Raw genomic sequence first — 72,089 nt, 5'->3', positions numbered from 1 at the left:
AAGGCGAAAAAAAGGGACCGAACACGCTAAATTGTATGCTGGAGCGGAGCGTCATTATTCTGAATCAGGGGTCAACTCACATCTCATCCTCTAAACCAGGGGTCTCAAGCATGCGGCCCGTAGGCCGCATGTGGCCCCTGGGGCTGTCATCTGCGGCCCGCGGGACACAGAGCCGCTAGTACAGGCACTGCTCCGGGACTCTGTGGAATTCCCTGACATCGGTGTCGATGTTTGGACACACGATGTCTGGGGCTTCCCCAGAGCCGGAGTTCCGTGCAGAGCGCTAGTACACGCTCTGCTCCGGGACTCTGTGGAATTCCCTGACATCGCTGTCAATATATGGACAGTGTGTCATGGTCTTCCCCAGAGCGGAGTCCCGGGCAGAGCGCTAGTATAGGCTCTGCTCCGGGACTCTGTGGAATTCCCTGACATCGCTGTCCATATATGGACACTGTGTCAGGGTCTTCCCCAGAGCGGAGTCCCGGGCAGAGCGCTAGTATCGGCTCTGCTCCGGGACTCTGTGGAATTCCCTGACATTGCTGTCCATATATGGACAGTGTGTCAGGGTCTTCCCCATAGCGGTGTCCCGGGCAGAGCGCTAGTACAGGCTCTGCTCCGGGACTCTGGAATTCCCTGACAACGCTCTCCAGATATGAACAGCGATGTCTGGGGCTTCCCCAGAGCTGGAGTCCCCGGCAGAGCGCTAGTATAGGCTCTGCTCTGGGAAAGCCTCTGACATCGCTGTCCATATTTTGACAATGATGTCAGGGGCTTTCCCAGAGCAGGAGTCCCGTGATGTCAGGAGCACAGGAAGAGTCCCAGGAAGAGACTACTAGTGCTCTGCCCGGGACTCCAGCTCTGGGGTTACCCCTGACATCCATGTCCATATATGGACAATGATGTCAGGAGCAGAGCTGGAATCCCAGGCAGATTGCTAGAAGCGGCTCTGCTCCGGGACTCCAGCTCTGGGCAAGCCCCTGACATCACTGTGGCAGCATCTGCGGAGGGCACTGTGGCAGCATCTGCAGAGGGCACTGTGGCAGCATCTACGAGGGCACAGTGGCAGTATCTTCGAGGGCACTGTGGCAGCATCTACAGAGGGCACTGTGGCAGCATCTACGGAGGGCACTGCGCAGCATCCACGGAGAGCACAGCGGCAGCATCCACGGAGGGCACAGCGGCAGCATCCACAGAGGGCACAGCGGCAGCATCCACAGAGAACACCGCGGCAGCACCCACAGAGGGCACAGCGGCAGCATCCAAAGAGGGCACTGCGGCAGCATTCACCGAGGGCACTGTGGCACTATCTAAAAAGGGGCTGCCCAATCTTGACATGTGTGTCTGCCAAACACTGCTAACTGAGCCGCCGGACTGCATTTAGCGACACTTAAACTGGAAAACTGGATTGTTGAAATAAGCACGTGGAGAATTCTCTCAAATTTTAAACCTAGCGGTATTATTATAGTAATGTAGTATTATTATTATTATAGTAATGTAGTATTATTATTATTATTATTATTATTATTATTATAGTAATGTAGTATTAGAGTAGTTCAAGTAACTAATTGATTAACAATAATTTTGTATTGTATCAAATTTTAAAGTAATGTGGCCCGTCAACTTCCCATTTTTTCTATATGCGGCCCACTTACCCGGCCGAGTTTGAGACCCCTGCTCTAAACAGTAAAAATGCGGGACATCACAACATATAGGGATGGGTAAAACCTGGTCTAGAAGTATTAAGTAGGTGCTCCGATAAACTGATCAGAGTATAGGACACAAAAACAGACAACCCCTCAAACATTGTAGTCCCAAATTCTGTATTTGTTTTTTTGCTTTATTGTCTGAAGTAAACGAAAAGATCAAATTATTCCTGTGTGATTTTCCTACTGTATCCTAGTTTACAACTAAGGCCCTGTTCACATCATGTTTGGAGTGTTCTGTTGGAAGTAATGTATATGTTGGCAGGATTCCCAAAGTATATCTCCGACGAGGCTGCAACGTATCCCACTGTATAGGCAGTGGACATATATGGACAGTAATATCAGGTGCTTCCCCAGGGATAAAGGCTTCGGGTGAGAGAAAAGGGGAGCCACAGAACCTCCACATACCTGGCTCCTTTACTGGGTAGTTCAGATTTGTTGACCGCCGGCACAGTAGAAGGTGACAGCACCGCTCCATCCAAGGAAGCTCTAGTGATAACTGTCCATAAATGGGCAGTGATGTCATTGGAACTTCCAGACGCATATGTTTAACGGAGGCCTGTGACAGATGCCATACAGTGGCGTCCGTCACCCATAGGCTTTCATGGCATCTGTTAAATGTATACTTTTTTTTTTACTGGACTCCGCTGAATGGAATAACGTAGTCTTTGTTCAGCATATGTGCCGAGTATGTGCTAGAAAATGAACACTGAAACCGGACTGGCTTACAATGGTCTGCTCCTCCACTTTTAACTTACACTGGTTCGGATAAATCTTTTACTGTCTCGGAGATTTATCAATATTTGTACAAGGGAAAAAGTGGATTCGTTGGTTAAAGCGACCAATTAGTCATTTACTTAAATTTTTGTAGGTGCCTCTGAAAAATAAGAGAGCTGATAACATTTGCCACACACACACACACGCACACGCACACGCACACGCACACGCACACACACACACACACACACACACGGTAATCCCAGCCTAGATCTATTTCATAGCATAAAATCTGATATTCATGATTCCATTTTAATCCAGAGTAATCCTTCTCCCGAACATAATTTAATGAATGTCTGCTTTGTATTCACTTTGTACAAATGACACAATAAAGCCGTTGTAGCTCAGTGATGTTAGACGTCAATCCCGCAATTGAAAATAACGCCTGGTAGAACAATCTGTTTGGATACTGGCAGTAATAACTTGCTAAATAACTGGTAATGACAGGAGCATCGTCTCTGAAGTCTGAGGAATTGTAACTATCGACGTGCTCCAGCATGCATGGCCCTCAGCAGTTGCGAGATTATAACTTGTAATGTAAAAGTTCAATGTTTACCTATGGGATGAAAAAAGGTTCCATTGGTCGAAAGGTTGCAAGTAACATTTTTGTCCCATGGGTAAACACAGGGATAGAGATAATCCTGAAATGTTACCACCAGATGGCGATGTGGAGCCCTAGCTTGAAGAACATTAGGACTTCTCTATCCATAATACTACTGATAATATTGAATGTAAGACAAGCGTCTCTAATGAAAGGCGGCATATATGGCCATATACATCTCGGGCTGAATTATCCAATTATCCGGTATAGGTTTGATAATACTTGTCAGAAGGACCTGGGATGACCCCTCACATTCTACAATAGTTTACTTTGTTTGACTGATGTTTGAATAGTGAATGGATTGAGCCAAACAAAAATTTAGGCGATGAATGCAAACTCCTCTCGTGCTTCATGAATGAAATAATAATTAACTCTTTTTGGTTCTCCTGCTTTTATGAATGAGTTTTTATTAAAATGTAATCGGTTCTCCCGAGTCAAGGGACACAGGGGACTGGGATTACACTCTACTTTAAATTACCCCATAGGAAATATATTTGATATATTTCAATATCTGCCAGTTGTCTATAAATCTCAGATTCATATTTATTACTATCCAAAATAACTGTGGCCCCGCCCTTATCGGCCTGTTTTATTGTAATCTCCTTATTGCTCATAAGTTCCTTCAAAGCCTTCCTTTCCTTATTGGACAGATTCGAGTTGATCCTTGTGTCATGAATGGTACTCTCTTTTAATATCCTTATCTCATCTAGCACAATCTTGGAAAATGTCTCAATGACTGGGCTAGAGGGAGGTATATATGTACTGATTGGTCTAAGACCTAATTTATTAGACTGGAAAATGCAATTTGAATCAATCTTATCACAGACAGTATCACTCAGACGTCTAAAAAAACTTTTGAGGTCCAAATCTAATTGGAACCAATCAACATTAGTATCAAGGCAAAATGAAAGTCCCTTCTGTAATACTCGTAGTTGGTCATTCGTAAGATCTATAGAAGAGATATTTACCTCTATATTTTCGTTCTTGGGGGATTCCTCCTCATCGGGGGTCTCGATCTAGAGCAGAATTGGCCTCTTACGTTGCCGTTGATGTTTCCGTCCCCCCCTCCTGGACCGTCCATGTTTCCAAGTGGACCTTTGTCTAAAAAAGGTACATGGTTGGCTTCATCAGTAGAATCAGAATCACCTGTGGTATACAGAAAATTGCCACTCCCCGGTTTCCTTGATTTTCTACGTCTCTGGGGAGGACCATATGCATTGATGTTTTGCCAATTATAGATTTTACCATTTCGATAGTCCTCCAGATCACGATGCCACTTATATCTTTTCGTTCTCTCTATTTCCATCTTCACTCTATCCAAATTAGTAGAGATTTTCTCCTTTAGAGAACCAAAGGTCTGCTCATTAGAGGATTGGACGATTAATGCTTCAACTTCCTTTCATTTATTTTCAATCGATACAATTTCCGATTGTAGATACTCCACATTGAGAAGAATCAAATCAAAGGCATATTTGTTAGATATGTGTTCGAACTTCGTACAGAAGTATTCGTTGTTTGGAAAAAGATTTGGGCGTAGATGTGATCTCAAGCCCCTGGGGATCCTCTGTGCCTTGTAGTACTCCAATAATGTAGATAGATGTAACTCTAGTGAAATTTTTCTCTTAGCTTCACTTTCGTATTGCCTTTTCAGGGCATCCATTGATGGTGTACTCAGGAACGCTGAATCATAAGTTGCACTCTGTACAATCCTCAATGCATCTTCATTGCTGTACGCAAATGTGTTTGACATACCTTGCAAAGATGGTGCAGTAATATCTCGGGGAATCAGACCCATGGCACTGGGTGGATTCGGATTCATGATCAAAGTGCCCGCTTCTGTGGTTTGATATGAAGCAAAGTAAAAGATTTTGAAGCAGCACAAGTCCCGAGTCTGGTGCGGTGCACGCTGTCAAGCCAGGCAAACCCACTCCGGCATGATGTAAAATTCCCAGAAAGATCGTAGAACAACACCACACGTCTCCAGATAATCAAAGGGGTTTTATTGTCAGAACATCCACGACAAACAGGCAACGTTTCGACCCATAGTGAGTGTGGGGTCGAAAATGTGAGATTGAGGATATTATATCTTCTACAGACACTTGATTGAGATATACTTTTTGGTTAAATCCCTGCTTTCATTGTGCCGTAATGATACACTGATTGCAGTGTATCACCCATAGTGAGTGTGGGGTTGAAAATGTGAGATTGAGGATATTATATCTTCTACAGGCACTCACCCATAGTGAGTGTGGGGTCGAAAATGTGAGATTGAGGATATTATATCTTCTACAGGCACTCACCCATAGTGAGTGTGGGGTCGAAAATGTGAGATTGAGGATATTATATCTTCTACAGGCACTCACCCATAGTGAGTGTGGGGTTGAAAATGTGAGATTGAGGATATTATATCTTCTACAGGCACTTGATTGAGATATACTTTTTGGTTAAATCCCTGCTTTCATTGTGCCGTAATGATACACTGATTGCAGAGCATCCGCAGTAGCGTCCTAGGATCGGAGCTGGAACCTGGAGTGTGGTGAACTTCCCTTCTGCGTTTTCTACTTTAAGAGTAACGATTGATGTATTAATACTAACTGTGGATTGAAGATGTATTGTATGTCGTATTTATACACTTTTGTATCATTATGTAACCAGTTGCTGGTTGTTATTAAGACTACTGTATGATTCACCTGGGAGACCGGGATCACGATTTTCACTGGTTGAAATGTACCATGTGATTATTTGTATTCACCTATTTAAGACGATGTTTTTAGACATAATGTTAGGCTTGACAAAGACCCCACACTCACTATTGGTCGAAAAGTTGCCTGTTTGTCGTGGATGTTCTGACAATAAAACCACTTTGATTATCTGGAGAGGTGTGGTGTTGTTCTACGATCTTTCTTGGAATATCCACAGGATATGTCATAAACGTTAAATAGAGGCCGGGGACCCGAATCTATCTCTAGAATGGGGCCCCCTAAACTCCGTTCTAGCTTACTCGGCTCCGCTGTCTCCCGGCCACTTCCTGGTTAGGTGGTCGGGAGTTACGGAAACAGCGTAGCCCAGCGAGTTGCGGAAACAGTGAAGCCCAGCGAGTTGCGGAAACAGCGAAGCCCAGCGAGTTGTGGAAACAGCGAAGCCCAGCGAGTTACGCTGTTTCCGTAACTCACCCATGTAATGCAGTGTATTGTACCAGTGATCTAATGATCGCTGGTTCAAGTCCTCTAGGGGAACTAATAAAATGTTTAAAAAAAATCAAAAAACAAATTGGATGTACCCAAAAATGCTGCCGATAACTACAGCTCAAGAAATAAGCCCTCACACCGCTCAAACAATGAAAAAAATATATATAAAAAAAAGTTAGGGCTCTCAGGATGTGGTGAAAACAGAAGAAATAATTTTTTTTTACAAATAGTTTTTGCTTTGGAAAAAGTAGTAAAATACGACAATTTTTTCCTATTCTCTGTTGTCTAAAGCCTGGGTGCGTCTTATAGTCAGGTGTGTCTTCTAGTCTGAAAAATACGGTAATTGTTAAAAATAAAATTTGCATTTTGCCGCCACATTCTGCAAGCGATAACTTTTTACTTTTACATCAATTGAGCGGTGTAAGGGCTTATTTTTTGCGGGGCGAACTGTAGTTTCAATTGGTACAATTTTGGGCTAAATGGGACTTTTTGTTCACTTTTTATTAATTTTTTTTGGAGATATGAAGTGACAAAAAAAAAACAGTGTTTCTGGCGTTTTACATATTTTTTTTATTTTTATGGCATTCATCGTTTTTGTACGTTTTTTTATTTGTTACATTGCTTCAGAGGAAAATGGGAAATGTTTTTTTTTTACACATTTTATTAGTCCCCCTAATCTGGACTTGAACCAGCGATCGTTAGACCGATGGCACAATACACTGCAATACTAATGTATTGCAGTATATTGTAATTTTTACAGGCTCATGTTAAGCTGTGAAAGAGACACCGCTTAACAGGAGAGGAAGAAAGGCAGCCCTGGGCTGCTATGACAGCCATTGGCACCCCCGGATTGCTTTGCGGGGGGGGGGGGGTGCGATGAGCTATCAGAGGGGGGCACGCCCGTTTATAACATCTTAGATGCTGCGATCGTGCTTAATCGCAGCATCTAAGGGGTTAAACAGCCAGGAACAGCGCGATAGCGGTCCCTGGCTGTTAGTCCCGGGTGTCAGCTGTAAATCACAGCTGACACCCGCTGCATTAGGGGCCGAACATTACCTCTCCCACCACGACGCAATAGCAGGTCGTTGCGTGGGAAGAGGTTAAAGTATTTTCACACGTGGAAGATTTGTTGCAGAAATTTGAATGTTTTTGCCCAAAAAAGCTGAGGCCATATATGTTATTTAAAAAAAGTCTATAGTATAATATGAGAATGCCTACACACAACATTTGGTTTGCAAAATTATTTTCCGAAGGCTTCTCTATGAGACTTCAAAAACGCATGTACAAAATAGCACTGAATAAAATATAGCCACCAAAAACGGATGTAAAAAAATCCATTGAAATACGCTGAAAATGCATGGTGTTTTTTTTATGCGTTTTAAAAGGCGTGTGTAAAGGATGACTTACATTGTTGTTTCAATGATAACAATTGTTAAAAAAAATTAATAAACCTCTCCCTAAAGGAAGTGAAGCACTGCAAGACCATTGATTGAGAATTCATATGAAGGCAAAACAATGCTTCTATTCTGTGCTATTTAAAATCTATTTCAACAAAAAACAGCAAGAAAAAAATAAATAAAATACTGACTACAAAGTGGTGTCTCAGTTCATCTGCCCCCCCAGCCACAGGATCTGAACGACCTGAGTCCTTGATGTAGCCCCACAGAAAGGAGTCGCATAGGGTTAAGTCTGGCGATCAAGGAGGCCAGTGCAACATTGGTGAATCGTTGTTTCGGGCATGGCAGATCCAACTTTCCAGTAGAGTTTCATTCAAGTATCGGTGAACATCAAAATGGAAACGTGGAGGTGCACCATCCTGCTGATAGACTACGTTTGACAGATCTTCCTCTATCTATGGCATGTCATTCCTTTAACATGTCCAGGTAGGAGTGGCCAGTGACTGTATCCTCAGCCGCTTACTTTGGGTGAGTCCCTCATGTGCTTGCTAAGGAAACATGGTTTTTCCGAGCCCCAAATTCTTATATTGTGGTGATTGCCCTTCCCACTGACATCGCTGAACACCAGCCTGTCATTGAATTCGTCCTCTGTCAATCAGGCCTGCAAGTCAATGTAAAAGTCATGGCGTTTCGGTTTGTCACCTGGTTTCAGCTCCTGAAGATGTAATCTGTATGGCTTACAACGCAGACGATTTCGAAAGATACTCCATACTGTGGTTTGTGGCACCTGTTGACCATTTATTTCGTAACTATTCCTTTGTAGGGCAAACGATGGTTGGCTTGCTGATCTCTACATTTTTTTGTTCCGAAATGTATGGTTTGGACACCATTTTGTCTGTATTACTGCGTTGCGTTTTGGCTCTGGGGACAGCTCTTGCTCTGAAAAGCAGCGGTCTTTCTGCCACTCGGTGTTCAGAGTTCGGGTGGAAGTGAACCTGGTCTGTGTTATCGAGAGAAGGAAAGAGCTGCTGCAGAGTTGTGGAGTGTTGGAGAGCTGTGACAAGCTGCAAGTGAACAACGGCACTGACATTGGGCCTGAGTCCTGGAGCGTGTTGCAGTTGACGGGCAGGAGCCTACTTGTGATTGTGTGCAAGATCCAAGTGAGCGGTGGTGGGTATGGCCTGTATACTTAGTTGTGCCATTTATGTTATGCTCTGTAAGCATTGTGACCATTTACAGTGACCACCCCTTTGAGAAGACAGACACCCCCCCCCCCCTAATCTAGATCAAATTTTTATGTGACGGATCTGCCTCTCTATAAGCAGCCCATCCCCTAATCCGACCAAACATCACTTTTTTTTTTTAGTCAATTTTTCAGTGAGATCTCCTTTAAAAAGACCAAAAAAAACAAAAAAACATCGGACTCACATGCACTTTGAATCATCTGGTTGCGGGTCCGCATTACTTGAGGGGAGAGAGCAGGAGAATTTTCATCATCACGGCGGGAAGTTGTCAGAAAAGGGGAGGGTGCAGCACGCGTCATGCTGCACTTAACAGACTGTGCGATTGCTAAGCATGGGAGTGTGTAGACAGCAATTAAGGTGTCAAGGTTATCAGTGAGGAGAGATATGGGGACTGTAGCCTGACTGGGGACTGAGAATGAGAGGAGCCATGCTGGTATACTGTATTGTAAAGGAATGAGAAACATAGAAAGGATACACATTGTATCGGGCGCTCTTGTGTGTATGGTTCAGTAAGTCCGCAGGACCATTGAGTGATATTAAAAAATTTATTGGTGAACATGCTAAAAGGTTTAAAATACAGATGTTGCAACGCATTTCAACGTCTGTATTTTAAATCTTTTAGCATGTTCACCAATAAATTGTTTTAATATCACTCGATGGTCCTGCAGACTAGCTAAACCATACACACAAGAGCGCCCGATACAAGGAGTATCCTTTCTACGTTTCGCATTCCATTTGACCAGGACAGAAAAACCCCAAACTTGGAGCCATATACCGTAGGTCTACTCCGGAGGCTTGCTCAGTGTGTCGAGACCAGGGTGAATCCACCCGATAGGCATCAAAGTAGAGTTGTGCCGATGATCCTGCACAACATCATCAGGTGAGTCTATCCAGATTCACTTGTATAGAACAATTCTTTCAAAGTACATTATCACCTTAGAGGAGCGCCATCTCTCTCTTTTCTCTTTCCCATATACCGAGTGTATTGTAAAGGAATGAGAGTGGAGCCATGCTAGGGACTAGGAATAAGAGGGGGAGCCATGCTTAGACCAGGAACGAAAGGGGAGCCACACTGGGGACCATTAGGGAAACATGATTTAGAGGGATGCCATGCTGAGAACCAAAAATGATGCGGCCATCTTGAACTGGAAAACTTCCCCATGCCTGGGGCCGGAGAGGGCCCCGGTGCTAGCGACAGTCACCCCCTCTTGCAGATATTGTACCTTCGTCTATAGCACGCAGGTACAAATACATGCATCAGTGCTGGATAGCCGGGCACATTCTGTGCCCGACCATTCAGCGCCTTACAAGGACGCTGATTGGCGGGGCAAATCGACCCACTACTCCAATCAGCGCCTTTCAACGACGCTAGCGGCGAGATTAAGTAATCGCGCCGCTTCCATGCTTGAAAGGCGCTGATTGGCGCGGCAAGTCATTCTGCCCTGCCATTCAGCGCCTTTAAATGACGCGCCACTTGCACCGTTCAGCTCCAGCAGACCTGCTCAGAAGAGAGCAGATCTGCTTTGCCACCGGACAGCGCGGGAACGGGATCAGTGTATGTAATTTTTTATTTTTGTCTACTAAAACAGAGTGGCGTTATCTACAGTGAGGGGCTATATTTACAGGGGGGTCTATAAGAGGGGCACTACATACAGGGGTGGGCTATATGTAGAGCACCATCTATAGGGGAGCTATTTGTAGGGCACTATCTATAGGGGTGGGCTATATGTGGGACACTATATACAGGGGTGGATTACCTGTGGGCCACTAGCTACAGGGGAGCTATATGTAGGACACTGTCTACAGGGATGGGCTATATGTGGGACACTATATACAGGGGGAGCTATATGTGAGGTACAATCTACAGAGGTGAGCTATACGTGGATCACTATCTATTGGGGAAGCTATATGTAGGGCAGCACGGTGGCTCAGTGGTTAGCACTATTGAATTGCAGTTCTGGAGTCCATATGTGGGCACTATCTACAGGGGCTTCTATGTAGGGCACTATCTACAGAGGCTCTATGGGGGGCACTATCTACAGGGGGCTATGGGGGCACTATCTACAGGGGGCACGGTGTGTGTGTGTGTGTGTGTGTGTGTGTGTGTGTGGGACACAGTGAATAGTACCATTATAATCAGGGATACAGTGTACGGCACTATTATAGTTAGTGGTGCAGTGTATGGCGCTTTATTATATTTAGAGGTGTTGAGAATTTTAACTTCGTTTATAGGTACAGAAATGTTTTAAAAGTGAAAAATGTGAAGACATCTGAGAGGAAAACTTCAGAAATGGTTCGTGGCCGGGAGAAATCCAGCATAAAGGTTTGAACCGGAGGGAGAAGAAAAGAACTAGAATCTGAGACGTCACCGGTGAGTCACTTAATGTAAATGTTTATTCTGCCTCTAATCAGCACTGTAGTCACTGTATGATCTGCAGCGAGATGATGGGTGGTATGATTATTTTTTTTTGTGAAACAGCTTCTCCCAGCATATCCTTACCATAGTTCGGGCCATGCTGGGAGCTGTAGTTTTACGCCGTACAAACCTATACGGCAGGGGTTGCACTAAAATGAACTGTATTTGTTCTGGTGTTGTATATATGTGCTGAGCTTGGTTCTGGTGCTGTATATATATATATATATATATATATATGTACTGATATTGGTTCTGATGCTGTATTTAAATACTGTGATTGGTTGTGGTGCTGTATATATGTACTGATCTTTCTTCTGGTATTGTATATATGTACGAAGCTTGGTTCCAGTGCTGTATTTATGTACTGAGGTTGGTTCTGGTGCTGTATATATGTATGAGCTTGGTTCTAGTGCTGTATTTATGTACCGAGGTTGGTTCTGGTGCTATATATACGTATTGAGCTTGGTTCTGGTACTATATATATATACAGTGAAGGAAATAAGTATTTGATCCCTTGCTGATTTTGTAAGTTTGCCAACTGTCAAAGACATGAACAGTCTAGAATTTTTAGGCTAGGTTAATTTTACCAGTGAGCGATAGATTATATAAAAAAAAACAAAAAACAGAAAATCACATAGTCAAAATTATATATATTTATTTGCATTTTGCACAGAGAAATAAGTATTTGATCCCTTTGGCAAACAAGACTTAATACTTGGTGACAAAACACTTGTTGGCAAGCACAGCAGTCAGACGTTTTTTGTAGTTGATGATGAGGTTTGCACACATGTTAGATCGAATTTTGGCCCATTCCTCTTTGCAGATCTTCTGTAAATAATTAAGATTTCGAGGCTGTCGCTTGGCAACTCGGATCTTCAGCTCTCTCCATAAGTTTTCGATGGGATTAAGGTCTGGAGACTGGCTAGGCCTCTCCATGACCTTAATGTGCTTCTTTTTGAGCCACTCCTTTGTTGCCTTGGCTGTATGTTTCGGGTCATTGTCGTGCTGGAAGACCCAGCCATGAGCCATTTTTAATGTCCGGGTGGAGGGAAGGAGGTTGTCACTCAGAATTTGACGGTACATGGTTCCATCCATTCTCCCATTGATGCGGTGAAGTAGTCCTGTGCCCTTAGCAGAGAAACACCCCCAAAACATAATGTTTCCACCTCCATGCTTGACAGTGGGGACGGTGTTCTTTGGGTCATAGGCAGAATTTCTCTTCCTCCAAACACGGCGAGCTGAGATAATGCCAAAGAGCTCAATTTTAGTCTCATCTGACCACAGCACCTTCTCCCAATCACTCTCAGAATCATCCAGATGTTCATTTGCAAACTTCAGACGGGCCTGTACATGTGCCTTCTTGAGCAGGGGGACCTTGCGGGCACTGCAGGATTTTAATCCATTACGGCGTAATGTGTTACCAATGGTTTTCTTGGTGACTGTGGTCCCAGCTGCCTTGAGATCATTAACAAGTTCCCCCCGTGTAGTTTTCGGCTGAGCTCTCACCTTCCTCAGGATCAAGGATACCCCACGAGGTGAGATTTTGCATGGAGCCCCAGATCGATGTCGATTGACAGTCATTTTGTATGTCTTCCATTTTCTTACTATTGCACCAACAGTTGTCTCCTTCTCACCCAGCGTCTTACTTATGGTTTTGTAGCCCATTCCAGCCTTGTGCAGGTCTATGATCTTGTCCCTGACATCCTTAGAAAGCTCTTTGGTCTTGCCCATGTTGTAGAGGTTAGAGTCAGACTGATTAATTGAGTCTGTGGACAGGAGTCTTTTATACAGGTGACCATGTAAGACAGCTGTCTATAATGCAGGCACCAAGTTGATTTGGAGCGTGTAACTGGTCTGGAGGAGGCTGAACTCTTAATGGTTGGTAGGGGATCAAATACTTATTTCTCTGTGCACAATGCAAATAAATATATATAATGTTGACTATGTGATTTTCATTTTTTTTTTTTTTTTTATATATAATCTATCTCTCACTGGTAAAATTAACCTAGCCTAAAAATTCTAGACTGTTCATGACTTTGACAGTGGGCAAACTTACAAAATCAGCAAGGGATCAAATACTTATTTCCTTCACTGTATATGTATTGAGCTTGTTCTGGCACTGTATGTATGCACTGAGCTTGGTTGTGGTACTGTATATATGTACGGAGCTTGGTTCTGGAGCCGTATATGTCAGAGCTTGGTTCTGGAGCTGGAATTATATAGGATATATTTCTAATAACAAAATTGCAGGGCAGATGGAATGGTTCTCAATTCATTGTATATTTCATGGGAAATCTGGTCGCTTCTACCCCTTGAACCGCCACCATGCGGTAATACATGACCTGACAATTTTTCCAAATGCATGTTTTTTTCAGATGGAGCAAAATCTTTCAAATCCACTTTTAAAACGGCGCACACTATATGCTAATTACTCATTAAAGGGTCATGGGGCGGTGCCGCTAACCTGAAGAGTCACATAGTCCTGCCTCCAAATCCACTTTCCCATGTTTGATTGACATCCCCCTGGCTGATAGAACTTTCTCGGATAAGCCATTGCCTTGTGGCACTGTACACAGGGGGGGGGGTGTGGCACTATACACAAGGGGGGAGCTGTGTGGCACTATAAACAAGGGGGGAGCTGTGTGGCAATATACAGTATACAAGGGACAGTGTGGCACTATTTACAATGGGGGGCTGTGGCTCTATCTACAGGGGTCTGTGTGTGGGGCAATCCACAGGGGTCTGTGTGTGGCGCTCTCTACTAAGGGGTGCTTTGTGGCACAATATACAAGGGAGGGGGCAGTGTGGCACTATATACAGTGGGAGCTGTATAGTGCCATATACAGGGGGTTTGACACAGTCTATAGGTGGGGTTGTATAGTATGGTCTACAGGGGGGTTAACAGGGGCTGTATGGCACATTCTACAGGGTGCACTATCTATAAGGGGGCTGCTTGTTGCACCTGGCGTAGGGCCCCAGTCAAGAGTTTGCTATGGGGCCCAGTCTTTCCTAGTTACGCCCCTGAATGTGTGTGTGTGGGCTGAAGCAACTTGTATACGGTTCCGTGGCTGTTTTATTAGTTCTAGTCTAGGCCTGGTTCTGTGTGATACACTAATGTGATGCCAAGCACTGCTGCTATAAAAAAAATTGACTTTAATACCTACATTCGTCCATACACGTTCAGTATAGGAGAATGCTGTGCTACAAGAGAACAGGTCACTAAACAAATGGTAAAATACATGATTTTGGAAAAAAACAAAAACACTCCCATAAAAGACCATTTTACTGTGCAATTTTGGGTGGACTCAAAGAGGTTTCACTGTATTTTGTAACAGTGTCTTTGTAGGGCAAATGATGGTTGGCTTACTGGTACCTAAATGGTTTGGTGCCGGGACGTACAGCCGACACACCATTTTATCTGCATTGCCATGGCCCTTATTTTATAAAATGGCGGTAATACCGCCAAGCCAGTGTTCAGGTGCAATTTGGGGAGTGAACCCAGGCTGTGTGTCAAAGAGCTACTGTTGGAGTGTGTTCAGTGTTGTAGAGCAAGCTATGGCATAAGCTGGAAGTAACAGCGGCACCTTCGTTGAGCCTGTATCTGTGGTCTTGAAGCGAGTTGCAGGTGACTAGCCAGAGCCTCCCAATAACGGTGTTCGCGAGTCGTTTGAGCAGTGGTGGGCACTGACAAAAGCATTCCAACGATTACAGCAACAGTAAACTACATCTGCCTGCCGGCTGTATCATGTCTGAGACCGTGCCTCTCATATTAATGCGAGTTTTGTATTTTCCGTGCCGTGGCTGGTTGTGCTGGGTACTCCAGCAAAGTCAAGTCTGCAACCAACCTACTTCTTTATACCATCTTTGCGGTCACAAACCTGTAAGGCCATACAACACCCAAGCCCCCACATTCGGAAAAATAAGTTTAAAAAAAATAAATAATCCAGACCGTCAGATGTTCTGACATTTTTACAAGGACGGTTACAAGTTTCGTTCCCATAGGTAAACACTGAAGTAGCTGTGATTTGCAGTGAAGTTGACATTTTGCCACAAATAAGCGATACCACAATAAGCGATTGCCACAATAAGCCAAGCTTTGCATGGTGGAGATGTCATCTACAATTGGAGTGTCACTTTACTTACTTTTCATGGAGGAACTTTTCTTCACTACCACTCAAAACCATAGCTGGATGCACACAGGATTCTAATGACATTCTTCAGAAATGATTCATTATTAGTAAGATAAAAACAGTTAAACGCCCTTAGCAAAAACAAAATGATCAGAACTACAATCCTGCACCATTAACCCAGCAAAATAACGAAGTGGAATTTCTACCTTAACCCCTCCCAGACGTTTGTTGTAAGTACACGTAATGGAAAGCCAGTGCTTCCTGCAATTTGTCGTATACTTATGACAAATTGATGGCACCGGCTCAGTGGCGGAAACAGTATGTTACAGCGGACACCCTGCGATAATGGCGGGGACGGAAATTAGCTCTGTTCATCACCATTAACCCCTTAAATGCAGCGGTCAAAAGTGATCGCTGTATTTAAGGGGATTGCAGCTCATTGACACCCCAGCAATGAAATAGGTCTCCAGTTGCCAATGCAGCAAAATAGTGCCTCGTGGTTTGCCTAGTATGGAAACCTTCCAGGACCTGTAAGCCTTCCGTAGCCGACGGCAAGATGGCGCCGGCTCAGGAGCTGAGCCAGTGTAATCAGCGGTGGATGTCCGCTGTATGTTACAGCAGACATCTAGCTGTAACGGGGAAGGAACTGGAGCTAGCTCCGATCCCTGCCGTTAACCCCTTAGATGCAGCGATCAAAAGCATTTGCTGCATCTTAGAGGTCGGCAGCAAATCGGCAGCCCTGCTTGCATCGCAGGACTGCCGACTGCTGCTATGGCAGCGGGAGGACTTAGGCTGGATTCACACTAGCACATTACGTCCGTAATGGACGGAACGTATTTCGGCCGGAAGTCCCGGACCGAACACAGTGCAGGGAGCCGGGCTCCTGGCATCATACTTATGTACGATGCTAGGAGTTCCTGCCTCGCTGCAGGACAACTGTCCCGTACTGAAAACATGATTACAGTACGGGACAGTTGTCAGGCAGCGAGGCAGGGACTCCTAGCATCGTGCATAACTATGATGCTAGGAGCCCGGCTTCCTGCACTGTGTTCGGTCCGGGTCTTCCGGCCGAAATACGGTCCGTCCATTACGGACGTAACATAGTCGTGTGAACCCAGCCTATCAATGGCCTCCTGCTCTGCTATTTCGGAAGCCGATTAGGCCCAGACAGTTGGACCTTCAAGTCCTTTAGTGGGAATAAAAAAAAAAAAGAAAATGTAAAAAAAAAAAAAAGTTTCAAGCAATAAATTAAAGCACAATCGCCATTTTCCCTTAAGTCCTTTATTATGAAATAAAATAAACCATACATATTTGGTATCGCCACGACCGTAACGGCCTGAGCTATAAACATTTTATGTTATTTATTCCACACAGTGAACAGCGTAAAAAAAAGACCTTACAAAACGCCGCCAGAATTAGATTTTTGGATTTTTGGTCACTTTGTCCTACTAAGCTTGAATAAAAAGTGATCAAGAAGTCGCATTTATCCAAAAATGGTACCTATAAAAACTATAGCTCGTCTTGCAAAAAAGACCTCATACAGCTCCATCGACTAAAAAACTAAAAGTTATGGTTCTCACAGCATGGCAGAATTTTTTATTTTACAAAACCAAAACGTAAAACATAAAAAAGTGCTACAAATTTGGTATCGCCGGAATCATACTGACCCGCAGAGTAAAGTTAACATGTAATTTATAACACATGGTGAACGCGATATATATAAAAAAAAAAACAAAAACAAAAACTGGAAGAAATGCTGTTTTTGAGTCACCTTGCCTCCAAAAAAAAAAAAAAAAAAAAGGATAAAAAGTGATTAAAAAGTCGCATGTACCCCACAATGGTACCAATACAAAATACAGCTCGTCCAGCAAAAAAAACAGACCTCATACCACTACGTTTATGAACAAATAAAATTAGTTAAGGCTCCAATAAGTCAGGAAATAAAAAAATGTGTAGTTGTGCAGGCCCGAGGGGAACATTTCTTCTGATTCAAGTGGCAATTTATTAAGGCCCTAAAATTAGGAAACCAGGAAGGTGAGGACTCAAACATATAATACGGGCACAAGATACCAGGACAACACTTCCCAGCAAAATTCCCCAAAAGTGCGGATTGTGGACCAAAAGGGGGATAAGAAACAACACCGGCCTGTGCACAAAGAATTGCTTCACAGCGCAACAAATATTTATGGATTATTTTTTTACCCCATTATTATACCACCTGACTATGCCCCTGATGTACTCCGCACAGCTTACACGTACCCCCGCATTATAACACCAGCAACATGCAAACAAAACTACTACAAAGCAAAATCCATGTTCCAAAAGCCAAATGGCGCTCCCTCCCTTCTGAGCTCTACAGTGTGCACAAACAGCTGTTAACATCCACATATATGGGATCGCCATACCCGGGAGAACCCTTTTAATAATTTTTGGGGTATCTCCAGTGGCACATGCTGGGCACAACATATTTGCCACTGAAATGGCATATCTAGGGAAAAATTAAAATTTTTACTTTGCACCATCCGAAGCACATTCATTTATGGAAAAGACCTGTGGGTAAAAATACTCACTACACCCCTTAATAAATGCCTTGAGAGGTGTGGTTTACAAAACATGTTGGTTTACAAGATGTTTTGGTAATTATTTAACCCCTTCCCGCTGCAGACACTTTTTACCTTCCTGACAGAGCCTTATTTTTCAAATCTGACGTGTCAATTTATGGGGTAATAACTTTGGAATCCTTTTACCTATCCAAGCGATTCTGAGAATGCTTTCTCGTGACACAGTGTACTTTAAGTTGGTGGTCAAATTTGGTCGATACATTCCGTATTTAATTGTGAAAAACACCAAAATTTTGTGAAAAATTATTTTTTTTTCGCATTTTTCTAAATTTTAATGTATCTGCTTGTAAGACATTTAGTAATACAACACAAAACAGTTGCTAATTAATATCCCCCATATGTCTACTTTGGATTGGCATAGTTTTTTGAACATCGTTTTATTTTTCTAGGACGTTACAAGGCTTGGAACTTTAGCAGCAATTTCTCACATTTTCAAGAAAATTTTCAAACGGCTATTTTTACAGGGACCAGTTCAGTTGTGAAGTGGCTTTGAGGGGCCCATACAATAACCCCCATAAGTCACCCCATTTTAAAAACTGCACCCATAAAAGTATTTAAAACAGCATTTAGAAAGTTTCTTAACCCTTTAGGCGCTTCACAGGAATTAAAGCAAAGTAGAAGGGAAATTTACAAATGTTATTTCTTTTGCCGAAATTCATTGGTAATAAATTATTTTCTGTAACACAGAAGGTTTTACCAGAGGAACGCAACTCAATATTTATTGCCCAGATTCTGCAGTTTTTAGAAATATCCCACATGTGGTCCTAGTGTGCTAATGGATTGAAACACAGGCCTCAGAAGCAAAGGAGCACCTAGTGGATTTTGGGGCCTCCTTTTTTTAGAATATAGTTTAGGCAACATGTCCGGTTTGAAGAGGCCTTGTGGCGCCAAAACAGTGGAAACCCCCAAAAGTGACACTGTTTTGGAAACTACACCCCTCAAGGAATCTAGGGGTATAGTTAGCATATTGACTCCACAGGTCTTTTGCTATATTTATTGGAGTTTGTCTGTGAAAATTAAAATCAACTTTTTCTGAAAAAATAGAAATTTTTTAAATTTTTATAAAGAATAAAAAGCACCACAAAACTTGTAAAGCAATTTCTCCTGATTACAGCAATACCCCATACGTGGTAATAAACTGCTGTTTGGACCCACTGCAGAGCTTAGAAGGGAAGGAGCGCCATTTGGATTTGGGAGCGCAGATTTTGCTGGATTGGTTTTCAGTGCCATGTCGCATTTGCAACACCCTGGAGGGACAGTGGAAACCCCCCAAAGTGACCCCATTTTGGAAACTACACCCCTCAAGGAATGTTTCTATTGGAATAGTTAGCATTTTGACCCCAGTTTTGTGGCTGAATTTAGTGGAACTAGACCGTGAAAATGAAAATCTACTTTTTTTTCTAAAAAAACAGAAATGTTTAATTTTTAAAATGAATAAAAGGAAAAAAAGAACCCCAAAATTTAATAAGCAATTTCTTCTGATTACGGCAATACCCCACATGTGGTAATAAACTGCTGTTTGGACCCACGGCAGGACTCAGAAGGGAAGGAGCAATATTTGGCTTTTGGAGCTCAAATTTAGCTGGAATAGTTTTTGTGAGTCATGTCGCATTTGCAAAGCCCCTGAGAGACAAACAGTGGAAACCCCTCAAAAGTGACCCCATTTGGGAAACTACACCCCTTAAAGGAATCTATCTAGGGGTATAGTGAGCATTTAGACCCCACAGGTCTTTTGCAGAATTTATTAGAATTAGGCCGTAAACGTAAAAAAAATTTCCACAAAAAAGGTTGAATTTTTTCATTTTCACAAAACGGATAAAAGGAGAAAAAGCACCCCAACATTTGTAAAGCAATTTCTCCCGAGTACGGCAATACCCCATGAGGTCAAATTATTATTTTTTCATTAGAAATTAATTAAGTCTTTCAGGACTGATCCATTTTTTGCTTTCATTTTAGTTTTTCCCTTCCCACTTTCCAAGAGCCATAACCTTTTTTTATTTTTACGTCAGAGTGGTGTGAGGGCTTATTTATTGCGGGAGGAGTTGTAGTTTCTAGTTACACAATTTAAAGTACCATTTAATGTCCTGGGAAACTGAAAATAAAAAAGTCTTTGCAGGCTGAAATTGGGAAAAGCTGCGATTCCTCCATTGTTTTTTGGGTTTCATTTTTGCGGCTTTCAGTGTGCTGTAAAAATGACAACTTAAATATTTTTTTCTCAGCGCATGAGCACGCTCCATATATAAACCCCCGCACCACGACATGCTATTGCAGTTTGTTGCTACAACAAACTTTTCCTGTGATCACATGATCGGGACCTGAACCAATCAGGTCCCGATCATGTCTCCGGGACCAGAGGCAGCGGTTAACAGAGCAATCCGGGTGTCAGCGCTACTCTGAGACACCCAATCGCGCTTTTAACGCCCACCGTGAATTCACATCGGCGCTGCACAAAGCCCAGCAAGCGCCGACGTGAATTTACTGTGGGCGGTCGGGAAGTGGATAAAATATACCACAGCTAAACTATTAAAGAGTTCCCTTATAGTATGAACACTAGAAGATCTCTGGTAACCCTTTAAGTGGAGGCATTATGTGCTCAGATGCAGGGCCGGCTCCAGGTTTATGTGGACCCCTTTGCAGGGGAACTCACTCCTCTGGGAACCATGGCAGGCGGGAAGTTTGACTGGGTCAGTACACGTCAAACCGTAATGCAGGTGTCCTAAGGCGAGCTCGGAGAGGATAGAAACCTCCTGTCGAGCAGAAGGACAGTAAAACTGCAGAAAACGTCAGTTTGAGCCTCCATATAGAAGTTAGACCGTGTTTATGCCACCATATGAAAGTTTGTGCCCCAATATATACAGTGCCCTCTGCACATAGTGCCACAGTGCCCTCTGCAGACGTCAGAGGTTCCCCCTAAAAGCAGAATCTCTGGCCAGAGTGACGGCAATGCTCTGGCTGGGGATTTCGCTCCTAGAGGAGGATCTGACGTCACGGTCCATATATGGATAGTGATGTCAGGTGCTTCTCCAGGAACTGAATCCCGGTCCAGAGCATTGGCAGCGCACCAATTGGGTATTCCGGTCCAGGAGAAGCCCCTGACCATATATGAACAGGAACGTTAGGGGCTCCCTCTAGGAGCAGAATCTCCGGCCAGAGCATCGGCCATGACGACAGCGTAAAGAGCCCGGAGGCCAATTGGGACCCGACACTTGCCAGACTTCACCGGGTGCTGACGCCGGCCCTGCACATATGGTTAAACAAAAGCAGATGTTTTGGCCAATATTGAACTCGAAATAAAACCGGTCACTTAAATAATCACTGATCACCAAAATATTACATTAAAAAAGGGCATATTCCATTAACTAGGATTAACATTTCTTGAAGCAGAAACCATAAAACCATTGGGCACACCCTAAACAAAAGTTGAACTTCAAACTGGTCAAATTAATAGAACATCCGACCATCAAATATTTACATACTTTTAGCAAACATTATCTCAAGTCTTACAACATAAAGAATCAAGGGTCAGATAAATTCGGAGTTTGAAAAGGTAGGATAGTCAAACGTATGTAACATTTCATAACACAACCTGCCAACTTTATAAGAAGTTTTCAATGTTTTGGAATCCCCACCAATCAGCTGTAATCTGTGGAGAAACCTCGCAAGTGTTAAATTCGCTGCTGCACCACCACAGAAGATACTAAGCATTGCATAGTTCCTATTGAAATAATTGTTCCGTCAGTGTAAGACTGGGTTCAGATGTCGCAGGCAAAAAAAATAAATAGTTTTTTTTGGCACAAACCACAACAAAATCTGCACCATTTTGCAACAAAACCGCAAAAAAAAATAAACGTGCGAACCCACAGACTAGTGCTTGGGTGTGCTGGGTCATCTTTGTAGCTGCTCTTCATACTGCCCCTTTAACTCAAAATGCCCTAATAGGGTATTTGAAAATAGGTTTTCAATATGAGACATACTCAGTTAGAAAGCCTTTTTGGCCATTAGGACTAGAAGAAACTTTCATGTGCCCACCACATTCAGACAGCCTTAAAAGGGGTTGTCCGGTTAAATAAAGTCAATTGCCTATCCTCAAGATCTGATCAGTGGTGGCAAACCCTCAGCACCCACGCTGATCACCTGTTTGAAAGAGGCCACGACGCTCCGGCAAGTGCTGCCTCTCAATTTCTTACGCAGCTCCACGCTGTACAACACCGATACAAGTGAATGGGAAAAGCTGTAACACTTTGCTCCGCCACTACGGACGTGTCGCCATCGTGCAGTGCTGTGTAAGAGATGAAGAGGAAGCTGTAATACTGTGCTCCATCGCTACAAAAGCATTGGTGCTGTATAGTATAAAGCAGTGTAAGGCTATGTTCACACTGAGTTGCCATCTGGAATTTTTCGCCTGCGGCCATTGAGCGCCGCAGGTAAAAAACACTGCCAAATGCGCTTTCTCTGCCTCCCATTGATGTCAATGGGAGGTCAGAGACATAAACGCCTGAAGATAGGGCATGTCACTTCTTTTCCCACAAGACGGTTTTTCCGCTCACAGGAAAAAACCTCCTCCGCCTCCCATTGAAATCAGTGGGAGGCATTATTCGGCCGTATTTTGGCATGTTTTCTGACGCGGTTTCCGCGTCAAAAAAACTCAGTGAGAACTGGCCCTAAGAAATGAAGGAGAAGCATCATTCGGAGTGCTGTAGCCCCTTCAACAGCTGACGTGACCACCGAAAAGGTATTGATGGCCTAAGCTAAGGAAAGGCCAACAATTACCACAGTTACATAAGTTGAAAAAAAGACACAAGTCCATCAAGTTCAACCTTTCTCAATAAATTACACATCATTCATTGCTTAATTAGTTATAACACTCAATGACATTCATCAGTAAATAACCATTAGCCTTTTTTTTTTTAAATGCTGACATAGTATCTGCCATTACTACCTCTTGGCGTAGGGTATTCCAAAGTTTGACTGCTCTAACTGTAAATAACCCTTCCCTTTAACTTTTTATTCATTCATTGATATAGCGGCATGTTTTTGCAGTATGTTTTGTAGTTTTTAGGCTGGTAAATGCAGGATAAAGAGAGCTACTGCCCTATACCTCTGCGCCTGTTCATAATAGGTCATATACAAGAGAATGACCTAAAATATGGCATGGATAGCGGCTGATTCCGGCATCATGTCACACTACTACAGCGCTGCAGCTGTGCATACGTCGTCAACAGCAGTGGTTGTAAGCTGTAATTCGCAGCGGACACACCACTCCAACCGCCCAGATCAGAGATAATACGGTTTAAATAGCGACGTCTGCATCTAATGGGTTTTACAAAAGGAGGGGATTCCTCTATAGACCCATTGGAGCCCACATGAGACAATAATAAAATGGTCCCAAGGACAAAAAACAAAACAAAAACTGGGACGCAGCCCTGGTGCACAAACTCCACCAGCTCACATACTCTATATGGGGGATATTCTAGAAAAATAGCTTAATATGTAAGCCACGCCATCAAGACAAGAAGGAAAATAAAAGTGGAACATAGAAACACCTAATGAAGTGATCAGGGACAGAAGTACACTCGCTCTTCCAGGAAAAAAAAGTCTACACTACCACTATACAAGTACCATTATAACTAATAATACCGCCATACAGTGACCATATAGTGGTCAGATATCAGGTATTCACTGGTGCTCTGCAGAGTATTATTACGCTGCAGATTATACATGACCTGCCTAGGTAGAGTCGTGTGTTAACCTTAGACCATACTATCCCCCACCCCCATTTAGTAACGACACATGACACCGAGGTTGGATGTGAAATGGCCACAGCAGCCGTTTATTAATTTCACAGTTTTATAAAAACAATTTAAATCCGAAACATTCGGATAACTAGTTAGGAATCCACCCGAGAATTCCTCCTAATAATTCACATGACCCAACATGGGTCAGAATCATAAATAACAATTAAACGTTAACATTAACCCGAGCAGAGGAAGTCCTTGAAGCCCCTTCAGATGTTCCTTTCAAGAACACACCGAATTAGCCATCTGCAAACCACTAATTACCTCCAGCCGTAAACCAGCTCGGAAGCACCGTTCACCTCTGCAGATGGCTCCAACCACTAGAAGTCCACTTCAAGGGGATAACACCCGATGAAGCCCTCAAGTGATATACCGACCACTAGAAGTCCACTTCAAAGGGATAACACCCGATGAAGCCTTCAAGTGACATACCTTCTACCAGAAGACCACTTCAAAGGGATAACACCCGATGAAGTCTTCAACCATGTACCTTTTTTGGGGGACGCATACCCCCGATGCGACCCCCCCACCATTTTGTACTGACTGGCCTCAAGGACTCCCCCCGCCAGCTGCCATGACAACAGAACCTACTCCGGAAAAAAGAAAAACATGTTAAATAAGCACACAAAATAACACACAACGCTCATAGACGGACGTACATAAGACCTAAGGAGTAACAAAACAAGGGTGGGAGGGTGGGAGCTTTGCTTAGTGTGTGTTACTCCTCCCGCTGCTTCCGGCTCAATGCCGAGAAACAGCGGGAAGCGCAGTAACGGCCCCCCCGTCCCCCTTAACTCCTCCCCGTCCCTCCTTCAGCTCCTTCAACTTTCCCTCACCTCATAACATTAACCCTTTCCCTACCAGGACGGTCATGTCGGCTTCCCTTAAGCCTGCAGCTGCGTCCAGCCTCTTCTTGACCTGCCTAGGTAGAGTCGTGTGTTAACCTTAGACCATACTATCCCCCACCCCCATTTAGTAACGACACATGACACCGAGGTTGGATGTGAAATGGCCACAGCAGCCGTTTATTAATTTCACAGTTTTATAAAAACAATTTAAATCCGAAACATTCGGATAACTAGTTAGGAATCCACCCGAGAATTCCTCCTAATAATTCACATGACCCAACATGGGTCAGAATCATAAATAACAATTAAACGTTAACATTAACCCGAGCAGAGGAAGTCCTTGAAGCCCCTTCAGATGTTCCTTTCAAGAACACACCGAATTAGCCATCTGCAAACCACTAATTACCTCCAGCCGTAAACCAGCTCGGAAGCACCGTTCACCTCTGCAGATGGCTCCAACCACTAGAAGTCCACTTCAAGGGGATAACACCCGATGAAGCCCTCAAGTGATATACCGACCACTAGAAGTCCACTTCAAAGGGATAACACCCGATGAAGCCTTCAAGTGACATACCTTCTACCAGAAGACCACTTCAAAGGGATAACACCCGATGAAGTCTTCAACCATGTACCTTTTTTGGGGGACGCATACCCCCGATGCGACCCCCCCACCATTTTGTACTGACTGGCCTCAAGGACTCCCCCCGCCACCGCGAAACAGGCCTTGACCACCTTAAGCCTGTGAGTTCCTCCACACCACCACCGCCCTTTCTATGCCTTCTGCTATAGCCAAGCTCCAAATATCAATGCCAACCTCGGTCAGATGAACCCCGTCACTTCTCCAGAAATTCCCCAATCCTGACTCCAAATCCCTATGCCTCACGCAAATGCCCCCGTTCTTCGCCACAAAACGGGACACCGCCCGGTTAACTTTTATCCGAGCCTTATTGACTCTCTCCACCGATCTAGCTAACCGCCAATGCTTCCTTGGGACTATGTCCGACCACACTACCACCAACTTGGGATAAGATACCCACAAACACAACAAATCATGTTTGATATCCCGCACCAACTCACGAAAAGGGCGGACTCCTAAGTCATTCCCACCCACGTGCAACACTAAAACCTCCGGAACCCTATCAAGCCGCACATATGTCTGGAATTCCGCCAACACCCTGTTCCACGACATACCTCTAAACCCCAGCCAATGCACAACCGCATCCTGTCGCGGAATGCGCAACTGGCGACCATCCGGGCGGACGTCCGCCCTCAAAGCCCCCCAGTGCACGTACGAATGACCCATCAACCACACCAGACAAGGAGGCGAATCTGAAACGGAAAACACAGTTAGGCACCACCATAACATTCGCAAGCATAAACAACAAAATTACAACATATGGGGGCGGACATAGGACTTAAACCTTTTAGACTCCCAACGACCAATACGCCTCACCCCCTCATCATCCAACCCCCAGCGCCCTGCTTCCGTTGCTGCGCCAATCCGGAAGGAATGAGATGAATATGAGCCTGCCGCAACCCCCACCGCCGTCAAACATTTTTTAAAAACAGCTCCAAACTGAAACCTGGACAAGAACGACCCGTCCACATGACGTAACAAAGGCAAATCTGGAGACCCCCTGTTTTTTGTAAAACCCCGCATGCACTCTACTGGGCACATGACCGACCCCGGGAGAGCGAACAAAACTATCAGTTTTCCCTTCCCTAATTGGTCAGTTTTTGATCTACGCAACCATACCTCCAGCCGATCTGCAAAAAGGCTCACCTCCCCAGATCTCAGCCCCCCTGCCTGTTTAGTACTTGGCGACACCAACTCACCTATTCTAAATGCTCCGAAGAACGCCAACGAAAAAGCCAACCGAAACAAATCCCTTTCATCTGAAGAACGACATACCGATGCTAATGAACCGCCCAACAAGCCAAGCAAAGCAAACGACACCGGCCTTCTACTATCCGCCTCCAACCTACCTCTGCGCAACCCCTTCAAAGCCTGCGATACCAGAAATTCCTTCGATACATCCCGCAAGCCCCGCAACTTAAGCCCAAACGCCACCGCGGATATGAACCGGTTCACCTTCGCTACTGAAAACCCCACCTCCCAGGCATCCCCTAACCAATACAAAAGTGCCACCAACCTGTCTCTATCCGTATTGACATCACCCAACTCTCTTACCCACTCCTCCCACTGCCTCCAACAAGCAGCATAAGCACTCCACGTCGTGCGCGCCAAAGACCTTTGTAACAGCTGCTCTACGGGACCGATACCAGATCCCATAGATGATCCGGACAAGCCAAACCGAGACGTTCCGCTCCCGGGGCCAATTGCCGAAACCGGTCCCACTGCGAGCGAGAAAGAGCATCAGCAACACAATTCCGTACACCCGGGACATGCACCGCCACCACCCACGCGTTCAACGACAAACACACCAACACTAAATGTCGCAACAATTGAACTACCGGAGGAGAGGACGCCGTGATGTTATTAATGGCAAGCACCACCCCCATGTTGTCGCAGTAAAAACGGACCTTCTTATCCCTGAGCCTGTCCCCCCAAATGGTAGCCGCCACCACGATGGGAAACAGCTCGAGCAGGGCCAGATTCCGCGTCAATCCACTGGACACCCAGCTAGCCGGCCATTGACCTGCGCACCACGGACCTCCCCCGTAAGCTCCAAAGCCACCCGCCCCAGCCGCATCCGTGAAAATATTCAGATCACTCGTATCCTGCGCTGGGGCCATCCATAGCGAGCGACCATTGTACTGGCCCAAGAAGTCATCCCAAACCTGAAGATCAGCTCGGTGCTCCTCCTTGAGCCGCACAAAATGATGCGGCGCCCGCACTCCCGCCGTTGCCGCCGCCAACCTTCTACCAAACACCCTCCCCATCGGCATAATCCGGCATGCGAAATTCAACTTCCCCAGCAGCGACTGAAGCTCCCGCAGCGACATTTTCTTCCTTCTACAAGCCCGTCGCACCTCCAGCCTCAAAGCACCCAACTTATCCGCCGGGAGCCGACACTCCATTGCCACCGAGTCAATTTCGATTCCCAAGAAACAAATCGTCGCTACCGGGCCCTCCGTTTTTTCCGGCGCCAAAGGGATCCCAAAATCCCTCGCCACCTTCTGCAGGGCATGAAGCAAGTTACCGCAAACCGGCGAACCCCCCGGGCCAACGCACAAAAAATCATCTAAGTAATGGATCAACGAATCGACCCCGGATACTCCCCTCGTAACCCACTCCACGAAGCTACTAAACGCCTCGAAGTATGCACAAGAAAGAGAACACCCCATCGGAAGGCACCGATCCACGTAAAAGGCCCCATTCCAAAAACAACCCAACAGCCGTTGGCTTTCTGGATGGACCGGCAACAACCTGAACGCCGCCTCGATGTCGGTTTCTGCTAGCAGCGCCCCCGGACCCGCAGCCCGCACTAACCCCACCGCCTTATCGAATGAGGTATAAACTACGGAACACAACTCGTGATCAATCCCGTCATTTACCGACGAACCTTTGGGATACGATAAATGTTGAATCAAACGAAACTTTCCGGGCTCGCGTTTAGGGACAATACCCAAAGGGGACACAACTAAATCTTTCACCGGCGCCTCCCCAAATGGCCCCGACATGCGCCCCAACGAAACTTCTTTTAACAACTTTTCCGACACGACTTCCGCCTGCAAGTAAGCCGATTTTAAATTTCTCCGCGTAACCGGAACCTCATAAGGAGGCGGAGGAATAACAAAACCAACACTAAACCCTTCATAAAGCAACTTAGCTGCCGCCCTATCCGGATACTCACTTAGATAAGGGGCCATCCTTTCCACCCTCACCGGCGACACCCCCTTGACCAGCCCTGTGCTGGTTCCCTGACCTCTTTTTTCGCAGACATTTTGCCGCCCCGTGTGATGCACCATTACACTCGGAGCACACGTGCTTGAACTTGCACGTGGCCCCGAACTTGCACTGGCCTTCATTGAATTGCCAGCAAAACCCCGCCTTTCCCCCGCCGCTTTGTCCACTCTGACTAGACTGGCCTCCCTGGCCACCGCTCCCGGGAAAGGGCTGCCTAACCGGAGCCGTAACCCGTAACCAGAGAGCAATATCCTTCTGGTCCCACCGAATCGCCGGCCGAACCGCCTTCCGCTGACGGAATTGCTCATCATATCGCAGCCACGCCTGACCCCCATACGCCCTATGAGCCTCCCCAATAGCATCAAAATAACAAAATAACGCCGAACAATTTTCCGGCGCCTTTTCCCCTATCACACTAGCCAATATGGCGAACGCCTGCGACCAATTAACGAACGTCTGCGGGATAAGCCTATACCGCCGCCGTTCCTCCTCGTCCTTTTTACTCTCATCCCGCTTGCTCTTATCCAAATTAAATTTAGCCAGCGGCAAGAGAGAAAAAATTTCAACATATTCATCTTTCCAGATCCGATCACGCACCTCCTGCTTTAAATGCGCCCCCAACGGACCCTCAAAACAAACATACACCTCCCCCCGAGCACGATCATCCATGCGCACTCGATCGCCGTCCTTCTGTGCCTCAGTCTGTACCGACACCGCGACCGCCTCTCTAACCGCCACCACAGGACGCGCCTGCAACGATCCCACGTCCCTGGGGCCTTCCCAAACTACCGCAGGGGACACTTCCGTTACTACCGGCGCCGCGGCCCTATCCAGGCGCCCCACCAGCTCCCGTAAGCAACCCACTAAATCTGCCAAACCCGCTCCGTCGCGTCCGCCCGCGCCACTACCGGCCCCCGATGCTATGCTAGCAGCCCCCCCGCCGACACCCGACATAAAAATCGCTGGATAAGACAATAATGGAGTTATAAACTCACCGGGCTGCACAGGCGCTGTGTTCCCGTCAGCCGGACCATCCTGACCTCGACGATACACGTCCAGTTCACCTTCCTCCAATTCTTCTCTCGCCGACGACTGTCCCTCCCAACGACATCTTCGGAAAGGGGATGAGGACGCGCTGACCGATGGGCCGGCAACCTGCCGCCCGACCGCCGGGACCCAGACTTCCGACCGGACCTGTTACCTCGACGTCGCTGCAGATCTAGTCGCCCGTCTAGACGATCCTGACGAAGCCTGCCCCCTGGCCGGAACATCACCATGCGGGGCGGCCGTACCTTGCTCTCGACATCTTCCATCTGATGGGGGAGGGGTGACAGGGAGCCCAGCCTGCGACTCCCTGCTTACCGCCGGACCCCGTCGCGGCCTGGGATTCCTGCCAGGACGCAGGGCCTGGGAAGGGGCGGTCCTCCCAGCTGCCTGGCCTGCAGCGTCCGGGATCGGGCTCCCTCTGCGACGCCGTGTCCGCGGGACTACCTCCGGACTAAGGCGCTCTGGAGGTCGGGACCGCCAAGAGGGACGGGTCGACACAGCCTGCATCGCCGTCACCCCTGGCACCGCTCTCTGCCTGCCCAGCGCAGGAGCGGTTGTTGCCGACTCCCCCCCGCCGCCATAGCCATGCTCGTAAGGGGGCCGGGGGAGGGGAGCCTGTCCCTTACAACAGACCCCGAACGCCGTGCCCGGCGTGGCGAAACGGCGTCCGGGATCCGCGTTAATGCAGCCACGGTCTCCTCCAGCCATCCGGGACCGTGGTGCACAGCAGCGGCACGCAGCCGCTCTAAAATCAGGGCCTCTGCCATTACTAAAAAACCGGGCAACGGGGAGCTTTGCTTAGTGTGTGTTACTCCTCCCGCTGCTTCCGGCTCAATGCCGAGAAACAGCGGGAAGCGCAGTAACGGCCCCCCCCGTCCCCCTTAACTCCTCCCCGTCCCTCCTTCAGCTCCTTCAACTTTCCCTCACCTCATAACATTAACCCTTTCCCTACCAGGACGGTCATGTCGGCTTCCCTTAAGCCTGCAGCTGCGTCCAGCCTCTTCTAGAGAATACAGTACTGATCAGATGCAGTCACAGGCAGAACAACAAGAGGACAGGTCACCTCTCCTGACATGTGTTTTAGTAAATACATATATTACATATGAAATAACAATTCAGGAGCATCTTTTCTTAGAACTCTGAATTGTGTAGTTCCTTTGTTATTCCTCCTGGAAATGTATGAATAAAAATTGACAACTGGCGATTACCATTCTCCTTTTAAAAAGTGTGTTTCTACATACTCCGAAAATGTCCAATCATCGCTGACAGTATTAGACACATCGGGACACATCCTATTGACAAGGGAAATAGTAACAACCAGTTGTCATTTAGGCTGGGGTTACATGGAGACTCTGTAGAACTACAAAGTGATTTTAACAGAGCTGCAGCTCAATAGTTAAAAATCAGTTAGTTGCGTCCAGACTCCATGTAGACCAGGCCTTATTTATACATTTCCAATGGGATAACAGAGGAACGTCACAACACATAGTTCGAATTAAAGATGCTTCAAGAATTGTCAGATCCTTTTTAACCCCTTCAGGACACAGCCTGTTTTGGCCTTGTGGACGCAGACGATTTTTTTCAAATCTGACGTGTTAGTTTATGTGGTAATAACTCCGGAATGCTTTTACCTATCCAAGCGATTCTGAGATTGTTTTCTCGTGACACATTGTACTGTACGTCACTGAAAAAATTTGGTCGATAAATTCAGTATTTATTTGTGAAAAACACAAAAATTTAGAGAAAATGTGCAAAAATTTGCATTTTTCTAAATTTGAATGTATCTGCTTGCAAAACAGATACTAATACCACACAAAATAGTGACTAGTTAACATCCCCCATATGTCTACTTTATGTTTGAATAGTTTTTTGAACATCCTTTTATTTTTCTAGGACGTTACAAGGCTTATAAGTTTAGAAACAATTTCTCACATTTTCAAGAAATTTCCAAAACCTATTTTTTCATGGACCAGTTCATTTCTGAAGTGGCTTTGAGGGCCTTATATATTAGAAACTCCCCATAAATCACCCCATTTTAAAAACTGCACCCCTCAAAACCGCATTAAGAAAGTTTCTTATCTCTTTAGGCGTTTCACAGGAATTAAAGCAAAGTAGAAGTGTAATTTACAAATTTAATTTTTTTTGCAGAAATGAATTTGTAATAAAACAAAATTCTGTAACACAGAAGGTTTTACATAAGAAACGCAACACAATATTTATTGCCCAGATTCTGCAGTTTTTAGAAATATCCCACATGTGGCCGTAGCGTGCTAATGGACTGAAACACAGGCCTCAGAAGCAAAGAAGCACCTAGTGGATTTTGGGGCCTCCTTTTTATTACAATATATTTTAGACTCCGTGTCTGGTTTGAAGAGGTCTTGTGGTGCCTAAGCAGTGGAAACCCCCAAAAAGTGACCCCATTTTGACAACTACACCCCTCAAGGAATTATCATTTTAACCCCATAATTTTTTGCATGGTTCAAAAGCAAGCTCGCACAGGCCTTTACACAAGTGTCTCAGGATCATCCTGCCCAAAAGAGGAGTGGGTCAACCTTCCAGGTCTAAGTCTGGCTCATTTTCATCAGAGGCCCAGTTATTTGAAGGGAAAATTTCAGACGACTCATCTGCTGAACCGGATGATTATTTCTTATTTAATTGCGAGCCTACAGGGGGTCTGCTGAAAGCAGTTAAAGAGACTAAGTCCAATAAAGATACAAAGTCCCGATCTAAAAAGTAGATATTATTTCCCAAAACAAAAAGAATTTCCACAGCATCCACTCTGCACAGAAATGATGCAATCAAGATGGAAAAAGCCAGACAAGAATATAGATCCAGGCGTCAGATTTAAACCTGTATATAAGGTGGATCCTGCCCTTATAGAGCCATGGGATTTGCCTCCTAAAGAGGACTTGGCCGTGGCAAAACTTGCCACAAAGTTAGTCTTTCCAGCAGAAGACACCTCTGTTGCATAACACCCTAGACCGCACGATGGATAAATATTTTTTAAAATAAGTTATATAAATTAGTCTAAGTCTTACAAAGTATCCTTAGCCTTTATACTGGTGGCCAGAGCACTCCAATGATCTTCAGGAAGGTGTGTCAAGAGAGTCCATACTAGAGCGCATCCCCATGCTAAAGAGAGCAGCTGAGTTACTATGCGCATCACATGTGGACATCCTCAAGCAGTCATCCAAAAGTCTGGCTACTATTAATTCAGCCAGATGCGCTCATTGGATCAAGCTCTGGTCTGGAGAGGTCCCAGCTGAATCCAATCTTTGTGGTCTCCCATTTCTGCCGAAAAGCCTTTTTGGACCTCTGCTTGAACCCATTCTTAAAATGATGACAAAAGGTCCTGCATTCCCTAAACCTAAGGCTGGATTCACACGAGTATGTTACGTCCGTATAGGACGGAACGTATTTCGGCCGCAAATCCCGGACCGAACACTCTGCAGGGAGCTGGGCTCCTAGCATCATAGTTACAACTGTCCCGTACTGTAATCATGTTTTCAGTACAGGACAGTAGTTCCACGGAGAGGCAGGGACTCCTAGCGTCGTACATAACTATGATGCTAGGAACCCGGCTCCCTGCAGTGTGTTCGGTCCGGGACTTGCGGCCGAAATACTTTCCATCCTTTACGGACATAACATGCTCGTGTGAATCCAGCCTAAGAGAAAGCAGAATTTTATACCTTTCAGATACAGATTTCACAGATCTCCTGAGAACAAGCGCAATCTGAGGTCTGATGGAAGGAGACGCTACAGAGGTAGACCAGATCAGCAAAAGACCAACTATAGAAAGCCTTCCTCTCGACCAGCAAAAACAAATTATTCCGGATGCCAGGCCTACAACAGTGGGAGCAAGGCTTTTCCATTTTGCGCAAATACTATCTCAAACGTCTACAGATGCGTGGCCCAATTCCCCTGGAACTACTTCACCATCCCCCCACAAGATTCCCCCTGAACACTCCCTCAAATCCAGTGGTTGTTCATCTAATACAAGAGTTCATGACCAAAGGGCCCCTGGAAAAAGTGCCTACAGGAGAAGTAAGAGCAGGAGTATGCTCAAGAGTATTTCTGGTACCCAAACCATGGAAAAGGTGGCACTTGGTAAAAGACATCACCTATCTGAACACCTTTATGGTAAAGCGCAAATTCAAGATGGCAACATCAAGATCCGCCATCTCACAGATATTAGCAGGAGACGTTATGGCCACTATAGACCTATAAACAGATGCCTACCTTCACATTCCCATCATAAAGTCTCACAGAACATTCCTACGCCTGGCTATTCTTCAGAACAGTCAACCCACCATTTCCGATTCACATGTCTTCCCTTTAGTCTCAAAGAGAATTCTTGCCTAGTTCCTTCTACCAGAAACATTTTTCTTGGCTGCATTATAGATTCTTCAGCTATGACTCTCAGCCTATCTCAAGAGTGAATATTCAACCTCAAAGGGGCAGTTAGAGCTCTGATGGCACAGCCAAAAACCTCCATCCACACAGCTATGTCAGTCCTGGGCCCGCTCACTTCCTCTATAGACGCTGTTCCATCGGCCAAAGTCCACATCAAGAAGTTACAGCAAGACATTGAGTCAATGGCCCCGATCTCCAGAAACACTGCACAAGACCATCCTACTCAAATCCAACTCCATTCTAGACCTAACATGGTGGGTCAAGAATTCCTTCTCAGGCAAGATTCTTCTTGATCAGACACCGATCATCCTTACATCGGATGCGTCAAATTGGGACTGGAGTGCCCATGCAAAAGTTCTGTGGGTGCAAAGAAGATAGAGCCCAGTACAGCGAGGTTTCCCTTCCAACTTGAAGGAATTAAGAGCAGTACAGTTAGCGCTGGTACGTTTTCAATATCTCCTTCAGAACAAGTCAGTCCTGATACAATCAGACAATCTGGCCCTTGTGTTTTATGTCAACAAATGGTGGCACGAAGAGTCCAGCCCTGATCCGAGAATGTGCTCTCATAATGAAAAGGGCACAGAAGAATGTGTTGAACATCCCTGCAATCCATCTTTGGGGGTCCCTGAATGTACCAACAGACTGGTTGAGCAGGAAGCCAGTTAGGCCCTCAGAGTAGGGGCTCAACAGACAAGTCTTCTTGATGATAACCCAAAGAATGGGAGCTCAATAAATGGATCTCATGGCAACCAGTCTGAATACTCATCTGCCTCAGTTTTGCTCTCTGAACAGAGGATCAATCGGTTGCAACAGACGGTCCATCCATGAGCTGGGAAGGAAGATTTTTTTTATACATCTTTCCCTCTGTTCCTTCGATCACCAGAGTCCTGCAGAAAATCAGGTCAGAGAAAACAATTGTGATTGCAGTAATTCCATTCTGGCCGACACAGGGATGGCTTCCCCTTCTGCTTGCCCTAGCAAAGGGAAAACACTAGACGCTGTCACTCAGGAAACATCTCCTGACTCATAAGGGTCTCCTTCACCCAGACCCTCAGCGCCTGCACCTTACAGCTTGGAAGCTGAAAGGGAGAACCTAATGAAAGCAGGTTTCTCAGAGGAAGTCATCAATACTCTCTCTGCAGCCAGAAACCCCAACACTATCAAAAGGTATAACAGCGTATTGAGAATGTTCTCAGAGTGGTGTACTGTAAGATGTTTTCAACCTACTGAAGTTCCTGTCCTTCTGCAGTTCCTCCAAGGCCCAGACAAAGGCCTTAAAATGAATACTCTCAAGGTCCAATTTACTGCCATAAAGTCCTCTATTGAAGGTCTCTTTTCTAACAACCTGCTAGTAAGGCGAAATTCACACGAACGTGTGCGTTTTGCACGCGTTGCAGTTCCGTGTGACATCCGTGTATGGTGCGTGTCTGCGTTTTTTATGCGCGTATATCATGCGTATATTTACGTCAGTGAAAAAAACGGAAGGCGGTGTTTTGGAGAGCCAACCCTTGAATTAGCCTCTCTTGAACAACACATGCTTGCTCTGTGCACGTTATCAGCCTTTTGCAGCTTGGTAATAAATAGTTTGTGGAGTTGTCAAGAGTTTCCTGCATTCGGTCTTCTATTTTTGTTTGAAGGCAAAACATGCTGTATACACCGCTGGGCCATGTGCTGTTAGCGTGGCTGATTTCACTGAGATTTGGCGACCACCGTCCAATACTAGAGCAACCGCGGAGGAGGTTTTGGGTTCATCCTCGTGTCCCAACGCACCTCAAAAGGTCACTTTCATATCCTCTATGATGACCTGCGCCGTCACCCAGAGAAATTTATATCATTTTGCCGCATGTCTGTGGCCACCTTTGATCTGCTGCTTGAGGAGATTCATACAGGAATCACCTACCAGGACACAAACATGGGGAGCTGCATTTCCCCTGAGGAGCGACTCATTGTGACCTTGAGGTATTGATGTTATTTTTAATGTGCTTACAGGATGATTTGTATCAGTCATTACCTACATAACGTGTCCTTTGCTTTTTGTGCTTTTTGCCATAATTTAGATTTCTTGCCACAGGAAAGTTACCATTCCTTACATTTTGAGTTTCTTCTGGGAGTGACCACAATTTCCTACATTGTCACATCCACCTGTGTAGTGATCTGGCAAAGATTAAAGGGCACGGTGATGCCTCATCCCATGCCACAACTGTGGGTGTATTTCGAAATCATTTTTAAATGTCTCCCAATTTCCAAATTGTATTGGTGCACTAGACGGGAAGCACATTCCTGTGAAGAAGCCCCCCCCACTCAAGATACTTTAATTACAAGCAGTATTTTTCCATCGTCTTGTTGGCCTTGGCGGACAGTAATTATTGTTTTACAATAGTCGATAATGGGTCGTATGGTAGCTGTGCTGATGCGCGCATATTTAGGGCATCCAGAATGGGACAACGACTTATGACCAATCAGCTTGGTGTACCTGACTCCAGCATACTCCCTGGCTCAAGCGGACCACCAGCTCCATATGTAATAGTGGCAGATGAGGGTTTCGGCCTGACAACCCATGTAATGCGTCCATTTGCTCAAAGTGGCTTGGATGTTCGAAGGCGCATCTTCAATTACCGGCTAAGCAGCGCACGAAGATTTGTAGAATGTGCATTTGGCATTATGTCCAACAGGTGGAGGGTATTTCTGACAACCATGCAAATGCAGCAGGCTAATGTTACTCGTGTCAGTCAAGCCTGTGTAGTTTTGCATAATTTCACACGCATACATGATGCCACTTTTGATGCTGAATATAGCGAAACCATGGCAAGCACACCAGCCATTGTGCGGCAAAATCCTCAAGGGAGGGCACAAACATCTGGACTCCGAGTGCGTGAAATATTTACAGAATATTTTGAGAGCCCTGCTGGAGCAGTTCCATGGCAGCACTATTCTATTTAGGGTGGCACAGTTCTTTGTCGGGGATAATGCTGAAAGTTTTGATTATACCGTGTTTCCCCGACAGTGTCTTACTTTCTTTTTATCCCCAAAAGCCCGACTATGTCTTACTTTCGGGGTATGTCTTATATTGTAAAAAAATTGTTGAATTTTTTTTTTTTTTTTTTCACAAACTTTATTTAACTGTTTTACATTTTTTTTTTTTAGTCCCACCAGGGGACTTCACTATGCGATGTGCCGATCGCATATATAATGCTTTGGTATACTTAGTATACCGAAGCATTATTGCCTGTCAGTGTAAAACTGACAGGCAACCTATTAGGTCATGTCTCCGGCATCGCCTAACAGGCAGATGCTGAAGGCAGACCTGGGGGTCTTTGTTAGACCCCCGGCTGTCATGGAAACCCGACGGCGACCCGCGATTTGTTTGCGGGGGCGCCGATCAGGGGTAACAGAGGGAGCTCCCCCCTCTGTCAAACACATTAAATGCCGCTGTCACTATTGACAGCGGCATTTAATGGGTTAAACTGCCGGAATCGGCGCGCGCTTCGATTCCGGCAGTTGCAGCAGGAGCAAGTGCAGGGGACGGCGCGGTGACGTATGGAGGGGGGCGGCGCGGAAGTGGGCAGGAGGCGGCAATACACCCGTGTTTCCCCGAAAGTAAGACATATGTCTTACTTTCGGGGTACGGCTTATATTAGCCGACCCCCCTGAAACCCCCGATACGTCTTACAATCGGGGGTGTCTTACTATCGGGGAAACACGGTATATATGTCTTGTTTTTGGGGTTGTAGTATAGGGACTCGCAATACATGAGGACCCTTGACGTGGGTTGCGAGCTTGTATCTTTTGGTGTTTGGACATTGTTTTTGACAGCCAAACAGTCCATTGTATTTTGCAAAAAGCACTGTTAGGGCATGCCCACACGTGGCGGATTTCCTCCGCAACTGTCCGCATCAATGCCGCACAGAATCTGCGTTGCAGATTCTGCGGCGGATCTGCCCAAAATGTGCAGTAAATTGATGCGGACTAGCTGCTGCGGACTGCGGTAAAAGTGCTTCCCTTCTCTCTATCAGTGCAGGATAGAGAGAAGGGCCAGCACTTTCCCTAGTGAAAGTAAACGAATTTCATACTTACCGGCCGTTGTCTTGGTGACGCGTCCCTCTTTCGGCATCCAGCCCGACCTCCCTGGATGACGCGGCAGTCCATGTGACCGCTGCAGCCGTCACTTAGACTGAAACGTCATCCTGGGAAGCCGGACTGGAGACAGAAGCAGGGAGTTCTCGGTAAGTATGAACTTCTATTTTTTTTTTACAGGTTGCTGTATATTGGGATCGGTAGTCACTGTCCCGGGTGCAGAAACAGTTACTGCCGATCGCTTAACTCTTTCAGCACTCTGGACAGTGACTATTTACTGACGTCTCCTAGCAACGCTCCCGTCATTACGGGAGCCCCATTGACTTCCTCAGTCTGGCTGTAGACCTAGAAATACATAGGTCCAGCCAGAATGAAGAAATGTCATGTCAAAAAAGCAAGACGCATCCGCAGCACACATAACATGTGCATGACAGCTGCGGACTTCATTGCGGAAATTAGAATCTCCATTGAAGTCAATGGAGAAATTCCGCCATGAGTCCGCAACCAGTCCGCCACAACTCCGCAACATCCATTGCATGCTGCGGACACCAAATTCCGCACCGCAGCCTATGCTCCACAGCGGAATTTTCAGCCTCGTCTAAACTAACCCTACTAAATAGAAGTGGAAGTCAATGGAGAAACGGCTCCGCTGCGGATTAACGCTGCGGAGTGTCCACAGCGGAATTCAAGAGCAATTCCGCCACGTGTGGCTTTGCCCTTAAAATACACAGAAAATTGTACTTTGTGCTCTCAATATTACAGCACTGCACGGCCAGATTTAATTGTGATTTGAATAATGTCAAACACCAACAGATGAACTAATACCTCAATGATGTTGGTTACCAATGTTGTGATTTGTAAACCATGATAAAACATTAAAACACCAACATAATTGAAAAACATTAAAGCAGCATGAGAAAAATAAGAGACACACTCATTGTCGTCACCAAGAAATGCAAACTTTATATTGTTTTTTTTTTTTTGTGGCATAGCAACAAAACAAATAATTTTTTTCTAACAAAACAAAAGCAGTAACATCAACATGATGGGAACACAAATATCCAACACAGACGGAGAAAACGTAACAAACCAGGTCCACACATTACCCCATTTAGAGATCTTGGTAATGGTGGGGCGTGAATACAGACATGTACACTTCAGCACCACTATGCTCTCCACGGCCCTGCGGAATATGTTCAGCCACAGCATAGTGGTGCTGATGCCGAGTGTGGTACATATGGGTAGATGGGGGAGGACAGCTCTCGATTGGCCTGGAGTAGACCTGGAAACGTCTTTCCCGAGAAACAAAAGGACCAGGAGACATTCTTGACGACATAGGCCTGTAGGGATGTTGCCTTGCAGTCGGGGTCCCAAGATGGGAAGCAGCATGGCTTGGTGCGGTGTAACCAATTGCATTCTCGGGTAATCGACGCCACTGCTCGATAGCGTTTAAGCAGTGGCGTGGATTGTTTGGTAGCGTGGCACTTTCAATTAGCGTGAAGATGGCCGCCTGGACGCGCATCAGCCGGTTCTCAGGCACCTTTCTTAATAAAGGGGCAATAGTCTAACCAAACGCATCACAGCAGTCCTCCTCTGCGCAGCGCCTCAAATATTTCAGGACACAGGAGTCCACATGGCTAGCTGCCGTCGGGATGTCTCTCTGACGCCTCCTGGCTGTAGCTTGACTTGGCACAATGGCCTCCTGTGGCACATGTGTCTGTGAGGATGAGTGTGCCACCGCTTCATCAATTGTGGCCTCAGGTGTTATTGGCAGGAGGGTAGTCGTCTGCTCTAATGGCTGTGCCTCTTCCTGGCCATCCTCCTCTTCTGAGTCAGCCATATTGTCAGTGGTTCTACAATTGAAATGTATAATTTCAGGAATTCAACAAGGGCTAAAGAACATAATGACTGTATGACATGCAAAAACAGTGATTACACAAAGTTAAACAATTCAAACTTACGGCCTCATCTCCAAGATGTCTTTTAAAAAAATCAGTTGATTTGTGTACAAATATTGGTGTTTTTTTGAAGACCCATCACCACTTTTGCCTCTGGACCCATACTTGCGGCGAAACGGATCTCGGGTACTTTGCCATCGTGTCTTCACATCAGCAACTGAAAGAGTTGAAACAAACAAATTGGTAATGGCTTTTTTAACGGCACACAAATATACCTTTCAAAACATTACAATATCTTTACACAGCGCCATACCTTACACAAGCAAATTAAACAGTGACACATACTATACGTTTGCCAATTGGGACTTGTTATCACGGGGACACACTGTAGAAACCGGGTTATTTGACAACTATAAACAAATGTACTTACCAATTTTTTTCCTTTCTCCTGTGGTACTTTTGGTCCACTGCTGGGTAAACAGGGTTTTGGCAATGTCGTCCCACGCCACATCCTTTTTAATGCGGTCATGGTACGCTTCACAGCGACTGTCCCACAGTTCAGGCCTCTCTTGAACAAGACAGATGAGCTGCTCTACATCAAAACTGCGTGGCATGGCTGCAGTTTTATCTAGCAAAGGCTGAATGCTCAAACCAGCTTCAAAAGCACTTCTTGGTTTGTGCCTGTTTCTAGAAGTTTTCTTACTCTTTTACATGTAATTTGCCACTGTTGCGTGAAAAAACGCTTGTAACACGGATGTGCGTCCGTGTGGCGTGCGTGATTTCCACGCACCCATTGATTCCAATGGGTGCGTGATGCGCAAAAAACGCACAAGTATAGGACATGTTGTGAGTTTTACGCAGTGGACACACGCTGCATGAAAATCACGGACTGTCTGAACGGCCCCATTGACTTACATAGGTCCGTGCGACGCGCGTGATTTTCATTTTACACAGGGAAATGTCCTGCTGACAACGATATTTCACTTTTTTTTTTTAAAACAATACAACTAGCAGATAATTTAGCATTTGCTCGTTCATCTGCTGATTGTTCCCGTTTACACAGGGCTATTATCAGCAAAGTGCGTTCTATGAACGCTCGTCTGCCCGATAACCGTCCAGTGTAAAACCCCTTTCCCGCCCAATCACGTAACTGTACGTGACAATTGGTGGTGTTTTCCCACCTTCTCACGTACAGTTACATGACGACATTAAACGGTCACCATGTCAGATGACATGGTGACAACGGGCACATCGCGGCGGCGAGTGAAAGACACTAACCACTCACCGGAACAGGACCAATAAGAGCGGTCCTGTGACGTTGATGGCTGTGATTGGTCATTCAAAACTGAATGACCTATCAGAGCATAGGTAAACAAAAGACGCAGGATTCTTTTCATCACCGGCTCTGACAAGCTCATTTCTGTCAGAGAGCTTGTGAGAGAGAGTCTGTGTGTGAAGCCCTGTCAGAAAGAAAAAAAGTGAGAGAAAAGTGAATAAAGATCTCTTCTAAATCTCCCCAGATCTCTCCTGTCCCAGTAATTAAAGAATAGTCCCCAAATCACCCACCCATTACCCCAGTGAAATTACTGCACCATTACTTTAGGCGTTAGCCTAAATACCCCCAGATCGCCCCCTCTGCCCAGTGAGAGAACATTGAGCCGTGTCAGTGTCCAGTACGATCCACACAGATCGCCACCGCTAACTGTTGCCGTGCCACATACAGTGACAGTTTTACGCAGTAATCCAGTCAGTTCCAGCCCGCTCCTACATTTGAGAGCGACAGTTTTTTTCTAGTTAATACAAAAATATATATATATATATATATATATATATCTGTTACATTGTAGAGTACATTACTGCAATATGGCGCAGAAATTTTATAGCCCAGAGGAGGCATACGCTATGCTATGCTATGCTCAGTGAGGCGATATGGATGTCCGCTACAAAATTATGCCCCCCAGGTTCCCGACTTCACCGCATCCTCGGGAATCCAAGTGGAGACCACGGGATTTGGAGAGTTTGATTTTTTTTTTTGCTAATTATTTTTCTCCACTGAATATATAAATTTAATGGTCAAACAGACAAATTTATATGCGGAACAATTTCTCGCCCACAATCCCACATCCTACTATTCCAAAGGCCAAATTTGGACCCCCACAAATGGAGAGGAGCTTTGCATATTTTGGGGCCCGTTACTGAATATGGGCCTCAAAGAAACCCAGCTTTAGGGATTACTGATCATTGGATGTCCTATATAATACTCCCCTTTATGGCACCATTATGACCAGAAAAAGATTTGAGGTCATCCTCAAATATCGGCATTACACAGATAATACCTGCTGCCCACCCCCCGATGATCCAAATTATGACAGTTTATATAAAATAAGGCCTGTCATCAACCATTTGAATTTAAAATTTGCCCAAATTTACGCCCCAGGTAAAAATATTGCGGTCGACGAGTTTCTCGTCAGTTTTAAGAGAAGGAACCACTTCCGTCAATACCATCCAAATAAAAGGGCCTAGTATGGAATAAAGCTATATAAGATCTACGAAAGTGTCACCGGGTTCACACATTGTTTTTTCCGGATTTATGAGGGAAGGGATTCCAAACTTGATCCCTCAGAGTGCCCCCCCTTCCCTTAGTGTCAGCGGAAAAATGGTGTGGGATCTTATACACCCGCTACTTGGCCAGGGATATAACATCTATATAGACAAATTTCTATAACAGTACCCATCTCCAAAAGTGCCTTTTGGCAAGAGCGAAAGTGGCCTGTGGCACGATAAAAAAATATTCTAAGGCCCTCCCCAAAACCCTCCTGGGCCAGACATTGCCAAAAGGAGAAGCAAAGCAATGTGCAGCGGGAATATGCTGCTAGTGAAATATAGGGACAAAAAAGATCTCCAAATTCTATCAAGCATCCATAAGGATAGCAGCATCCACGTTCCAGTTCGTGGCTCCAGCACCACAACTGCCAAGCCTGCCTGCGTACTGGATTATAACTGTTTTATGGGTGGGGTGGATCTATCTGATCAGGTCATAAAGCCGTATAGTGCCATGCAGAAAAGTAAGACCTGGTACAAGAAGCTGGCAGTCCACCTCACCCAAATGGCAATGTATAACGCATTTGTGGTGTCCAGATACGAAGGCAATAGAAATACATTTCTCTAATTTCAGCTTTACCATACCTCCACTGAGTTTTAGATTTTATTTATACACCCTTTTATTTTACAAACTGGCCATTCTAAATTAATTTTTGAAACAGAGTAATTATATTTTCATATATTTTTGCCCACTTACTAAAATTTTTTAGTCGACTGCGCTATTGATTCCGTCGAAAAAACGGAAACCATGCCGGAACGGTGACAAACGGAAACCATTAGCAACGTATCCGTCACCATTGATATCAATGGTGATGCAAACAGAAGCTAAGGTTTCCGTTTGACTTTCCGTTGCGGGGTTCCCCAACGGAAACCTCAGACGGAACCACTCAACAGAAAGCCAACACTGATGTGAACAGGCCCTAAGAGTCAGCTGCAATACATAGCGGACACCCACAGCGTATGGAGCGGGCTAGGCTCCTGAGCCTGCTCCATATTACTACTGCTCCCCCCCAGCCATGACATACAGTTATTGATCGTTAAAGGGTTAAGTGATGGTATATCCTAGTGATATGCCATCACTTTACAAGATGGGAATATTCCTTTAAGAAGGTAACAAGTTCCTTGTTGAATGCAATCTGGGGAAAAACTACAACTCCCAGCAATTCCTCAAGGTCTACAGCTTTCAGGGAATGCTGGAAGTTGTAGTTCCCCAATGAGGAGGAAGGGTATGACATGGTCATTTGTAAATGTATTTTCCTTACATAGTAGTGGTGGGAAAACAGCGGACCAACTTTATTTTCAGAATCCTGCAGAATGACCCATGCGTTAGGTCTTAGGGTATGTTCACACGGCAGCCTCCGATACGCCTGAAAACAGCTCCGGAATTTCAGACGTAAATTGCTTGTACTCGCGTTTTTCGCGGCGGCAATTACGGACGTAATTGGAGCTGTTTTTCCATGGAGTCAATGGAAAACGGCTCCAATTACGTCTCAAGAAGTGACATGCACTTCTTTGACGCGGGCGTCTTTTTTACGCGCCGTCTTTTGACCGTCGGCACAGAGCATCGAAAAAACCCATTCTAATGAATGGGCAGATGTTTGCCGACGCTTTGGAGCCGTATTTTCGGACGTAATTCGAGGCTAAAACGCCCGAATTACGTCCGTAAATAGGGTGTGTGAACCCAGCCTTACTATTTCTAACTGTCATCGGCTGTGTGAGCATGTCACTCAGGATGAAGTTGGAAGGCTGCAGGCTCGGGTTAGGGGTTCCTATTTTATGGAGCAGTCCATTTATGACCCCCAACTAATGTATGGTCCTCCTCCATGACATACCGGGGGAGAGGGAATTTGCAGTCGTAGGGTCGAAGTTTGCACAATGCATCGAAATATCGATACTATTTAGATGTCGTGCACCCTCAAACCTTTTCAATACCGTTAATTCATGTAGTTCGATACGAAGCTGTGCGTCCGAATAGCTTAGTATTGTAACACATGAATTTAGTTAGTAGCCAGGTGTGATGCGGCCGATGATGCACTAATGAGAGGCAGCACCAGCCCTGAATCAGACAACATGGCGGGTGAACTGCAAAACACCCACATGCTCTGTAGTCAGTGCTGCCGCTCATTAGTGCACCACCGGCCACATCACATCATGCTGACTGCGCGGGCACAAGAAGTGTGCGCGCCTGATCAGGAGCGGGGCAATGGCTGTATTATACAGCCACAGCCCCGCTCTAATGGCAGAGATGAGAGAAACCTCTGACCTCCGCCGCTATTCCCTTGAAAGCTGCCATCAAAGCAGACTGACGCATTCAAAGGGAAAATGAGAAGGGGATTTGCGATCGAGGGACATATCATATAGGGGAAGACAGCCCAGGATCCAACGAAGGATCCAAGAGCGGTCTGACCAGGTTTCCTGTTAGAGTATACCTATGTTGTCAGTATGCCCTAACAACTGCCTACGTACTATTTAAGTGATAATGTACCGGCATATAGATAAACGCCAGTACATTAAAGTGGTTATCCAGTCACTAAAAAGTTATGGCCTATCTTTAGGATTGGCCATCAATAGTTGATAGGCAGGAATCCTGGGAGTCGGACCTGACCCATCAGCTGTTTTGAAGGGGGTGCAGCGCTTGTAGGAGCACTGCTACCCCCTTTATTTCTACTTGCTCCCTGTGGATCGACGTGGATGTGGCAGCCATTCACAGGTATTGCAGCCTTCTTTTCCCATTCACTTCAATGGGAGAAGGCTGCAATACTGTGAATCACCGCTACATCCACAAAGTATCGGTATCGAAGTCCAAATTCTGGTATCTTGGCAATCATAGTAGGGTCCATTCACACGTTGCGGTTAGAACTGCATAAAAATAAGCATGCATTTTTACAGCTATTTGTGTGCGTTTTTCAATGCGGTTATAGCAAAAAAAACAAAAAACGCAGACAATAAAAAACGCACTAAAAGACGACAAGTTTCATATTTCACACTTGGAATTAGTTTAAAACACCTTCCCGACCGCCCACTGTCTTTTGACGTCAGGCGGTGCGGGTGCTTAGTCTACAGAGACGTCTTTTGGCGTCGCTGTAGATCAGGCTGATGAGCGCTCGTGTGAGCGCTCATCCTCTAAGCAGGAGCTGTTACTAACAGCTACTGATCTTAGAGCAGCCTCCTGAACACAGCTGGGGGTCGGCAAATATTCGGACCCCAGCTGTTTAACCCTTTGATTACCGCGGTCCGTGACCGTGGCATGATCAAAGGGAATTCCCCTCTTTGATTGCATCGCCGGGATTCCAGTGATGCGATCAAACACTGGGGAATCCCTCTGAAGTCAGCCCTGGGGACCTACAAAGGACCCCAGGGCTGTCTGTTCTGTGTGCCTGCATGCTTGAAAAAGGTCCTATAGCAGGACGGAAACGTTGCAGCTGTTGACTGAATAAATCACATACTTTTTGGAACCATCGGAGTGCTGTAGGATTTCTTTCGTTAGATATATATATATATATATATATATATATCTCTCTCACGGAAATAGCTGCAGCTCTCCATTTGTACTGAACAGAACTTGGTTCTTTATTCACCCATTACCTCAACCCTTCAGCCCTCGCAGTGACGTCTTTATTAACCAAAGTGATGGATGAAGCATAAGGTCTTATTCACACGAACGTATAAGTCAATGGGTGCGTGCAAATCGCGCTCGGCACACGGAAGCACTTCCAGGTGCCGCGCGTGATTCGCGCAACAGTAGTAAAATAAATGAACGAAAACAGAAAAGCACCTAGTGCTTTTCTGTTTGTAAACATAAAAACAGTGTCATAATGATGCCGGCTGCGCGAAAATCACACAGCCCGCGCACCATATGCTGATGACACACGGACCTGTTGCGCGTACTAAACACGTTTTTTTGCGCGCTCAAACCAGACACATCTGTGTGAATAAGGCCTTATGGTAAGCCTTGGCTTGAGTAAGGCTATGTTCACACGCTTAGCAAAAAAAGTCTGAACATACAGAGATGTTTTCAAGGGAAAACCGCTCCCGATTTTCAGCAAACTCACATTTTTTTGCTGCATTTTTTACGGCCGTTTTTGGAGCTGTATTTCTGGAGTGTCAATGAAAAACAGCTCCAAAAATGACTCAAGTAGTGACATGCACTTTTATGCACGCGTTTTTAAAAACTGTCTCATAAAAAAATGCCCCGTCTGAACAGAACGCCATTTTTTCCATTGAAATCAATGGGCAGATGTTTGGAGGAGTTTGGCTTCCGATTTTTGGCCCAAAAATAAGCAGTGTGCACATACCCTTAGGGTCGTAACGTTGCTGTCTATTATGGTGAAATAAACACTTTTTTTTTTTTTGATGCCTCACGTGCGCTGCGATTGCTCTATTTTTTTTGTCTACAAACCAGTATATAACGCTAACTGCATTGTGCCAGCTGTAAAGTTTGGTGGAGGAGGGATAATGCTATGGGGTTGTTTTTCAGGGGTTAGTCTAGGCTCCTTAGTTCCAATAAAGGAAAATCTTAATGCTTCAGCATAACAAGAGATTTTGGACAATTGTATGCTTCCAACTTTGTGGGACCAGTTTGGGGTTGGGTCTTTTTGACGGTGCCTCAGTGCACAAAGCAAGGTCTATAAAAGGCATGGTTGGGTGAATTTGGTGTGAAAGAACTTGACTGGCCGCAGAGTCCTGACCTCAACCCCATCCAACACCGTTGGGATGAACTAGTAGAGATCGTGAGCTGGGCCCTTGTCCAATATCAGTGTCTGACCTCACAAATGTTCTTCTGGATGAATGAGCAGAAATTCCCACGTACACCGTCCAAAGTCTTGTAGAAAGCCTTCCCAGTAGAGTGGAAGCTGTTTTAGCTGCATCCATATTAATGACTGGATTTAGAATGGGGTGTCATAAAAGTCCGTCAAAATGATGGCATTTAAAAAACGACCCATGCATTTATATGAACTGACCAAAGGCGATCTTTCTTTTTGCTAACATCATAGTGTATGAAGACTGGATTGGAGTGTAGGGGGTACAGTCACACACGGCAGATATTGTTGCACGAAATTCTGCGACCAAAAATTAGTTTTATTTATCTGAACGTGGTTGTTCCTGCAGCAGTTGTATGGATTTCTAAAAGTCCCATTCAGACGAATAGAAGTTTGTCAAAGACATTTCTGCAACAAAATCTGCAGTGTGTGACTGCACACTAGCGGTCAGATGATAACCAGGACGGACATGCACGTCATGATGCGCTAACATGCAGTTCTAGTGAACGTTCCTTCAACTTCTTCTACGAGAAACGGATTGTGATACTGCATTGAAAATACAAACCGGGCCGCTCCCCATTGATCTTGATAGTGGGGGGGGGGGGTCTCAACATTCAAAACATCTGCGATTATTCAACACAAAACCCTGAATGGCTGCAGAGAAGCAGGAACAACACTTTACATAACTGGACAGGTGGCTGCTGCCTTTGCCTCCCCCAGCAGGGTTGGGCATATGACACATTGTGAAGCAGCTGTCTTCAGCCCCAGTCCTGGCTGTTACACAACACAAAGCTCAGTGTTGAGGGAATGATGCAGATCTTCACTAATTGCAATGGGATTTTGACATTGATTTGCAATGGTGGACATTTTTTCCATGCCTGTGTATTTACATTAGTAGCTTTAATCAGTGTTTGTAGCATTATCAGATTCGCAGGCGAACAGCAATAAGAATGGCACGTGTAAATACACCCTAGCACCTGCTGTACAACCAGAATCATTTCTAGGCTACAGGAATGCTCAAGTTTTATGCAAAACATCTGCATAAAACCAGTAAATAAACTCAGGCTACTCTGCAGGTAAAATCCAAGATAAATTGACATGCATTTTAACCTCTTCCCACACTGCGCCGCAACTGTACGTCCTGCACAGGGCTTGCTTCCCGCATCAGGACGTAAGTTGCGGAGTAGTTCCCGGCGCACACTGCCGATGCTTGTCGTGGCAATCGGAGGTCAGACAATGACCTCCGGGTTGCCATGTACAGAAGCCTCAGAGGAGCAGCCTCCGGCCGGTCCTCTGAGGCTTCCTGTCAGTGTGACTGTCACAATGAGGCCAGATTTACACGAGCGTGTGCGTTTTGCGCGCGTACTTTTTTGAGGGGAACTTGTAGTGTTAGGGACTCGCAATACATGAGGACCCTTGACGTGGGTTGTGAGCTTATATCTTTTGGGGTTTCGACTTAGCATTTAGCAGGCAAACATGTAATTGGATCTGAATAACATTGGCTATACCAATGTTTTCTCATACAATCACAACTGTCCTTTGTGCGTCAAATATGATAGCACTTCACGGCCTCATTGAAATCACTGTTGAATCAAGCCAAACCCCAACAGATGAACTAATACCTCAATGATGTCGTGCAACAATGTTGGGCCCTGTAAACCGTGTGGAAATGTACAACGACAACCAGATTGGCAAACATTGTGAAACAGGTGTAAAAAATAAAATAATGCACACACTCATTTGCAAATAGAAAACCTGAGTTTATGTTCTGCCCACACAAAACCCCAAGTACGAACATATGTAAACACCAACCAGAAGTATAAAAGAAAAACAAAACTTGCTTCAACAGTCACTCCTACAAGCCCTGGTACTCATGAGGCTGGGATGTGTAGGCGGACATTTCAGCACCACTATGCTGTCCACGGCCGTGCAGAGGATGTTCAACAGAATAGTGGTGCGGATGCCGCGCCTGGTAGCTGTGACTTTGCATAGGAGGAGGATAGCTTTCCGCCGCTCTGCTGTAGGCCGGCAAATGTCGGTCACGGGTCGGCACAGGACCAGGCGAAAATCGTGAAGGCAATGGCCTATAGTGATGTTGCCGTGCGCTGGGGGTGGCCGGTTGGGATGGCCCAGGTACATTGTACCCCACAGAAGGCTCCGGAAATACACGCCAATGCTCTATTGCGCAGAAGCACTGGTGTGGATTGTTGGGAGGTGTGGCACTGTCGATCAGGGAGAGGATTGAGGCCTGGAGGCGCGCCAGCCTATGGTCCGGTACCCTTCTGAGAAAGGGGGCAATGCTGCGGCAAAAGAAGTCATAGCCGTCCTCATCTGCGGAGCGCCGCAGGTATTCCAGGACCCTGGCGTCCACTTGCACACCTGCGGGAGGCATGTGACTGCACCTGCGTCTGGCTGCTACAGGATTTTGTGAAAGGTCGGCCGGTGTCACATGTTGCGCGGATGCTAGTGGCGCGGGTCCATGAGCTGTCGGCTCCAGGGTTAAGGCCAGCAGGGGATTGGCGTTATCTGGCGCTTGGGACTCCTCATGGGCAGGCTCCTCGTCAGAATCTAGTAGATTGTCACTTGTTCTAGAATATAAATGTATAATAATCAGAAACTTTTCAACAAGGAACAAACAGCCTCTTTTGAGTACATGACATGTGAACACAGACATTTGTTCAAGCGACAGTAGGATTACTTTCAGAAACATGAGCTGAGGGTGTATAGATACCTCCTTTTTTTTTTAAGCACCATCTCCACTTCGGCCTCTGGCGCCATACTCCCTGCGGAACTGATCCCGGGTACTCCTCCACTGGGTCTTCACATCTACTGTACAAGGAACCAAAAAGAAAATGTTGAGTTATTATGTTACAGCATACACAGCAAAACATTTTCATTGCGTTACACAGCAGCATAGATTACACAAGGTGCCTCCGTGTGGCATGCGTTATTTTCATGCACCCATTGACTTCAATGGGTGCGTGATGCGCGAAAAACGCACAAATATAGGACATGTTGTGAGTTTTACGCAGGGGACACACGCTGCGCAGAAATCACGGACTATCTGCACGGCCCCATAGACTAACATAGGTCTGTGTGAGGCGCGTGAAAATCATGCGCGTTGGACGGACTTATTACACGTTCGTGTAAATAAGCCCTGACAGTTAGAACACATTACACTACGTAGGTAGTGTAACGTACTCCAGCAGCGATCAAAGCGCTAGTGGGACAAGTAAAAAAAATAATAAAATAAATAAATAAAAAAAAAAAATAAAAAAAAAATATATATATATATATATAAAAATAAATAAAAGATATATATTATATAAACAAAAAAGGCTTTTTTTCCTATAATAAAAATTATAGGAAAACAAAAAACAAACACATTAAAGTAAAAGTACACATATTTGGTATCGCCGCGTTCGTAACGACCCCAACTACAATGTTATTTTTCCTGCACGATGAACACCCAAAAAAAAAAAAAAATTACACCAGAACCGCTATTTTTTGCTCACCACCTCTCCAAAAATAGACTAAAAAGTGATCAAAAAGTTGCATCTACCCGAAAATTGTACCAATAAAAACTACAACCCGTCCCGCAAAAGACAAGCCCTTACACAGCTTTTTTGACTAAAAAAAATAAAAAATAAAAAGTTCTGGCACTCTCTCAAATTGGATAAGATCGGGCGCCATTTATCAGTGCGACACCGGCCACATATCTATGAATTAATTATTATACCCTCTTATTATGCCCTGATGTTCTCCGCACAGATTACATACGCCCCCACATTATGAACTGAAATACCAGCAAAACCCTAAACAGAACAATTACCAAGCAAAATCTGAACTCCAAAAGCAAAATGGCGCTCCCTCACTTCGGAACTCTGCAGCGTGCCCAAACAGCAGTTTGCGCCCACATATATGGCATCGCCATACCCGGGAGAACCCGCTTAACGCTTTATGAGGTATTTGTCTTCAGTGGCACAAACTGGACACAACATATTATGCACTAAAATGGCACATCAGTGTAAAAATTGCAATATTCACACCATCCGATGTGCATTAACCCCTTTGCGCACTATGACTAAATAGCACGTCATGGTGCGGGGGTGATGTATGGAGCGGGCTCACGTGCTGAGCCCGCTCCATATGCTGCGGGTGTCAGCTGTGTATTACAGCTGACACCCAGGACTAACGGACAGGAATAGCGATCGCGCGGTTACAGAAGCCTGTAAAGAACAATATACTGCAATACATTAGTATTGCAGTATATTGTACCAGCGATCCAATGATCGCTGGATCAAGTCCCCTAAGGGGACTAATAAAATATGTAGAAGAATTAAAGTTATTAGTAGTGAGAAAGAAAAAAAGTTTAAAGTTAAAGGGAACTTGTCACCAGCATTTCACCTATTAAACCAGCAATACCTGGGGGTAATGGGTGAAAAATCATTGCTATATAACCTATAATGGTCTTCTTAGTCGGCTCTATAGCTTTAGTATTCAGCTTTTTAGTGTTCCCACACCGTATGCTAATGAGCAGAAAAGAGTCAGATCTTCGTTTGAAAAGAGTCAAATCTTCATTCCTCAAGTCTTTCTGAGTTTACCCCGCCTCCTTACTTTTGATTGACAGCTCCTCGCCTTCCCCAGCACACAAAATCCTGCGCTTGTGCATTGATGTCCTCTTCTGGGGTGTGCGCACAAAGGGACACCGGATTATTACGATAAAAGGCGCAATATGTTTGCAGACCGTTATTTACAGTCGGAGGAGGAGTTTAGGAGCGGGGAGAACGGCAATGAACTTTTGATAGCAGCGGCCAGTGAGGGATAAGTTCAATAGGTGAAATGCTGGTGACAGGTTCCCTTTAAAAAAACCTTTTCCCATTTTTCTCCTAAAGTAATGTAAAAAAAATTAACAAAATTGGTATCGCTACGTCTGTAAAAGGCCAAACTATTACAATATACCATTATTTAACTCACACGGTGAAACCCGTAAAAAACTTAAGTTAAACCGCCAAAAAGCGCTGTTTTTTCTTGTTACTTTAGCTCTTAAAAAAAAAAAAAAAAAAACTTAATACAACTTTTTGATCAATTTTTATGTACACAAAAAAAATAAAATGGTACCAATAAAAACTACAGCTCGTCCCGCAAAAAATAAGACCTTTCACCGCTCAATCAACCGGAAAAAAAATAAAATAGAAGTTACGGCTCTCAGAATGTGGTGAAAGAAAATTTTTATTTTAACAATTAGATTTTTCATTGTAAAAGTAGTATAATATATAAAAAACAAAAACAAAAACAAAACTATATAAATTTGGTATCACCGTAATTGTATTGAGCCGCAGAATAAAGTTATGTTTTCGTTTTTACCGCATGGCGAACAGTAAAAACGAAAACACCCAAAAATATGGATCAGTCCTGAAAGGGTTAATTCATTTCTAATGAAAAAATGTATGACCCCATGTGGAGTATTGCCGTAATCAGGAGAAATTGCTTTACAAAAATGTATCGCTTGTCAAAATGAGAAAATTAAACATTTTAGTGGGAAAAAATTGTGATATTCATTTTCGCGGCCTAATTCTAATAAATTCTGCAAAAGACCCGGGGTCTAAAAGTGCTCACTATACCCCTAGACAAAATTCCTTGAGAAATGTTTCCAAAATGGGGTAACTTTGGGGGTTTCCACTGTTTTTGTCCCTCCAGGGCGTTGCACACACACGACATGGCACCGAAAACCATTCCAGCAAAATCTGTGCTCCAAAATCCAAATGGCGCTGCTTCCCTTCTGAGCCCTGCTGTGGGTCCAATCAGCAGTTTATTACCACATATGGGGTATTGCCGTAATCGGGAGACATTGCTTTACAAATGTTGGGTGCATTCTTAGTTATTCCTTGTAAATATTGAAAATTTCTGTTTTTTTGAGGGAAAAAAAAAAAAAAGATTTTTACAGACCAATTCCAATATATTTAGCGAAAAACCTGTGTGGTCAAAATGCTAACTATACCCCTAGATAAATTCCTTGAGGGGTGTAGTTTCCAAAATGGGGTCACTTTTGGGGTGCTTCTACTGTTTTGGCACCACAAGACCTCTTCAAATCTGACAAGGTGCCTAAAATATATTCGAAAAAAAACGAGGCCCAAAATCCACTAGGTGCTCCTTTGCTTCGGAGGACGGTGTTTCAGGCCATTAGCGCACTAGGGCCACATGTGGGATATTTCTAAAAACTGCAGGATATGGGCAATAAATATGGAGTTGCGTTTCTCGGGTAAAAATAAAAATTAATTTCGGCAAAAAAAAAATAACATTTGTAAATTTCACCTCTACTTTGCTGTGAAACACCTAAAGGGTTAAAACACTGAATACTGATTCAAATACCTTGAGGGGTGCAGTTTTAAAAATTGGGTGACTTCTGGGGATTTTCTAATATATAAGGCCCTCAAAGCCACTTCAGAACTGAACTGGTCCCTGAAAAAATGGCCTTTTGAAATTTTCTTTAAAATGTGAGAAATTGCTGCTAAAGTTCCAAGCCTTGCAACGTCCTAGAAAAATAAAATAATGTTCAAAAAAACGATGCAAACATAAAGTAGTCATATGGGGGATGTTAACTAGTGACTATTTTGCGTGGTATTACTATCGGTTTTACAAGAAGATACAAATGTAGAAAAAAATTTGCATTTTTCTAAATTTAAACAAGTTTTTCAGAAATAAATACCGAAATTAACCCCTTCCCGCTCCTTGACGTACTATTACGTCATGGCAGCTGTATCGTTCGCGCTCCATGACGTAATAGTACGTCACGGGAGTAACGGCCGTTTCGGCCGTCCTCCCGACACATACAGGAGCTGTGACGCTGCTGTCTTGTTCAGCAGCTGTCACAGCTCCTACAGCGGGGACCGATCGCTGTGTCCCCGCTGATTAACCCCTTAAAAGCCGCGTTCTATAGCGATCGCGGCTTTTTAGGGGTTAAGCTGCCATCGCCGGCCTGCTACGCGATAGCGGCCGGCGATGGTGACTATGGCAACCGGACACCAAACAATGGCGTCCGGCTATGCCATAGACGGAAGCCTAGTGGGTCCTGACAACGTCAGGACCCACTATGCTTGCTGTCAGTGAGTAGCTGACAGTTCTAATACACTGCACTACGCATGTAGTGCAGTGTATTAGAATAGCGATCAGGGCCTCCTGCCCTCAAGTCCCCTAGTGGGACAAAGTAATACAGTAAAAAAAAAGGTGTAAAAATAAGAAAATAAAAGATTTAAAAGTAATAAAAGTAAAAATCCCCCCTTTTCCCTTATCAGTCCTTTATTATTAATAAAAATATATAAACAAACAAATAAACTGTACATAATTGGTATCGGCGCGTCCGTAACGGCCTGAACTACAAAATTATTTCGGTATTTATCCCGCACGATGAACGCCGTAAAATAAAATAATAATAATCCGTCCCACAATCACAATTCTTTGGTCACTTCACCTCCCAAAAAAATGGAATAAAAAGAGATCAAAAAGTCGCATGTACCTAAAAATGGTGCTGATCGAATCTACAGTTCGTTGCGCAAAAAATAAGTCCTCGGACGGCTTTATTGATTGAAAAATAAAAACGTTATGGCTCTTAGAATAAGGTAACACAAAAAGTGAATGATTGTTTACAAAACGTATTTTATTGTGCAAACGCCATAAGACATAAAAAAAACTATAAACATCTGGTATCGCCGTAATCGTATCGCCCCGCAGAATAAAGTGAATGTCATTTATAGCGCACGGTGAACGCTGTAAAAAATAAAAAAAAACAATAGTAGAATGGCTGTTTTTTAGTCACCACGCCACCTAAAAATAGAATAAAAACTGATCAAAAAGCCGCATGCACCCCAAGAAAACTACAATGGATTCCTCAAGGGGTCTAGTTTCCAAATTGGGGTCACTTTTGGGGGGTTCCCAATGTTTTGGCACCACAAGACCTCTTCAAACCGGACATGGTGCCTAATAAAAAAGAGGCCTCAATATCCACTAAGTGCTCCTTTGCTTCTGAGGCCGGCGCTTCAGTCCATTACCGCACTAGGGCCACATGTGGGATATTTCTCAAAACTGCAGAATCTGGGCAATAAGTATTAAGTTGCGTTTCACTGATAAATCCTTTTGTGTTATAAAAAAAAAAAAAAATTTACATTTCACCTCTACTTTGCTCTAAATTTTTGTGAAACACCTAAAGGGTTCATAAACTTTCTAAATGCTGTTGTGAATACTTTGAGGGGTCTAGTTTCTAAAATGGGGTATTTCATAGGGGTTTCTAATATATGGGCCCCTCAAAGCAACTTCAGAACTGAACTGGAACCTAAAAAAATAAATAAATGAGGCAATACTTCGCTTCTTACATTATACTGATAATGAGCCGTGCCCACCCCGAGATGACCCCAGTTTTGACCGTTTAATAGGGGTCTCCGCTTATACAGACTGTTCCAGTGCCCGGTTTTCCCAGCATTCATCCCCGAGAAGTGTATTTCTATTGATGAGTCCCTGGTACATTTTAAAGGGAGGGTTCAATTCCGCGAGTACCTGCCGGGTAAGAGGGCAAGGTATGGCGTGAAGATGTATAAGCTGCGAGAGTGCATCAGGGTATACCTACAGGTTTAGGATATATGAAGGAAAGGCCACCCCCAAACCAGACTGCATCCTGGACTACAATAGGTTCATGGGAGGGATGGACTTGTAAGATCAAGCCCTGAAGCGCCATGCGGTGTGGTATAAGAAGCTGGCCGGGCACATCATACAGATGGCTTTGTACAATGCGTACGTGCTACGTCGATGTGCACGCCAGACGGGAACTTTCCTGGAATTTCAAGAGGTGATTATCAAGAACCTAATCTTTAGGGACCAAGAAGGGGGGGCACCCAGTACTTCTGGAAGCGAGGCCACACGCATCGTACCAGGGCAACACTTTCCAGGGGAAGTTCCCCAAACTGGCAAGAAGGGAAAAAGTCAAAAGAGGTGCAAAGTCTGCTATAAGAGGGGGATAAGGGATGACACAATATATCAATGTGACACGTGTCCTGAATAACCAGAGCTCTGTATGAAAGAGTGTTTTAAAATTTATCATACATCCCTTGGTTTATAATTTACCCCAATTTTACTTACCCTGATGCACTCCGCACAGCTTATCACCCCTCGTCTTTCCCCTCTGAGCCCTGCTGTGTGCCCAGGCAGCTGATAACAGCCACATGTCGGGTATTGCCATACCCGGGAGAACCCACATTACAGTTTATGGGGTGTATGTCTCCGGTCAAAATGCTCACTACACCTCTAGATGAATGCCTTAAGGGTGTAGTTATTAAAACGGGGTCACTTCTTGTGGGTTTCAACTGTACTGGTACCTCAGGTGCTTCTGCATACATGACCGCACTAGAAAATCCCCAGTAGGCCAAATGGTGGTCCTTTCCTTCTGAGCCCTCGCATGGGCCCAAACGGCAGTTTATCACAACAAATGGGGTATTGCGGCCCTCAGAACAAATTGCGCAACAGAATGGGGTATTTTGTTTCTTGTGAAAATAAGAAATTTTCAGCCAAAACGACATATTATTTGAAAAAAATTATTTTGTTTTCATTCCCAGCCCAATTCATATTAGTTTTGTGAAAAAACTATGGGGTCAAAATAGTCAACACCCATAAATGAATTCCTTGAGGGGTGTAGTTTCCAAAATGGGGTCACTTCTGGTGGGTTTCCATTGCTTTGATAGCTCTGGGGCTCTGCAAATGCGACATGGCACCCGAAAACCAATCCAGCAAAATCTGGACTCCAAAGAACACACAGCGCTCCTTCCCTTCTGAGGCCTCCCATGGGCCCAAACGGCAGTTTATTGCCACAAATGGGGTATTGCCGCACTCAGGACAAATTGGGCAACAAAATGGAGTATTTTATTTCTTGTGAAAATAAGAATTTTTGAGCTAAAATGACATACTATTGGAAAAAATATTTATTTTTTTTAATTCCCAGCCCAATTCAAATAAGTTCTGTGAAGAAACTATGGGGTCTAAATGGTCACATTTCCCATAAATGAATTCCTTGAGGGGTGTAGTTTCCAAAATGGGGTCACTATTGGGGGATTCCTACTGTTTTGGCACCTCAACACCTCTTCAAACCTGGCATGCTGCCTAAAATATATTCTAATAAAAAAGAGGACTCAAAATGCACTAGGTGCTTCTTTGCTTCTAGGGCTTGTGTTTTAGTCCACGAGCGCAGTAGAGACACATGTGGGACATTTCTAAAAACTGCAGAATCTGGACAATACATATTTAGTTTTGTTTCTCTGGTAAAACCTTCTGTGTTACAGAAAAAAAAATGAATAAAATTGAAATTCCGCAAGAAAAATTAAATTTGCAAAGTTCGCCTCCACTTTGCTTTAATTCCTGTGAAATGCCTGAAGGGTTAAAAAACTTTCTAAATGCTGTTTTGAATACTTTGAGGGGTCTAGTTTTTAAAATGGGGTGTTTTATCAGGGTTTCTAATACATAGGCCCCTCAAAGCCACTTCAGAACTGAACAGGTACCTTAAATAAAAGGCATTTGACATTTTCTTAAAAATATGAGAAATTGCTGTTTATGTTCTAAGCCTTGTAACGTCCAAGAAAAATAAAAGAATGTTCAAAAAACGATGCCAATCTAAAGTAGACATATGGGAAATGTGAACTAGTGACTATTGTGGGTGGTATAAGCGTCTGTTTTACAAGCAGATGCATTTAAATTCTGAAAAATGAAATTTTTTCAAAAATTCTCTCTAAATTTTGCAATTTTTCACCAATAAACACTGAATATATCGACCAAATTTTACCACGAACATGAAGCCCAATGTGTCACGAGAAAACAATCTCCGAATCGCTTGGGTAGGTTTAAGCATTCCCACGTTATTACCACATAAAGTGAAATATGTCAGATTTGAAAAATGGGCTCTGAGCCTTAAGGCCAAAACTAGGCTGCGTCCTTAAGGGGTTAAAAAAAATAATAATAATTTTTTTCCACTAACATACTAGTACAACATGTCACGGGAAAACAATCTCAGAACCGCGTGGACGGGGTAAAAGCATTCTGATGTTATTTCCACATAAAGTAACACGTCCGATTTGAAAACAAAAAAAAAAAATCAGCTGTGTCCTGAAGGCCAAAACAGGCGGGGTCCTGAAGGGGTTAAAATCCAAAGGTCAATTTATGTGCAGGAAAAAATCTGCAACGTGTAAAATGAGTATATAGAATATCATTTACTTTGATAGTACTGTAACAGGCTGCTGATATGCCGCAGGAAAATCCGCATTTATGTGCATGTGGACTCAACATTAAAGGGGTTGTCCAGGGAAAAAAAATATTTCTAAAAAATGTCCCCCAGCCTTGATTTGCCTTCCATAATACCCCCTATTAACCCTTTCACGACCAAGGACGAAAATGAACGTCCTGGTCGGCTGCAAGTTCCCGCACCAGGACGTTCATTTTCGTCAGTATTTAAAACTGTCACTCTGTGTAAACACAGAGTGACAGGCGCGCGCTGACAGCTGTCCCCGACAGCTGACATATCAGTCTTGCCGGACAGCGGACCATCGCCGCTGCTTTCGGCAATTAACCCCTTAAGTGCGGCGACGGATTGCCGTTGCCGCATTTAAGTGGTTTGAAGCACATCGGCAGCCCCCACGAAGTGATCGTGGGGGCTACCGATGCTTGTCGTGGCAATCGGAGGTCAGACAATGACCTCCGGGTTGCCATGTACGGAAGCCTCGGAGGAGCAGCCTCCGGCCGGTCCTCCTCGGCTTCCTGTCAGTGTGACAGTTACGTCACAATGACAGTTAGAGTACATTACACTACGTGTGTGGTGTAATGTACTCTAGCAGCGATCAAAGCTGCAAGACTAAGTGTCCCCTAGTGGGACAAGTGAAAAAAGTTTTAAAAAAAAGTAATAAAAAGGTTTTAAAAAAAAACAGTGTAAAAATAAAAGTTATAAGTTATATAAACATGAACTACTTAAGACTTTTATTATAGAAAAAAATTAACACGTTAAAAAAGTACACATATCTGGTATCACCGCGTTCGTAACGACCCCAACTATAAAGTTATTTTTCCCGCACGATGAACACCACAAAAAAAAAAAAAAATAATAAAAAACTACGACAGAATCACAATTTTTTTGGTCACCACCGCTCCCTAAATAAAGAATAAAAAGTGATCAAAAAGTCGCATGTACCCAAATATAGTACCAATAAAAACTTCTATCTGTCCCGCAAAAAACAAGCCCTAACACAGCTTTGACTAGAAAAAAAAATAAATGATGTCTCTCAGAATATGGGGACACAGAAATTTTTCTTTTTTATAAATAAGTCATTTTATTGTGCAAACGCTAAAAAAAAAAAAAAAAAAGGACCAAACCTATATACATATGGTATCGCCGTAACCGTACCAACCCGCAGAATAAAGTAAAAATGTCATTTATAGCATACGGTGAGCGCCGCAAAAAGAAGATTGAATATAAAGTGATAAAAAAAAAAAAAAGCGCACGTACCCCAAAATGGTACCAATGAAAACTACAGACTGTCCCGCAACAAATAAGCCCTCCCACAGCTCCGGTGGTGAAAAAATAAAAAAGTTCTGGCTTTCAGAATATAACGATGCAAAATGTGCAGAGTGTCCAAAAGCGGATAAGATCGGGCACCATTTATCAGTGCGACACCGGCCACATATCTATGAAATATTATTTACTTACCCCATTGTTATACCCTCTTATTATGCCCTGATGTTCTCCGCACAGATAACATATACCCCCACATCATAAACTGAAATACCAGCGAAACCCCAAACAGAACTACTATCAAGCAAAATCTGCGCTCCAAAAGCAAAATGGCGTCCCTCCCTTCTGATCTCTACAGTGTGCCCAAACAGCAGTTTGCGCCCACACATATGGCATCGCCATACCCAAGAGAACCCGCTTAAAGAGGCTCTGTCACCAGATTTTGCAACCCCTATCTGCTATTGCAGCAGATAGGCGCTGCAATGTAGATTACAGTAACGTTTTTATTTTAAAAAAACGAGCATTTTTGGCCAAGTTATGACCATTTTTGTAGTTATGCAAATGAGGCTTGCAAAAGTCCAACTGGGTGTGTTTAAAAGTAAAAGTCCAAGTGGGTGTGTATTATGTGCGTACATCGGGGCGTTTTTAATACTTTCACTAGCTGGGCGCTCTGATGAGAAGTAACATCCTCTTCTCTTCAGAACGCCCAGCTTGTGACAGTGCAGATCTGTGACGTCACTCACAGGTCCTGCATCGTGACGGCCACATCGGCACCAGAGGCTACAGTTGATTCTGCAGCAGCATCAGCGTTTGCAGGTAAGTCGATCTTACCTGCAAACGCTGATGCTGCTGCAGAATCAACTGTAGCCTCTGCTGCCGATGTGGCCGTCACGATGCAGGACCTGTGAGTGACGTCACAGATCTGCACTGTCACAAGCTGGGCGTTCTGAAGAGAAGAGGATGTTACTTCTCTTCACAGCGCCCAGCTAGTGAAAGTATTAAAAACGCCCCGATGTACGCACCTAATACACGCCCACTTGGACTTTTGCAAGCCTCATTTGCATAATTACAAAAATGGTCATAACTTGGCCAAAAATGCTCGTTTTTTAAAAATAAAAACGTTACTGTAATCTACATTGCAGCGCCTATCTACTGCAATAGCAGATAGGGGTTGCAAAATCTGGTTACAGAGCCTCTTTAACGTTTTATGAGGTATTTGTCTTCTGTGGCACAAACTGGGCACAACATATTATGCACTAAAATGGCATATCAGTGGAAAATTGCAATTTTCACTTTGAACCATCCGCTGTGCACTAACCCCTTTGAGCACTATGACTTAATTGCCCGTCATGGTGCGGCGGTTGATGTATGGAGCCGGCTCACGTGCTGTGCCCGCTCCATACGCTGCGGGTGTCAGCTGTGTATTACAGAAGGCCCCCTCGGTACTAACGGACAGGTACAGGGATCGCTCTGTTACAGAAGCCTGTAAGAACAACAATATACTTCAATACATTAGTATTGCAGTGTATTGTACCAGCGATCCAATGATCGCTGGATCAAGTCCCCTAAGGGGATTGATGAATAAAATGTGTAGAAGAATTATAGTTATTAGTAGTGAGAATTTTTTTTTTTTAAAGTTAAAAAAACAAACACCTTTTCGCATTTTTCTTCTAAAGTAATGTAAAAAAATGAACAAAATTGGTATCGCTACGTCCCTAAAAGTCCGAACTATTACAATATACCATTATTTAATTTGCACAGTGCACACCTTAAGAAAATGTAATAATTGAAACCGCCAAAATCGCAGTTTTTTTTGTGTCACCTTCGCTCTAAAAAAAAAAAAAATGTAATACAACTTTTTAATCACTTTTTATGTACCCAAAAATGGTACCAATAAAAACTGCAGCTCCTCCCGCAAGAAATAAGCCCTCACACCGCTCTATTGATGGAAAAATAATAAGTTATGGCTCTTGGAAAGCGGGGAGTGAAAATCTAAAATATGAAAGCAAAAAATGGATCAGTCCTGAAAGGGTTAATTTATTTCTAATGAAAAAAACCCGTATGACCACATGTGGGGTATTTCCGTACTCGAGAGAAATTGCTTTATAAAAAAAAAAAAAAAATGGTTGTTTTTTCCCTTGTGAAAATTCAACATTTTAGTGGAAAAAATTGATATTAATTTTCGCACCCTAATTCTAATAAGCTCTGCAAAAGACTCGTGGGGTGTAAATGCTCACTATACCCCTAGAAAAATTCCTTGAAGGTTTTTCCAAAATGGGGTAACTTTTGGGAGGTTTCCACTGTTTTGGTCCCTCCAGTGCATTGCAAATGCGACATGGCACCGAAAACCATTCCAGCAAAATCATAAATCCAAATGGCGCTCCTTCCCTTCTGAGCCCTGCTGTGGGTCCAAACAGCAGTTTATTACCACATATGGGGTATTGTCGTAATCGGGAGACATTGCTTTACAAATGTTGGGGTGCATTTTCTTCGTTATTCCTTGTAAATAATAAAAATGTCTATGTTGTTTCATAAAAAAAGTACATTTTAATTTTTACAGACTAATTCCAATATATTTAGCGAAAAACCTGTGTGGTCAAAATGCTAACGACACCCCTAGATAAATACCTTAAGGGGTCTAGTTTTCGAAATGGGGTCGTTTATGGGGAGTTTCTATCGTTCTGGCAGCTCAAAGCTTCTACAAATGTACAGTGGGGCCTAAAACATTTTCAAGCAAAATATGAGTCCTGAAAGTCTCCGGGTGCGCCCTTCCTTTTGGGTCCTGCCGTGTGTCCAGGCAGCGCATTAGGGCCACAATGTGGGTGTTTTTGAAAACAGGAGAAACAGCGTGATAGATTTTGTGGTGTGTTTCTTCATTCTCATGGTCGCTTTACAAAGAAATTGGTCTTCAAACTGATCCTTTTATGAAAAAAAGGTTTTGTTTTTTTTTTCACCTGCTATGTATTCAATTTAGCAAAAAACTGTGGGGTCAAAATACTTACTATACTCCTAGGTAAATACCTTAAGGGGTCTAGTTTTCTAAATGGGGTCATTTGTGGGGGTTTCCATCACTCTGAGACCTATGAGCCTCTGAAAACCTGGCTTGGTGCAAAAAAACAAAATTATTATTCAATTTGTAAGTCCTCTAAATTGCTGAAAATGTATTTTATTTTTTCAAAAGTGCTGCCAAAATAGAGTAAAGAGATAGAAATATATTTAATTTAAAAATTTTTACAGTATGTGTGTACATATGTGACATATTGCAGTTAAAAATAGGGAAAAATTTTAATTTTTACAAAATTTCTTCCATTTTTCTATTTTTTAATTAATTTCCGCAAATCGTATCAGTCTACTTTTACCACTAAAATAAAGTACAACATGTGACGAAAAAACAATGTCAGAATTACTTGGATATTCAAAACTTTCACAGAGTTATTCTCTGATAAAGTCACACATACCAGATTTTACAAATCTGGCTTGGTCATTAAAGGGAATGTGTTGCCAGCAAAACATGTTTGTTTTTTTTAATTAAACATTTAGTGTGTAGGTGATTAAACATAGTTCAAATTTTTTTTATTTTTTTCACGAGTCAGGAAATATTATAAATTAGATTCTAATTTATAATATTTCCCATTGCTGGTCACTAGATGGAGCTATTCCCAAAATTGCAGCATTGCATGTGGTAAAGCAACCACATTGCTTTTTGCTGCAAAATTGGGAAAAAAGCACTCGCTCTAGTGAGCTCTGAGAATCCCCCCCTCCTTTATCCTGGCTAGTGCCGGGATAAACGAGGGGATTGAACGGTCTAACCTCCTACACTGTGTGTCGCAATTTTTTGAGCTAACACAGTGTAGAAGGTTTACATACAGTAGTAAACACACACAAACACGAACATACATAGAAATCTCTTACCTGCTCCTGCCGCCGCGGCTCCCTCCGGCCCGTCCGCTCCGTCTGCTGCCGCTGGTCCAAGTGCACAAGTCCGGAAGCCGCGACCGGAAGTAGTAATCTTACTGTCCGGCCGCGACTTCCGGTCCACAGGAAAATGGCGCCGGACGGCGCGCAGTTCAAATTGGACTGTGTGGGAGCGGCGCATGCGCAGTTCCCACACAGACGGCGTACACAGAAGTGGATGGGACGGGACCCGTTCGCAGTCCCTATGGGACTGTGGCTGCCGTATTCCATGTCTGTATGTGTCGTTAATCGACACATACAGAAATGGAAAAAAAAAATGGCAGCCCCCATAGGGAAGAAAAAGTGAAAAAAATAGAAAAAAGTAACACAAATAAATAAAAACGTTTTTAATAAAACACGAACATTAAACTGACATGAAAAACATTTTTGTGGTGACACTGTTCCTTTAAGGTACAAACATGCCCGGTCATTAAGGGGTTAAACTTCTAACCAGTTTCTGTTTGATTTCCATCATTACTGCTGCTTTTTCTGTTTGTTTACATCCCTTGCTGGCTGTTTCTTGTCTTGTAACCCATCATACCCATGATCCCCGGCTGCATCTGAGGAGATAGTTGCATCCCCCCCCCCTTCCTCCAAAGCACCTCAGGCATTTGCATACTGCCACGCCCCTATGGTCACATGGTCCTTCCCTGCTCTAATTACAAATAACAGGCAGACGGCTCCCTCCCTGCACACTGTCCGAGGCCGGATTACACCAGCGTGTGCCTTTTGCTTGCGCAAAAAATGCATCGTTTTGTGCGCGCAAAAGGTACATAACAGCTCCGTGTGTCAGCCCCGTATGAGGTGTGGCTGCGTGATTTTCACGCAGCCGCCATCATTATGACACTCCGTTTGTAAACAGAAAAGCATGTGGTGCTTTTGTTTTCATTTATACTTTTTACTGCTGTTGCGCGAATCACGAGACCACGGAAGTGCTTCCGTGTGCTGCGCGTGATTTTCACGCACCCATTGACTTCAATGGGTGCGTGATGCGTGAACAACACACAAATATCGGACATGTCGTGAGTTTTACGCAGCGGACACACGCTGAGTGAAACTCAGACAGTCTGCACGGCCCCATAGACTAATATAGGTCCGTGTGAGGCGCGTGAAAATCACGCGTGTTGCACGGACGTATTACACGTTCGTCTGAATAAGCCCTTACACAGTAATAATCATCATTATCCTTTGTGCCTCCATCTATCCCTGATCTAAGTCCAGGCACCCATCTCCCTCCCCGTCCCTTCCACAGCCTGATAAATGTCAGGGGATGTTCACAGGCAAAGACGTCTCAAAATACGGAGCCGTTTCCAAGAGAAAACAGCTCCTGATTTTCAGACGTTTTTTGTGCAAATCGCGATTTTCGCTGCGTTTTTTACGCCCGTTTTTGGAGCTTTTTTCACTATAGTCCAAAACGTCTCAAGAGGTTTCCTGCACTTCTTTTGCGCGGTTGTTTTTTTATGCGTAAAAAAACACATCAAAAAACGCTCCTTCGGAACAGAACGCAGTTTTCCCATGGAAATCAATGGGCAGATGTATGGAGGCGTTCTGCTTCGTATTTTTCGGGAGTTTACGGCCCGAAAAACGGACGAAAATAGGCCGTGTGAACATGCCCCAAGTCTGCTCAATCCACCTAAGTCAGACATCTTGGTACACACAATCCAGTCAGCACATTTACCTCACCTGCTGCTGGATCTGTTCCAAGAGATCCTGTATTAGGCCCTGTTCACACCGTTTTTTTGCTGGCAGAAAATTCTGCATCAAGATTCTGTCTTGAATTTGGAGGCAGATTTTGACCTGCCTGCACGCCGTTTGCCGCGTTTTTTGCCCGCGGCCATTGAGGGAAAAAGAAGCGACATGCCCTATCTTCAGGCGTTTACTTCTCTGACATCTATGGGAGGCAGAGAAAGCGTTTTTCGCAGCGTTTTTGCCCGTTGCGCTCAATGCCCGCGGGCGAAAATCGTGGCAAACGGCGTGGAGGCAGATCAAAATCTGCCTGAAAATTCAAGCGAAATTTTGAGGCAGAATTTTCTGCCTGCAAATAACTCTGTGAACAGGGCCTTACAGTTAAGCAAACACTACTCCAAACAATGGTAAAAGTTTTTTTGTTTTTTTTACATAATTTACTATAAATGTATGTAAGGCCCCATACACACTAACGTGCTTTTGCGGCCCCATTCACTTCTATGGGCCCATGCAAAAGACCGTGGTTTCCAAGGTCCGTGCATGGCCCAGGACTCCGGAAAGAACGGACATTTTAGTACGGCCGTGTTCTGCGGTCCAGGCTCATAGAAAATAATGGACGTGGCCATGTGCACGGCCCGCGATTTGCGGGTGGCTCGCGGGTGACACTCCGGGGCCGGCCGACCCGAAGATCACAGCCGTGCACATGGCTACGGTCGTGGGCATGAGGCCTTAGTGTGTCTCACTATTTATATATAAAATTTTGTGACACACACACGTGTGAAGAAGGATGAGAAGGTTTGGACGACGAGATTGTCAGAGGAGGGGGCGTGTTCTGTGATTGACGCTCCGTGTCTTTGCTAAGACAGCACTTTTGACTGTGTAAAGACACGGCGCGTCATCAACTACCTTTAGGCTCTATTCACACGAGAGGGTCTGAATGTCGGCCTATAAAAAAAACGGCGGTTTTGGTCCGTTTTCTCGGCCGTTTTGCATCTGTTCCGTTCTGGGCCATGCTTCCGTTTTGCACCCGTTTTTTTCCTTGTCCGTTTTAAAAACGGATGAATTTCATTTGTCAATTTTCTGCCACACACTACCTTCTATAGGTAATGCCACACAGCCCCCCCCCCCTGTAGGCAATGCCACACAGCCCCCCCCCCCCTGTAGGCAATGCCACACAGCCCCCCCCCCCCCTGTAGGCAATGCCACACAGCCCCCCCCCCCCCTGTAGGCAATGCCACACAGCCCCCCCCCCTGTAGGCAATGCCACACAGCCCCCCTCCCTGTAGGCAATGCCACACAGCCCCCCTCCCTGTAGGCAATGCCACACAGCCCCCCTCCCTGTAGGCAATGCCACACAGCCCCCCTCCTGTAGGCAATGCCACACAGCCCCCCCCCCCCCCTGTAGGGGACGGCTCTGGAGTAATCCCTCACTTCACTGTCCATCTATGAACAGTGAAGTGAGGTACTTCTCCTGGAGCGGAATCTCCGGCCACATCGGCGGGGATTCCGCTTCAGAAGTCCCTGACGTCATTGTGTCCATATATGGACACAGTGAAGTCTGTGACTTCTCCTGGAGCGGAATCCCCGGCCACATCGGCGGGGATTCTGCTTCAGAAGTCCCTGTCCATATATGGACACAATGAAGTCAGTGACTTTTCCTGGAGCGGAATCCCCGGCCAATTCGCCGGTGATTCCGCTTCAGAAGTCACTGTGTCCATATATGGACACAGTGAAGCCTGTGACTTCTCCTGGAGCGGAATCCCCAATCCAGGGCTTGGGGATTGCGCTCCTACAGTGAGAAAATAAACACCCTCCTCCTCACATGCGCTTCGGACTGTGAGGAGAAGGAAAGAGTGAGCGACGGCAGACACAGTACACACAGTCTCCACATATTAAAACTTGCGCATGCGCAATGAAACACACGGCTGCTGAAGACGCAGCCATATCATTTAACAGAGCATGCGTGGTAGTGTCAACCACGCATGCTCTAAGCAGATGGGGAAAACACGTGGTACAGTTACGTCATTTATGACGTAACCGTACAATGTGAAAACCGGAAGTTAGGCGCGAATGGACGGGTATGCACAGGAAGTGCAAATTTTAAATGGACAAGCAGTCACTTGACGGAATAGGGGATACGACGATACATCCAGCTAATCAAACGTAAGTACATTACAAAGTTAAATGTTTTCCATTGTTTAGTTTAATTAAAAGTAATTTTTTACTTCCGGAAAAATCCTTTAAGGCCATGTGTTTAAGAACTTGCCGATTGCCTGATCCCCACCTTCTCAATGGGAAAACCACACGTATAAGCCACGACTACTCTGAACAAGATTTGTAAAAAATCCTATGATTTGTGGACCGGACGGCAACGTAGTTTCCCCCGCGGGCCGCCCCCAAATCGCGGGCCGTGCACATGGTCACGTGCATTCATTTCAGTGAGCCTAGACTGCAAAATGTGGCAGTAATAAGACATGCCCTATCTTTTTGAAGTCCAGGCACCCGGGCAACGCACGGACCGTGGAAACTACGGTCGTGTGCATGGGCCAATAGAAATTAATGGGACCGCAATTCACCCACCACAGATTTCCAGGAGGGAGGAAGGAAAGAAAGAAAGAAAGAAAGAAAAGAAAAAGAAAAGAAAAGAAAGAGCCCATGACACGCAGCGTCAGTGTTCAAACAGTCTCTGCCCTAGGGTGCGGATCCATCTTTATTTATAGGAAAATGAGAGTAAGTAATAGCATGTAACTTGCACATAAACATTCTACATATGGTAATATCCAGACTCTCCATCTCCTCTTTGTATTTCTTATGGCTAGAGATAAATACTAATGTCATCACGTTGCCTTTGTAACAGCTGAAATGCAAAGTCATAAACCAAAACGACTTAGAATAAAATAGCCACCCCCCCCCCCCCCCTGTAGGCTGTTTCAGCTTCTACTGTCCGTCCATGTGAAGCAGTTTAGGTTCACACATATAAAGATATAAAAATATTTTTGACAAGTTCAATATAGAAAACCCACAACAAAAAACAGCGATTCTGCAACCGAAATTGACATGCTATAGATTAAAAAAAACCAACACTTTTACGCAGCATGTGGATGAGATTTTTTTTTCATACTCATCCACTTCGCTGCTACTGTAATACACTGAAATCCATTGCAGAAAATCCCTAGTATTTACGCTACGTGTGAACCCAGCCCAAGGCCCCTCGCACATGGCCATAGCGGTGTGTATGGTCCGTGATTACGGCACGGACAGGCAGCGGAGTGCCATCTGTGGGTCGCCCACAAGCACGGACTGTGCATTGATTTCTATGAGCTCGGACCTTATAATGACACGTCATATTTGTTTGCGGTCCGGGCAATGTATGGACAGTGGAAACCACGGTCGTATGCATTTGCCCACAGGAAATCGTGTTTTTTTTACACTATCCGAAACTGTGGATAATATACAGCCGCAAATCCACGGTTGAGTGCATGAGGCCTAAATGTACCAAAGCCGAGCACAATCTCAAGGCAGACATACAAGAGACTTTTACTAAAAGGTGCAACTGGTCTTGTACCCTTGTAGTACGTTGTGCTGCTGGAATCACAAAGGGAAAACAAAACAAAGGGACAAATGTAAAAAGGAGCAGCTGATGCTACACTAGAGCATTGTGCAGACTGGGGGAGGGAAGCATTCAGGATCTCGGAAAAAAAATAAATAAAAAAATAATAAAAGAAGCTGGTATGCAGCCCACATACACAATAATAACTCCTACCAGTCCTTGGGGCATGTCAGCAGTCACACCCTGCAATAACAGGTATTAATAGCCACACACCCCAGAGTTTCTGCTTCCCAACACGTAACCCTTTATATCTGTACAAATTGTAGATATTTTTTAAAACATCAGAACTGATGAAAATAGCAAAGTAGGCTGAGATCACACATCACAGATCTTACCCTTTTGCATTGCAAAGTGAAAAATCTGCAACAAATCTGCGATGTTTAGATTCTGCCTTAGGCCTTTTTCACACAGTGCAGATTTTGCATGAATTTTTTAAGCCAAAACCAGAATTGGAAACACAAGCGCAGACCTAAAAGCCCTTCCTTTATATATTTCTTGTATTTAGGTTCTGTTCCTGGTTTTGGCTAAAAAAACATAAGTGCAAATCTGCACCGCATGAACAAGGCCTTGTTTTTTTTTCTTCCTTTAACCCCTCAATGACCAACCTATTTTAAACCTCAATGACCAAGGCGTTTTTTACGTCGACATAGCTGTATAAGGTCTTGTTTTTCGCGGGACAAGTATTTTTTAATAGCACCATTTTGGGATACATATTATTTGATTTACTTTTTGGGGGGGGGGGGGGGGGGGGGAATAGAAAAAAAAAAACCATGACATTTCACCACTTTTTTGCGTCCTAAATCCACACCGTTAACCGTGCGGTATAAATAACACAATAACTTTATTCAGCGGGTTGCTACGATATTATAGATTTTGGATGTTTTACTACTTTTACAGTGAAAACACTTTTTTAAACAAATTTGTTTTTGGGTCTCCATATTTGAAGAGCCATAACTTTTATTTTTCCGCCGATGCAGTTGTTGAGGCTTTTTTTTTGTGGGACGACTTGTAGTTTTTATTGGTACCATTTTGGTAGATGCGACCTTTTGATCACATTTTTTTTTAAAGCCAGGATTCACAGAAAACAGAAATTGTTCCATTGTTTTTATTTTTTATGGCGTTCACCGTGCGGGTTAAATAATGTAATAGATTCATTACGGACGCAGCGATACCAAATATGTGTAACTTTTTTGCTCTATTTTGTTTTTTTAATAGCAAAGCAGTTTGTAAGGGGAAAATGTGGGTTTTTCATTTTTCATATTTTTTTTTTAAATTAACTTTATTTTACTAGTCCCACTAGGGGACTTTAATATGCGATCCTCCGATCGCTATTATAATACACTGCAATACTTTTGTATTGCAGTGTATTACTGCCTGTCCGTTTAAAACGGACAGGCATCTGCTAGGTCATGCCTCCGGCGTGATCTAGCAGGCCTTCGCTACAGGCAGACCTGGGGGCCTTTATTAGGCCCCTGGCTGCCATCGGAGACACAGACACTCTGCGATCTTATCACCGGGTGTCAGTGGGATGAGAGGGAGCTCCGTCCCTCTCTCCAAAACCATTCAGATGCGGTGAACGCTATTGAGCGCCGCATCTGAAGGGTTAAACGGGTGAGATCGATACTAATATCGATCTCACAGTTCGAGCAGGGACGCCCCCAGCTGCCTCTGACAGCTGAGAGCAGGGAGATTTAACAGCTCCCTCCTCTGTTTATTTATTCTGATGCAGCGCCGTGGAAAGGCTTATACATCAGAATAAAGCCCATTAGTGGCCGCCGTGAATAGGTGTATTGGCGGTCACTAACGGGTTAAGAACCTTTTTAGTTATAAATGACCTTTTGTTATGGAGATTGCTCTGTATCTAGAACTGTACAGGGGGAAGATCTGTAAACTGTTCAGTTACGGGAAAATAAAAAACAAAAACCTTTTTTGCAGTCACCATAGAAATGAAGAGGACCATTTGAAACAGCCAAGCGCTCACATTTGACTGATTCTAGCACTCTGTTCATAACCAGAGTAAAAGCCTTATTCACACTGCAGCTTTGGTGCGTTTTTTGTTTTTTTAAGCCACAACCATGAGCGCGGTGTAAAGGGAGGGAAAGAGTTAAGATATATATATTTTTATTTACATCTGGTCGTGGCTTTAAAAACTGCACAATGTGGCCCAGCTGCACACATGCCAGGGACAACTCTCTGGCTAGGAACTTGATTATAATGGCGGCACCGAAAAGTTTACACCACAACTAGGTTGCAACCTCAAAGCAGAACCAGGGAGACAGCCATGTAATCAGCACAAAAGGTTTCAACGCATTCAAAACGATCATCGGTAATTCTGTTTCGATGACCGCAAAAACTTGCACACTGGCGGATAACACCCGTAAAATAGCATACTGGGACTTATCGCTCTACGTCTTCCATAAGATTATACATACAGTCTAAGACCCCGCACGACCACAAACATATTCCCAACACCCCTTCCTCCAACCTACGTCGCCCTCACATACATGCCGAAAGTTTACGTCTTTTTATTCAAGAGACCGCGAGAAACATTTAATTACTCACTTCCACGGATCAGCGCCATAAAACGAAAGCGAGGCTTGGAATGCAGATACCAAGTGACAATAAAGCCGATGTTTATTGGGCGCAAAAATGTTGCGCAACCTCTCCCAGCCAATAGGATCCGATCGTTCAGTCATTATATTAGCGCGCCAAATTGAAGCCTGCCTGTGGCGCGCAGTTCTGTCAGTCACGTGATCTTAAAGTTGTGGCGGGAGTTCAGTTAACCTATTCCTTGCTGGCGTGGCTCCTAAGTCTACAACAATGAAGTTGCTGAAACATGTTTAATATACAATATTCATGAATAAACTACGTCATGAATGCAATTTGAATATTAAGTACACATATCAACAGTAATCCATTC

At 44.5% G+C, this 72,089-nt stretch overlaps 1 long non-coding RNA gene across 3 annotated transcripts; it reads right to left on the bottom strand.

The window, feature by feature from the left end:
- Positions 1-49,123: 49,123 nt before the first annotated feature.
- On the bottom strand, positions 49,124-71,832 carry LOC142760700 (uncharacterized). 3 transcript variants are annotated; one of them, XR_012883364.1, is made up of 3 exons: positions 71,732-71,832; positions 50,116-50,213; positions 49,124-49,972 (listed from the first exon to the last, which is right to left on the bottom strand). It is a non-coding gene; the product is annotated as an uncharacterized LOC142760700 (long non-coding RNA). The 3 variants fall into 3 exon arrangements; XR_012883366.1 differs by having other exon boundaries at positions 50,116-50,210; positions 71,732-71,793; XR_012883365.1 differs by lacking the exon at positions 71,732-71,832 and adding an exon at positions 53,757-53,857.
- Positions 71,833-72,089: the final 257 nt, after the last annotated feature.

The sequence above is a fragment of the Rhinoderma darwinii genome, chromosome 4, assembly GCF_050947455.1.
Source record: "Rhinoderma darwinii isolate aRhiDar2 chromosome 4, aRhiDar2.hap1, whole genome shotgun sequence".
NCBI classification, from domain to species: Eukaryota; Metazoa; Chordata; class Amphibia; order Anura; family Rhinodermatidae; genus Rhinoderma; species Rhinoderma darwinii.
The sequence above is the reverse complement of the archived record's forward strand: the minus strand, read 5'-3'. Positions and strand labels throughout refer to the sequence as shown.